This window comes from Malania oleifera, chromosome 3 (assembly GCF_029873635.1).
Source record: "Malania oleifera isolate guangnan ecotype guangnan chromosome 3, ASM2987363v1, whole genome shotgun sequence".
Classification (NCBI taxonomy): Eukaryota; Viridiplantae; Streptophyta; class Magnoliopsida; order Santalales; family Ximeniaceae; genus Malania; species Malania oleifera.
The window spans coordinates 3,690,661-3,745,583 of NC_080419.1; the positions used below are offsets into that span (position 1 = coordinate 3,690,661).

The 54,923-nt window shown below is 36.5% G+C and overlaps 4 protein-coding genes across 4 annotated transcripts; 3 read left to right on the plus strand and 1 right to left on the minus strand.

Annotated features, from left to right (window-relative positions):
* Positions 1-11,526: 11,526 nt before the first annotated feature.
* On the plus strand, positions 11,527-19,438 carry LOC131152071 (nuclear poly(A) polymerase 3). Its single transcript, XM_058103675.1, has 10 exons — positions 11,527-11,995; positions 12,086-12,163; positions 14,158-14,265; positions 15,653-15,715; positions 15,806-15,967; positions 16,223-16,336; positions 17,269-17,331; positions 17,449-17,754; positions 17,863-18,024; positions 18,799-19,438. Exons 1-10 carry the CDS (start codon positions 11,762-11,764, stop codon positions 19,177-19,179), a joined length of 1,671 nt encoding a protein of 556 aa, XP_057959658.1. The 5' UTR covers positions 11,527-11,761; the 3' UTR covers positions 19,180-19,438.
* A 9,176-nt stretch (positions 19,439-28,614) lies between these two features.
* Positions 28,615-29,406, plus strand: LOC131150419 (pectinesterase/pectinesterase inhibitor PPE8B-like). The gene is made up of 2 exons (XM_058101122.1): positions 28,615-28,933; positions 29,084-29,406. The coding sequence occupies exons 1-2, from the start codon at positions 28,615-28,617 to the stop codon at positions 29,404-29,406; spliced, it is 642 nt and encodes a 213-aa protein (XP_057957105.1).
* A 2,106-nt stretch (positions 29,407-31,512) lies between these two features.
* LOC131150420 (pectinesterase inhibitor-like) lies at positions 31,513-32,396 on the minus strand. The gene is made up of 2 exons (XM_058101123.1): positions 32,332-32,396; positions 31,513-31,978 (listed from the first exon to the last, which is right to left on the minus strand). The coding sequence occupies exons 1-2, from the start codon at positions 32,394-32,396 to the stop codon at positions 31,513-31,515; spliced, it is 531 nt and encodes a 176-aa protein (XP_057957106.1).
* A 9,434-nt stretch (positions 32,397-41,830) lies between these two features.
* On the plus strand, positions 41,831-42,621 carry LOC131151081 (cell wall / vacuolar inhibitor of fructosidase 1-like). The gene has a single exon (XM_058102271.1). It carries the CDS (start codon positions 42,002-42,004, stop codon positions 42,551-42,553), a length of 552 nt encoding a protein of 183 aa, XP_057958254.1. The 5' UTR covers positions 41,831-42,001; the 3' UTR covers positions 42,554-42,621.
* The last annotated feature ends 12,302 nt before the right edge of the window (positions 42,622-54,923 follow it).

The following is a 54,923-nucleotide window of genomic DNA, read 5'->3' on the forward strand; positions in this document are numbered from 1 at the left end:
CCCTACTCTAAAGCGAGAGTGGGATTTGAGAATTTGGTTAAATTTAAGGAGATAATTATTTATTGGATATTTAAAGGCCAATGAAGTATTAAATTAATATTTTATTCAAGAATAATTTATTGAAATTAGGAATTTAATTTCAGGGTCCGGGTGAGCACCGCAAGTATTTTTCGAAGTCCCTGTTGGCGTAGTTCAAGAAACCAGGTGAGGGGAAAAATATATATTAAATTAGAATTTTTATGAATTTAATGAAAAAATAAACTGTGTTATATGTACGTGTATATGTTTCAGTATGGGTAAAATGCCAACTGTTTAAATTATATTTTTTTTTTCGAGTTTAGGACTATTTATTAGATATGTATGTGTGAAAATGAACTGATGAAAGTGGAAAAATATTTTCAGAATATTTATGTAAGACATGAAAGGTATTTTTAATATATAAACATTAAATATTGGTTGGCTTATTTTACAAGCAGTGTATGAATTTTACTGTTAAATTGTGTGGCATAAGAATCTGTGCAAATATATGTTAAATGTATGAGATGCAGACTAAGTAAGTAAAACCATAAAAATAAAATATGATATGGATAATGTTACCTGTGTGTGTTAATGCAATCATGTAAACAGCTGAAAAATGCTGGGTAAACAGCTGAAATATACTAGGTAAAATAGCTAAAAGTGATTGGGTAAATGTGTCACAGCTGAAAGTAGTTGGGTAAATGTGTCGCAGCTGAAAGTGGCTGGGTAAATGTGTCACAGCGGAAAGTGGCTAGGTAAATGTGAAACAACTGAAGGTGGCTGGGTAAATGTATAATAGTTGAAAGATGTTAGGTAAAACAGCTAAAAAATACTGGGTAAAATAGTTGAAAGATGCTGGGTATGAAATAAAATGAAATGAAAAGGGAAATGAATGAAATGGAAATGAAATGTGAAATGTGAACAATGTAAAATTGGAAAGAGTCACTTAAAGTGAAATACAATGCAATGTTAAGCCATGAATATGAACAGATGTGTATAATTAAATAATGATAGAAAGAATGATGTATTATGATATTAGAAGTATGTATGTATATAGAACATGTTACGATTGGGCAAGACGTACCTTTCTCCTGAGGGCTTGCTGAGTAAGGCGAGTGCATATTAGCTACAAATGTGGCAGTAGCCGCATAACGTACTAGGGCAGAGGGAACTTACTTGTATGGACGGGTAGATTTCCCTATTCTTAGGGCCTTTGCTGGTAAACTATTGTTGAACGGTGTGAGTACAAGATTAATTTATCACTTGAGGACTTACTGAGTAAGGTGAGTGCCCTGGTATGCTTTAGCTGCGACCTTTGGGTTGCCTAAGTATCAGAGTAGAGGGGTGCTACTTGTATGGGCGGGTAATCACCCTTATTCTCAGGAAATCTTGTGGGTTAAATATTTGCATGTGTTTGATTAGGATCAGGGAATGATTTTGAAAATTATGTTAAGGATTTTCAAATGTTAAATATTATGTTATATATAAACTCATGTTGGCCACACATTGCTTTAATATATGGTTTCTTCCCTTACTGAGATGTGTCTCACCCGAATATGAATTTATCTTTTTTTCAGGATTTCATCAAGATCGAACTTAGAGAGCTCAAGGTTCTATAACATTATTGGGAAATAGTAAAAAAAAAAAAATGGTATATTTTTATGTTAATTATGGGATGCAAATGTTTATATTTTACGTCCTTATATTTTAAGTCTGTGGAGAAAAGAAAGTTGTGAACATACTGAAATGTTTTGGAGATATATGTAATTATGGAAATGAAGGTGTTGGATGATTTATTATAGATTATAGTTAGAATTAGTAAACTCTGGTATTATGTTATATGGAGATTATGATCATGTTTTCCGCTGCATATGTTATGGAATATGATTTATAAGGATATGATCAAGTATAACGCACCGGACCCGGGTTTAAGGGTTCGGGGCGTTACATAGCCAGTCCATTCTCAAGATTACCTCAAACCCATGCATATCTAAAATCACCATATTAACTGACAAAGACCTCCCTTGAATACCCACTGGACAGTCTCTAAGTACCTTTCTACATATCCCTACAGCCCCAGTCAGCATAGCAACAGATAAACTAATATTTAACTGTTGAAGCTCAAACCCACACAACTTTACATAATCCTGGGCGATAAATGAATGCGTCGCCCCAAAATCAAACAAGACAATAGTTTTAAATGATAGTATTGAAATAGTACCTGTCACCACATCCCTCGCCGCCTCAGCATCTCTTGGCGTCAGTGCATAAACTCGTGCCGGGTCAGTATTCCTCTATTGTCCACCTCAAGGTGCCTGATAGCCTCCTCTGTATGGTCGAGGAGCAGCCACTACCGCTAGTGGTTCCTGACAATTCCTCGAAAAATGTTCAGGCTGGTGGCACTGATAGCAGACAACCTCCCTCGCTAGGCACTCTCTTGGGTGCCTCCTCAAACATCTAGGACAAGGAGGGAGCATCTGTCTGCCCTGTACTGCTCGCTCTCCTCCTCCCTGTCGTCGTCCTCCTTTGCTATCATATCTTCTCCATGGCCCTCGATAGAACCCTACCTGAAAATCAAAAGGCGCGGGCCTCTTCCTCTAGCTCTGTGTTGCTGCGCCTCTCTGTATGCTGCTCTCAGTCACCGTAACCCTGTCCACTATCTTCGAGAAGGTCTGAGCTCAAAAACCTACCACCTGCTTATACAAGTTCTGTCTCAGGCCCTCCTCAAACTTCCTCGCCTTCCTTTCCTCATCTGGTACCATCAACAAATCTCGCTGCGTACTGCTACACCGTCATAGACCCCTGTGTCAGATACAGAAAAACTCTGACGCCTTCGCACTCCTGATAGTAGCGGGAAAGTACCGCTAGAAGAAAATCTCCCTGAAGCGACTCCATGTCATCGCTACAGGGTCAAGCCTCTGCTTCTTAAGTAATCTCACCGACCTCCACTCGCGCTTTGCTTCCCCGGTCAATTTAAATGGAGCAAATAACACCCTCTGCTCGTCTGTACATGAGATGACTGTCAGTATATCTTTTATGTCCTGAACCTAGTTTTCTGCTATCAGTGGGTCCGCTTCTCCAGCAATATACGGGGGTGGCATACGCGTGAACTGCTCAATCGTGCAGCTCCGTTCTCCCGAGCTCCTGGCCATCTCAGCCATCACCTGCTGAGTAACGCTACGCAATACTACGTTAGGGTCAGCACCACCCATACTGGAAGGTCCTACTCCATCACCTCCCGCATTCGTGTTACTGTTCCCCGGATCCATCCTTTAAAGGGAGTAACTAATCTCAGTATACAATTACTATCACACAACCTATACACTACAATAATTCATAAATTACCCTTCTACGACCATTTATCTCCACATCCCTAATCCCCATTTAAGATTCAGTCCTACCACTCAGAAAAAAGACCCAACAATAGTATCCGTGGTTTTCCTGAAATCGTCACCCCAGGAAAAACACAGAAACAACCTCGGTACTTTTGCCTCTAGGCCGCAAGATAGAATCCTAAATTCTCACATCATCTTTTAACAACCACTAACTCACATTTCAATCTACCCATCTCCTATTTCCTTAAAAATTCACTCCTATACTCTGGTATTGTATTCCGCTGTCTACTAAAGTCTACAGAACCTAACAACCTAGGTTCTGATATCAAACTGTGACGCCCCAACTTTCGTACAATTTTTTTTTTCTAACAATAATAAATAAATATTCATTCGTCATAAACAACATCCACAAATCGGCTACGTCAACAATCCTACATACAACCCAACCCGCATTGGGTACCGGGTTAAAAAATATTTCATTATACAACCTAACAGCTGAAGACATTATATACATATCAATCAGAATACGATACCCAAAGTATCAATATACATCTATATACATCACTATAACAGACTCAAAAATAACTCAACTCTAGGGGAATTACACCTCCCCTAGTCTAGAAACGCACCCTGTGTGTCAGGGTCCCAGCTCCATATGATCACAGAGCTCTTATCACCAGGCCTATCCTTGTTCCCTGAAAAATTTAGATAATTTGGGTGAGACACATCTCAGTAAGAAGGACTAAATTATTTACAGCGTGTGACCATATAAGTTCAGTTATAACATGCTTTATTTTTTTTTCAAAATCTTATTTCATTTGAGAAAATACACTGATAATCACATTCTCAAAATCATATATGTCGCGACGTCCCGGGGGAGTGTGTGCCCCGGGCGGCAAAATAAAAATTAATTTTAATTTTTTTTGGGAAAAACAGGAATATCGGAGGCGCCACTAACCTTTAGTGCGGTTAGAACACATGATTACTACCCCATTAAGGGTAGAATCGGTCTACATTACCAAAGTTGGGGTCGGGAGTTCGGTTACGCGAGGGGAAGGTACGAGCACCCCCTACGCGCCCGTTCTTACAAACGGTACCTAATTAATTTGAAATTATCCCTAAGTTAATCTAATAAGTCTTTAAATTACTTCTTTTTATGAATATAAATACATATGAAAAATAAATAAATAACTAAATAAATATAATATATACATATATATTCCCTCAGAGCTTAAAGGTACGTGAAGCCCGAAGGCTAATACCCCCCGCAATAAAATCATAGGGATAATAATTAAGAAAATACACTCCCAAAATTTTGAAATTGTATATAAAATTTCTATAGGAAAATACTAGTATGAGAGGTTTTAATATATATTAATAAGATAAAAGTGAAGATACTACACTATCCCTAATAATATTAATAATAACACATATCTACTAAGATATTACGAGTACTAAAATAAGTAATATAATCCCACATACCATGTGCATTAAGATTATAAGTACATATTATTACTTAAGATATTATATCACTGAATTATTACCCAAAAATACTCAAATCACTAAATATAATTACCTAAAGCCCTAAGTTACTAAATACATTGCATTATTACTAAATATGTAATTGCCTAAAACCCTACTTTACTAAACAGGTATCATTACTCAAAGTATTACTTTTATTACTAAATATGCAAAACCCTAAGTTGCTAATATGTGATATACATGTAACTAAAATTATTAATTTACATATAATGTCAATAAAACACCAAACTATTAAATATGGAATACCACATTATCACAATAATAAATTTACAATATTATAAAAATGCTAATTAATATAATAAATATATAATATCAATAAAAATTCTACCACACTAACATTAATCATTTAACAAATCTACAATAGATACTACAAAAATCTAACCCTACAATATGAACATTAACATTAATAACAAAATTCAAACTTTGAATGTTAAAACGACAAAAATTCTACAATAATAATAATAATCGTTCAACCATAAACACAACAAAAATGAAAACATGAATATCAACACTTAAACAAATCTTACAGCGTTGTAAACCCTGCACCATGAATATTAAATAATGTATAACAACAAGACAAACAAAACATATATATTAAACATTAAAGCAAACATTACAATCCTAAAACCTTACAATAACAACCCTAGAGTATATGTAAACATTATCATAAAAAAAACTTTGAAACTACTCCAACAATTAATAATCTCACACCCCAGATAAATATAAACAAGAAATAATGTGACTAATTCAACACCAATAAAAAAAGTTTAACTTAAATAATAACAATAAATCAAGCATACTGAACATATAAATAATAAAACATACTAAAAAAGAGTCAAAATATTATCTTATCAATACTTGACCCTAAATAATACAATACCAATTCAATATATATATACATATACACACACACATAATACAATAGCAAAGGATATATTTTTTTTAACTATCAATTGTTAAATAAATACACAATTACACAGAAATCTAGAATTTAAAACAAACAAAAAAATTCTGCAGTAAAAATGACTAATTAATATCACAGAAAAATAAAAAAATAATAATACACATGGGTATTTGTAATGAACTGTGTGTGAGGTGTGTGCGTTTCCTGTTCATGGTGCCGTGTGTGTGTGTGTATCGTGTTTGAGTGCAGGGACTTACAGAGGCGGCAAGGGGAGGCGAGGTGAGTTTGAGGGAGATTGGGGGAAGGGAGAGATGGAGAGAAGAGAGGTCTGGTGAGGGCGGAGAATCAGTGAGAAGAGAAGGGAAATTGGGCTGGCGAGCAGGGAGGAGCCGGGTTGTTTTTTTTTCTTCTTGCGCTCATCCCCCCCCCCGAGTGTCTTTTGGAGAGAAGTAAAAGGGTCCTTTTATAAAAAATTTTAGAAACCCTAACTCTCTCTTTTTTTCCTTTTTTGGTTTTTTTATTTTTTATTATATTTTTTTCTTTTATACCTTTATGGAAATAATATATATGAGCATAATTACTAATATGGTAATAATAATAATATAATAATAATAAATAAATAAATAAATAAATAATAGTGATAATAATAAATTACTTATAACAATATAGGAAAATAAATAATAATAATAAAATAATAGTAATAATAATAAATTACTTATATCAGTATAGGAAAATAAATAATAATAATAAATTACTTATATCAATATAGGAAAATAAATAATAATAATAAAATAATAGTAATAATAATAAATTACTTATATCAGTATAGGAAAATAAATAATAATAATAAATTACTTATATCAATATAGGAAAATAAATAATAATAATAAAATAATAGTAATAATAATACATTACTTATATCAATATAGGAAAATAATTAATAATAATAATAATAGTGAAAATAAAAATAATAAAAATAATATAAATAATAACAATAAAAATTATAGTAATAATAATGAAATAATAGTGATAATAAAATAATAATAAAAATAAGGTAATAATAATAATAATACAATGAGAAAAGAACCCTTGTTCTATTTGGTTAGGGCAAAAATAGGGTGTCTACAATATAGATATACAACACAAGCTTTTATAAGCTTTAAAACCATTTCTCAAGTTTATTCATTTCCAACACACATAATTACCTGCGAAATTCCTGAGAATAGGGAAGATTACCCGCCCATACAAGTAGCTTCCCTCTGCCCTAACACGTTATGCTGCTAGGAATGGCCACATTTGATACCTATCAGGGCACTCACCTTACTCAGTAAGCCCTCAGGCGGAGAGTTTCACTTTGCCTCAATTATTTATTTTATAAAACACACACTCTTTCATTTTTCCTAATCATTTATCATTTTAACTCATTACATATCTATGTATACGTAAATTCACATTTATGTACTTTACATAATACATTAGATCACATAATTCCAATTCTCAACACATCTACGATTTTCATATTGAGCATACCTCTCCAACGACATCAGTAGGAATTTCACAACACAATTTCCATATTGAGCATACCTCCCCAACGACATTAGTAGGAAATTCATACACACAACTTCCCTACTGAGCATACCTCCCCAACGATATCAGTAGGAACTTCACACACACACACACACACAATCTCCATACTAAGCATAGCTCCCCAACGGCATCGGTAGGAACTTCACACACACACACACACAATCTCCATACTGAGCATACCTCCCCAACGACATCAGTAGGAACTTCACACACACACACACAGTCTCTATACTGAGCATACCTTCCTAACGGCATTAGTAGGAACTTTACACACACACACAGTTTCCATACTGAGCATACCTCCCCAACGGCATCAGTAGCAATTTCACCACACAATTTCCATACTGAGCATACCTCCCCAACGACATCAGTAGGAAATGAATACCATCCACCCGCAATTATTGTGCGGTATTGGCATATCATCAATCATATTTCAGTATATATCAATTCAATTTAATATAAATATTCTAATCATTTTTTGTGCACATTTCATCATCTCATAATAATATATATCATATTTCACATATTTCCACATTTTCCAAAATACTAATATCAGTAATTTGTACAAACTCATTTTTCATGCAAATAATTTCTACTCACGTATAAATATCACATCAATCATTCTCATTTCAATATTTTCTCAGAAAATACACATCATTATATTTCACATTTTTCAACACATGTCATGTGGCACACAATTTTCATCTAATACTCATAATATGTTAATTTCACACTGCAAAGCATCACAATTTAATATTACTCAAATGCCACACAATTTATCTAATATTTATATCATAATAATTTTCAAGAAAAATACCATATATTTATTTTCACATATTAATTGACACAGTAATTCTAAAAATACTGTTATAATTTATTCCCCTTACCTGGCTTACTGAGAGGCTCGTTAGGACCCAAATCCTACGCCCTTGGCACCCGAAATTCAATTCCTACAATTTGCATTTTTCCCAGATTAATAAATTCATTTTCTCAAAATACTACCCATCTAACATTTCCTAGGCTCCATGTACTCCAAATTAACATTTAAACCAATATTTGACACCCCCACTTAATTTTTTAAATTTTACCTATGGGTCCTAAAATTACACCCGCGACGCTCACCCGAACCCTAAATTTTAAAAATTCCCCTTCAACTCGAGATGCTCAATATTTTAACATTTTTAAATTAATCCTAATTAATTAAAAATAAGCCCCTTAATAACCCATGTACCCCAAATTTGGGGTTTTGCCCACGACGACCCCACGAGAAATCCGTCCCGCTAGACTTGTAGAGAATCATCCCTAGATTCTCTTGGTGGTGCCCGTTCGTCAATCGAGCTTATAATTTGTGAGAAATTAAAGAAAAGGAGAAATTTTCCTACCCCAAGAGATACGTCTATGCTGCTCCTACCACCGATCCGCTCCGGTAGAAATGATGGCAGCGAAGAATGGAGTCTAGCGGTATCTTTCAATTCTCGATTGGGCAAGAATCCGCCGCGTAACTGAGGAGAAAGGGAGAGAGAATGAGAGGAGAGAGACAGAGAGAACCTAGGCTTTTGCGCATGAAATTTATTTTTTTCTTTCCTTCCTTCAGGAATGATCCCGAAGGAAGATGTTTATATATAATAATAATAATAATAATAAATTAATTAATTAATAATATATTTTTATTAATAAAAAAAATAAATTTTAATTATTTTTTTAAATTTTAATTAATTAATTAATTTTTTTTTTTAGGAATCACTCGACTAATCTTCTATATCCCATTTTTTGGTTATTACATCGGTTTTATTCAATTATGCAGTCACCCTTTTCATATGACCATACATATATGTGCATGTATGAGTATCCTAGGGTCATTTTAGGCCTTTTTCATTTTGAGGACAGTAAAAAAATCCGGTGTCGGTCGAAGGTCGACCGAAGGGTGTTCCCTGAGGTCCATGTATGGTCTTGAACTTATCCATTCTACCATGCACATAAGACATTAATTATTACAGACCATTTTCCTATCTTACTATTACAGACCGAAAATGATAAATAATAAATTACAACACAAAATGATCTTTATGGTCTTTGTCTTCATTAAGCTCATGTGCGTACACCATATGATACTTTCGATTGGTTCTACACACAAACTCATCACCCATTAAATACCAAAGTATATGTCATAATCAAAACGGGATATGACCTATAAGGTCAACAATCTCCCCCTTTTTGATGATGACAAATACTTGCCTACTTCTCTCCCTTTTGTCAACAACAAAAAAGGCCTAAATAAACATTTAAGTATATAGGAAAATAATCATCTATATACAAGATATGTTTGGAAAATTTTTTTAAAAAAAATTTGACAGCATGTCGTTTGAAAATATAACATTTTCCCAAAAATACTTGTATAGAAATGACCTGATTGAGTAATATATTTACAATATATCCATAACTGCTTCCTCAAATAGTCTAGTATTTTCAAAATATGAAATAGAAGTATAACTTTCAGTCACTCAAGAGATAGAATAGTTATGCATTTCATAGCATAAACAAATTCATAGAGTATAAAGTAATGACTAGTTTAGTAGTTAAGCACACAAACTATATAACTGGTTATTAAAATATTTAAATGACATGAAAAACGTAGTTAAACCAGAAATATCCTCAAACCATGACAAATAAAGCATTTCATAAGACCTGCAAAAAATTGGAATTTAAAAACATGCGGTATATAAAGAATAAGTTTGAGCATAAACACAGTCTAACTAGTTTTTGCAATAATGAAATACGATGAAATCTTTGAATAAAGTATAAACGTGAATGCTTTCAAAGATTTAAACTCAAGCAAAACTTTTTCCCAAAGAGAAATTTCAAATAATAAATCGATGAAGAATTATAGTTCTTGCTCTCAATAAGATATTAAAAATAAAAGGATATGAGAGAAGAAAAACTTTAAATATGATGATTGAATGCTCAAAAATTAAAGCTTGTTTTACCAAACCTCAATACCCAAGATGTTTGCAAAAGATATGAGTGAACGCCCTTTGATTTTGAAAATTAATGTAAAGAATGCTCAAGAATGTTTTTATGTGAAGAGTATTGGCAAAAAAGATGAAAAACTAGGTTTAGAGTTTGATATTTATAAGCATCTTCGCATATGAACGTATCCTGACCGTTGGATCATAAAAGAAATATTTTTGTTAATAAAAAATCTGCCCATTTAGCGCTGGAGTATCGTTCTGCCCGACGGACTCGTCGATAAGTGTTCAACCCTAGTTCGGCGACAAAACTAGGGGATTCGTCAACGAGACACTAATTGAAATTATTGCGGTCTCAGTATTTTCTCGTCGACAAGAACAGATCTTTTGGCAACGAGTGACCTTCATGCATTTGTCGACGAGACCAGGGGAACCATCGACGAGCTGTCTGTTATTCAGCCCGATCCAACCTAAGTCAATGTCATGAAAGATATGCATCTTAAGGTCAGTCTATATGTCATTTTTTAGCTTCCAACTATATCATGTAAGCATGCATATACAAACATAATTTAAAACAATATAACTGAAATAAGACTACGTTTTCACTCATTTGCTCTTAAATTCTCTATGGAATTTGCCAAGATATGTGAGCTTTATGTTCCTTACGACTTCTATTTTTCATTAGCCATGTGTGCATGTTTGAAGTATAAACTTGTTCAAGTACTAAACACACATATGAGATATTTGTGTTTTGTCATTATAAAAAATGGGATCTAACTCAAAAAGTCAATAAAAAAATTATGAATATCATGCTCTTACCCGATTAAGTAACACACATAAAAATAGTATAAACCGAATTCACCCTTAACTTTTATGAACGATCCAAACTTATAGGGTCCCACTCGAGCTCAAGACTAAAGGTCAATTAAACTCGATTTTAAAGTATGATGTAATATATATTTTTTCTTTAATATATTTTTGGGATAAAAGAGTTTGGAAAACAAGCAGAAATGGGCCCAAAGCTCCAAGCTTCCATGTTCCAACTTCCAGGAAACCACGGAGCCCATTTCTAGAAGGATGCCGGCAGTCCACCGCCCAAATTCAGGCCCAAAGCCCAACGTCTAATAGTGCTCTTCACAGGCTGTAAATACACGTGTCCTCTTCCTATTAAAATCCCAATCGCACCCTAACCCCCCCCCCGGTCCCTCCTTCACACCGTTAAGTTCAAAAAAGCTGTAATCCCAGTCCCCAAATCACATCATTTCATTTCTTTTCATTTTGGTGCTCATATCCCAGAGTCATCCACTGATTTCACCGTAATAGAATCGTTTGATTTTTCATCTGTAGATTTGAGTTTTCGCGGCTCTCTGCGATTTGATCTGTGTGTGCGTGTGTTTGTGTGTGTGTGTATGGCACATGCGTACCAAAACCAGAGTAGTGCTGCCTACGTCGTTGTTCCCCCCCGCCGGCTCGTCTACCCTGTCCCAGTGAACGCTCCGGTCGGTTTTTTTCCGGCACCGGCCAACGCGATAAACCCTAGCTTCGGACCAGCAGTGCCCCAGTTTCTTGTTCCTGTTGGATTCGCCTTGAATCGCTCCTTGTTGATTCAAATGGACGAGGAAAGGTCGCTTTCTCTGCTTCAGGTAGTTGACCTCGCTTTGATTTGTTAGTGAATATGTACGTGCTTTCGGCTTGTTCTAAGTTTGTGAATATCTTATTTTCGATCTTTGTAGTTCATGGTGGACGAAGGACTCGTGCCGTCTCCCGAAGAGGAACTGAAGAGAAAAAGTGTCATTGAAAAGCTCAAACAGGTTTTCGTCGATTTTTTGTTAATATTATTATTATTATTATTGTTATTATTTAATTTCATGTGGGTTTATTTTAGTTGGAATTGCTTGCTTAGGGTTTTGGAAGTTGGTCCTTACATTTAAAGACCAGAAAAAAAGGGCTTTGCTGGTGTTTGGCAGCTTGGAGTTTAAATTTTAGGTTTGGATTTGTGTGAATTTAAACAGTAGTAAGTGTTGAGTTTCTTTAAAAACCTGAAATCCATGCTCCCAACCACTGCTTTAGATTTGTGGAGTGGGGTTAGCTGATTGGTGAGAGCCCCTCCATGCAGGCCTTACTATACCCCCTAGTCCTCTGGTTGGATCACCTGTTCTGAACTGCTTTGTGCTCCCTTGTGACAAAACAAAGCTTTAAATTTGGCTGAAAGCCAGAAATCTAATGTAGAAATGTGAACAAAATAGTGCCTTGAGGACCCAAGCTTTGCAACTTGACATGTTAGTTCGTACTGAGTTTAATTATTTTTGTTGTGTTATTTCTGTAATCTGTGGGGTTTGTATTACTTTGCATCATGTAAATGTCAAGGCCTCCATAGTATAGCTGTAGAGGCTTGAGCACAAAACAACAATCATAATGAGATTTTGGTTTCTTTCGGTTTCTAGAATCAAATATGGTGGGAATAAAATATCTATTGCATAGGGATGTACTATTTTACAAAGGAAAAAACAGTACCATTTTACGGCAAATGAATATACAATTTTTTTTTGGTTTCAACTAGCATGGAGTAGACAAGAAATGACTATTCCTAGATCTTACCATGAGAATGTTTTTGCTAGTTTGTTCTATATTACTTGGAATTACAAGTTTTGAATTTTCGTGTGCCTAATAATGATAGTACCTTTTATTTCCTCCTGAGCCCTATAGTAAATTATTTTATTCCTGACCCATTCCATTTTGCAAAACCAATCATGATGGCATGTTTGGAAATCCAAGCCTTTGATTTTGACATGTGCATATGAGGTATGTGGAACATGTAGGATCTTCTTCCCCTTCTCTCTATGCTGCCTGCTTCCCTATGCTCTCAACCATGAATTTTGGCCTTTTAGGGTTGATGTGCTCATGAATAGGGGACATACACTTTTTATAAAATTGGTGCACCTATTATGGTGTCTTAGTGAACAAGGCACTACCTTTTCCCATCACTTAATGAGCTATTCCAGGCCTGTGTATATAAGGTAAATGGAATCTCAAAACCAAGAAATTAGGTCAAAATTCTAAAGATTAGAAGCCCACAATATTAAATCAGAAACTGTTACATTTTGGGTTTATACCATCACCTGTGGTTTGGTGGGTGACATGTTCTTTTCTGTTTTCTTTTTGTTGTTATTTTTGGCATCTATTGTATAGTTTATTGTACTTGCTCGTTTTTTCTGTCATTTGTATTTGGTTACTTGACTATGCATTTAAAGGTGATTTTCTTCTCAGACAAAAAAAATTTAGGCATGGACTGAAATCATGTACAGTCTGAATTTCTTAATATTTTCTTTGAGTGGAAAAAGCTTACAGTTTTGTTTGTGATCTAAAGAAATTGCTGTTCTGTGATGTTAAAAGCTCCAGTGCAGGAAAATTATCTAAGTTTATGCCCTATCACTATCCACCTGTCTTTAACACCTGGTGGTTTAAACTCCTAACCTCAAATGAGGCTTTCTTGGAAGCACACCTAATGCAGTTGTGCTCCATATCCTGTATTACACTTTATTTAATTGATCTACCTTTTTGAGTTTTGTCAATTGTCATTACAAGACCTAATGTTAAAACTAAATGGAACTTCTGCTGTGTGGACATTGTCCCTATTTAATGTTTGTGGCCAACATTGCCACTTGAAATACCTGCATGTAAATTTTTAATCAGCTGATGGAAGTGATTATTGTCCTTGAGGTGGTTACACGGTCACTGTGATTTGTCACTCTGTTTCTGTAGGATGTTAATCACACGAAATAGTGACATTTATATCATCTTGCAGATAGTGTTGGCATGGGTCAAGAGAGTTGCTTACCAACGTCGACTTCCAAAACAACAAATCGCAGCCACTTGTGCCACAATACTAACATATGGATCATATGGCCTTGGAGTAAGAGTTGTTCTGTTTGTTTCATTTTCCACCCTTCGTCTCTCTGCACTTGAATATGTTTTGAATTTCACTGTAGTTGATGCCATTGGTTCCAGATGTTTTTGACATTTAACCATTTCTATTGAAATTACTAAAGTTTGGGCTCCAAACTTGTTTAGGATCATCTATGATAATTATTTTCTATTCCATCATTGTGATAAGCTTTATTGTTCCATAATTGAAGCTTGTCTAATGCCTTTCTTTTTTCTAAGTGGAATTTGTGAATATATAGATTCATTGAGAAATTATTGTCTTTGTATGTCTGACTTAGTAGTAGGCAGTAATTAAACTTGAAGAAGGTAGCCTACATGTTTGCTTCCCCATTAACCAGTCACTGCTGCTTATCTGTTCCTCTTTACAACATGCTGATGTTTTTTATTTTATTTTATTTTATTAATTTTGTTGTTGCTTTGCATGTTGGAATCAGGTCCAAAAATGAAGTGTTATTTTGGATGCTTTAAGAAAATTAGAATTTGAGGACAGTCCAGTGTGTGGAAGTATCAATTTTTGGGTGCTCGCTTTAAGGAAATTGGGATTTGTGGATAGCCAGTAAAAAATTAATTTATGAGAAAAAGAAGATGGTTCCTCAACCCTCATAAGTAGAAACTGTTGCCCAGCCATCTTTGGTGGGTTTGTTTGAATATGCTCTTTGTAAGAAAGGCTCTGATGGTTCAGGGTGCAAGTTGGTATTTTGAATTGGAAATACATGTTTATTGCTTAGCTCCAACTGGGAGCATCTTAAAAGATAAGTAATTTTTTAGAAAAATGCTTTTTATAAGTATTTGTGTCAATAAGTAGTGTTTGGTTTACCCTTAAATAAGTACTTATTTCAAAAAGTACTTTTACCAAGTACTATTTTTTAAAGAAAAATGAGTATTTTCTGGAATATGTCTGTACTAAATGCAACTAAAGTGGTATGCTTGAAAGAAAATGTAAAATGATTCTTATTCATGAAAAGTGAGCTGGCTAGATACATGATTCAACATCGTAAATGCTTGTATTGAATACAGCATTGTGGTACATGAACCCTGAAATTCTTTGGCGTGGACTGTATAAATGTGAAAAGATAGAAGCCATGAAAAGGGGTCATACACATTCTTTTCATCTGATACCTCCATGGGTTTCCATTGAATCTTCTTGTAAGATAAATATTTGCATTTGTTTCGAAATTTTGAAGGCCTTATGTTTCTATTTTGTAGCTTATAAATTGTATTATTTGTTTGAATCTTTAAATATTTTTCGAAATTTTGGAGGTTTTCTACCTCTCATTTCTTTTTTCTATATTTTCAATGATTGTAATAGCAATGAATAAATCCTTGTCAACTAAGATCTGAATAGTATTGTTCAGGTTCATGGTTCGGAGTCAGATATTGATGCCTTGTGCATCGGCCCTTTCTTTGCTAGCATGGCAGTGAGTTTCTATATTTGTCTTTTTACCTCATTTCACTATTTGAGTTGGTTCCAGTATTATCTGAAGTTGAAAATTTTGTGATTCATGCAGGAGGATTTTTTTATTGTTCTGCGGAACATGCTTAAAAGCAGGTCAGAAGTCTCAGAGATCCATTGTGTGAAGGATGCAAAAGTTCCTCTTATGCGATTTAAGTTTGATGGGATCTCAATTGATCTTCCATATGCCCAGCTTCAAGCGCTATCTGTTCCTGAAGTGAGTGTATAACAAGTTTGGGGATTTTTCAGTTGAAACAATCTCACCAGCTTGCTGCTTACTATAGCTTACTGTGGAACGTTTATATGGAGATGTCACTTTTCAAATACTTTCATGCCTCAATAAATTTGAACAGTTCGCTGCATCATTTTAGTGTACAGTATTGTCGTTTAATATTGTTGTGGGCTAAGTTTGCTATTAATCTTTTGCTTTTCTTTTATTATATGTTCTTGACTTGAAGCATATGAAATGCAGAATGTGGACATACTCAATCCTTTCATTTTAAGGAATATTGATGAAACCAGTTGGAAAAGCTTGTCTGGAGTACGTGCTAATACGCAAATTCTTCAGCTTGTTCCAAACTTGGAGGTAGATGTTTTTCACTCTTGAAGATGACTTCTTTTTTATGCAGTCAATTTACGATCAGATAGCATTTTGGGTCTATCTGAAGCAGTTCTACCAGCGCTGTACATTTTGGTTCATGGAACAGAAATGAGATCACAGTATGGGAAATGCCCTGAAATGTGGAACATTAGGGCTATACTAGTATATATATACATACATTCATATATATATATATATATATATATATATATATATATATATATACACACATATGTATATTGATAAATAAAATGTGCAATGGAACTTGCATATTTTGGAGAGGATGTTTAAATGTTCTAAATCTAGAAGATATTTTCTTTTTTTGTGAAATTGATTAATAATGACTCAGAACAGAATTCTAATGCAATAAATGATAATTCTCACTTTAACTAATGTAAAATGCATTATGTGAAAAAATGTTGAATAAAACTTGCTAGATCTAGAGTTGTGTTACGAAAATGTACCACATTTTGGAATGTTTGTACTAATTTGTGGTTTTCTAAGGGTATCAAGCATTTTCTCTTAACTATGGTCTGAAGTTCTGTTGCTCTAATTACTTGTGTGGGATTCGTAATGTGTTTTGCCATTTTCTTTGCAATAAAAGCTGTGAAGAGCTTGACTATATTACTTTACACGTTCAACGTTATTACGGAATTTATTTGAAAAATGCCTATGTTGTCACTAGAAAATTATAGAATCCTATCTCTTATTTAGCCATTGAAAAGCACCATATTGTTATATGGCTTAAAGTAAGCCGCACCAGCACCTATTTCCCACCCCACCACCACCACCACCCCCCCCCCCCCCCCCCGGGCGGGTTGTATAAGGAGATAACACTGGGTGAGATGACTGCTTGTCGCTGGAGTGCAGTGAGTAATTTTATTGTGAATCTCATATGTTTGGTTAATTTCTTCCAGAATTTCCAATCAGTGCTGCGATGTGTTAAACTATGGGCGAAAAGGCGAGGAGTGTATGGTAATGTAAGGGCATGTGCTTCTCAGTTACTATTTAGTTTATGCTTTACATTTTTCTTCCGAGCTTCCTGTTGGCAATTTTATTAGTTTTCAAGTGATGATACTGTACTTATTCTTTTGCAGTTGTTTGGGTTCTTTGGAGGAGTGCATTTGGCAATTCTTGCTGCCTTTGTTTGTCAAAGCCATCCAGATGCGAGCATAAATGCCCTGATTTCGATATTCTTCAAGACGTTTGCCTTCTGGCCTTGGCCTACTCCTGTAAGGCTGCAAGATGGAATGCCTCCAACAATTGGGGATGCAGTTGAGACACGGTCATTAATGCCTATTCAGCTGCCATGTGGCCCCCATGAATATTGCCATTCTAATATAACAAGGAGCACATTCTACAGGATTAAGGCAGAGTTTCTCCGAGGGCATGCTTTGACTAGGGTATATATTTCATTGCTTAACAAACTCTTTAATATTTTATTGATGCAAATTATACAATGAATGCAGTGATCGTAAATGATGGACTTTTTAAATTTATGTGAATTGCAGGACCTGAGGCCAGATTTTGAGTGGAGCGGCGTATTTGAGCCTTTTCCATATTCAAAGAAGTATACTCAGTTTGTCAAAATTTACCTTTCAGCTTCTGGTCAGGATGACTTAGGAGACTGGGTAGGTTGGGTCAAGTCACGTTTTCGCTGTCTTCTTGTTAAGGCAAGTGGCTAGTTTTTAAGTTCTTCATTTTGATGCTATTTACAAATTTATGATATTTTGGTAAATTAAACTATGGTTTATATATGATTTTATGGTGGTGGTGTAGTGTCCTAGTATATGTATTTAATGTGAAAAATAAAGATTTTTCTTTAAAGAGAGAAAAGTGCAAATTGAGAAGCTGAAATTTGGTGATTTTCATTTGATGTTCAAATGGTGGTTGTAATGTAATTAGAGTAGTTTTAGAAAGGCCATTGTTGTTGCATAATGGTTGTAATGGGGGGGGTGGGGTTGTGCATGCGCTTATTGGATGGGATCTCCTGTTTCAGAATCATAGGCTGTTACTCTGCTAATGTCTCTGTAATGTTTCTTCCAGCTTGCTATTCGATTAGGGTGTTTAGGGTTTACTGCCATTGCACCCTCCAAGCTATTAGTAAATTGCTCCAGGGAGTTTTATTTTTTATTTTTTTGGAATTCACCTTACAATTTCAAGTACAAATTTGGACAGAATTTCTTGTCTGAATGACTAAATTTATCTCATTTTAGCTGTCATTTTGTTTTAAAGAACAAATTTGAGATCAAAGTGAGCGAAGGTGAAAAACGTATCTTTCTTGGTTGGTATCATATTTCCATGGAGTCTTTCTTTGATTTTTGGTCAACTAAAAGTTATATTTGCACCCCCTTTAAATGGCAAAGAACATGATTATAGCTAGTTTGGGCAAATCCTCGTCCCTGGTCTTTACTCTTGGTTCACATTCTAACATTTGTTTGCCGCAGCTTGAGGAGGTTCAGGGTATTTGTGACCCCAACCCTATGGAGTATGTCGATGCAGAGGTTGGAGAGCCAAATGTTGTGTTCTATTGGGGCTTGCAACCCGGAAAGACCTATCTCAGGGACATATGGCCTGTTGAGGAGGATTTCATGAGGAGCATCAACAACGGCTACCAAGGCCCTCCTGGAAGAATCAATCTATCCATCGTGCAAGCATCTCAGCTTCCAAAGAATGCTCAGTTTGACACGAAAGGAACAAAAGCATGCTGGAGGATTCATGATAACTACCAGAAAATGGTTCCGGTGTACTCCCAACATTTTCCGGGATACCTTGTCGGGTACATGGCAGCCGACGGAGAACCTGAGTTTCCGAGGTTGGGAGGTTAAAACCCCAAAACTGTTAAATCAGTGCTGAATTTGTATTTTTGATTCTCATTTCATCTTACTGGTTATTCTTTTTTTTTTTTTGTATTAATTTTTTGGGAGGGTAAAGGAAGAGGATGTATGAAAAAAATAGATGTGTGTTTGCACGGTGACACAACTGTACAAGTAAAAATTTTGAGCTTGTCATGATGAAATAGGATTATTTGAGACCTGTAAATTAACATTATACTGCCCCTTTTTTAATATAAATTTTTTGTAGCCATTGTTTTTGTTAATGTTCTGCTTGAGTATGGTCGGTTCAATTGAGTTGGAAATTATCTTCTGAATTGTCATTCTCTTCATTGGTTATGACTGTCTAGGGATAAGGGAAGGACCTCCTATTTTATTTTTTTTCCTTGTTCCATGTTTGGTGCACAGAAATGGAATGAAATTGAGAGGAATGAATCAAATTTATCATTTAATTTTTGTTCATGTTTTTTGGTTTAGAATTTCATTCCATTCTTTTCTCGTCCATTCCATTCTATTCTGTAAACAAAGCATAACATAAATGTATATTTTTTTTGAATTAAAGATTTTGCTTAAGCAAATAAAAAAAAAGAAATAAATTCATATTTTGTTACATTTTTTACTTGATAAAAAAAAAAAAATACTTTAAAAGAATTTCATAGGCAAGGTGATGAGTATTAAAAAAAATCAGCATAATTTGTTATAATTATTTTTTATCATTTATGGAAATTGTGCAAGCACACAATTTTTTGTTCTTTAATTTCAATTTTGATACTGTGAATTACAAGTTGCTATCTGTGCTCGCTCTTTCCTTCTCGACTTAATTTAAATTTTTCTAAAAAAATTTGATTGAATGAATTAAATTCAAAATTACATTTAAAGATCAACACTTAATTTTTTATTTTTCTAGTTTCAGCATGCACTTTTTTTTTTTTTTCATAAAAACGTCCTACACTTTGTCCTCGTCGGAAGCAAATAGATGTGTGTGCGGAATAATTTATGCTAACCCTAAATATCACTTTTCTTTATAGTTAGCCTAAGACTAAAAAGTTAATTTTGTTTTTTTCATTTTAAAAATTAATTTTTTTTTAAAAAAAAACTAGTTAATTGTCAACCTCTACAGCTGCTTCTAATGCTAGAAGCCTTAAATTGTACCCACCAACTTTTTTAATAATTGAAAATTCAAAAGCATAGACTCACAAAGCATGTGTACCATAAAAATTAAAATAAAAGTACACGCAGATAGTCATTTACCAGATCAATATTTCATTTCAGAAATCAACCAAATTAAAATAAATACTTAAATTTAAGTCTCAAAGTTAAATTTGATATTTGGTGGGAAGGTAACAAAGTTATTGATCTTGATTTGCACTAACATGTCTGGATAGACATTTTTATAATCAATTTTTCGTCTTAGATTATTTTTCAGGTTTTTGCCCTCTGCTCAACCAATAAAAAAGGAAAAATAAATAAAAATATATCGTCCTTGCATCGTATCTTGAATATGTTCATATAGTTCATAATAATAATTTTTTTAAAAAAAGGAATACTACATCTGTTTCACCCTAAGGAAAAAAAAATTATCATTACAAGGAAAAAACATTTAAGGTAGATGCATTTTAAGTTGTTCCACCTGTTTTTGGATGAAATTTAAAATATAATGAAATTTTTTTTGCCCATTTTTGTCAAGAATGGTTAGACTTTTGTTAAATCGTCATTCGATCGTGAGTTCCTGAAATGAATTAAAAAATAATAGCTTGGAGAACCAGAGGTGTAATTTAACCCTTCAAAATTTTGTTCCAAATTTTGTTCATGTTTTTTTTAATAAAGAAAAAAAAATCCATGTTAGAGGATTTTTTATTACGAAAGAAAAATTTTCACAACATACAAGAGAAAAAGTTTTCATATTAAAGTGTGTCTTCTGCTTTTTGGGACACACAGAAAAGCCCTCTTCTTTCTTTGTGGTCATTTTTATTTTTATCTCCTTTATCACTTCTCATGTATAAGAAGGAAAAGAGCTTGCACTCACATTTTCAGTTCCTTTTTGTGCTTGGCAAAAAGGAGTAAGGGAAGAAAGAAGATTACTTCATTTATTTTTTCTATTTTCCCATTACTAAATGATTTTCTAGTGCCTTGTTTGGATGTGCTTGTGTTGCATGATAACACTTTCAGCTGCCGATAATGACATATATACATATGTATATGATAGTTGGGAGGTGTGTTCACCAACCTCCCCTGTTCTTCAATCGATTTTCACTTAATATGATTAATACAAAAAGATTGTGCTACACTTCTCGACATTATAAATTCAAAACTGTGACCTCGCCTCTCTCTCTCTCTCTCTCTCTCTCTCTCTCTCTCTCTCTCTCTCTCATTAAGTCCCTAAAGCATTCATAATTAGATTTCTTGAGGCAAAAGGATGGACTGCAAACTTCCCTACCTGTTGAGCCAATTCGGGTTATGAATGATTAGTGTGGATTCAATCCTTCTGAATGATTAACGGTGATTACTCATGCAGAAAAGTAGAGATTCTTGTCAATATACACACACAAACATAAAATTTTATTGAGCTTAAAAAGCTTAAACTTATTTAAATCTATGATTTTTTTTTTTTGTTTTTCATGTTAAATCCAACTTCAAAATTTCAAAGACTTTTTAGTCCCACATTGGAATGTTAGGATAACTTCACTCTCTTGTAAAACTATATATACATCTCAAAGTTGTAAGTTAAGTACACCAAGTGATATTCACTTCCCCTTGTATAGTTCTCTCTTTTTACTTTTTCTTGGTACTAGAGCAAAGTTGGGTTCCTTGTTTAAGGTCCAATTTCTCAATTGAACCATATACTCTGCACTCAACACGTATGTGGAACTTGTGCATCATAAAACTTTATTGGTAGTAGGTGGAGTCGTATACTCTGTACTTGCCACTTTTAGTGGATCTTGTACATTAGAAAACTTAGTCTAATATTTTCCTAGTGCCTTTCGGCGGGTTTTCCAGCGACTTCGGCAATTTTTCTAGTTACTTACTCGGTGAATTTGGCGAATTCCAGCGTGATTTTTCCGGTGACTTTCCCGGTGCCTTCGGAGACTTTCTCGGTGCCTTTCGGCATCTTTTTTGGTGACTTCGTCGACTTTTGAAGGCTTTCTATGCTTTGCTGCATTGGTACTTTTGCAGCCTATTCCTCTTCTTTACAATAGCTACCAAGGACAGTGACATACCTACCAAGGACAGTATATCCACCTTTTCTTCTCTGAACCTTCCACGCCATGACTTATCTCTCGCTCAGACTGCTCCTATTCAGAAGGTCATCAACATTCTTTTGAATCGCGGCAACTTTCATGCCTAGTCATAGTCCCTTCGCTTATATCTTGGGGGCCGTGGCAAGGCTGAGTGGTTGTTAGGATTGGAGTTTCGCCCTGCTAATACTGATTCAGCTCACCGACAACGGTCCATTGACAACTGTGTCCTCCTGGGTTGGATATTTACTTCTATGGAAGACCGCCTTTACAGGATGTTCATGTTTCACAATACTGTTCATAGCCTTTGGTCTGCCTTGACCAAAATTTTTGCTCACATAAGGTGTGAGGCTTGGAATTTTTACCTTTATTGGGAGACCCATCAGGCAACCCAGGCTTTTTTTAGTTTATCTATGACTGACGTCTTCAACTATCTCCAGTCTCGGTGGGAGGAGCTCGCCCAGTATGAGCCTCTTTCTAAGTTTCCTACCGAGGCAACAACTATTGAGGCATATCCAGGGAGAAGACGTCCTTTTTTACGGCGAGCATCACTAGAAGAAGCAAATCCAAGGAGAAGACGTCATCGCCGATCATCACCATTAATCATTGCAAATGCCTTGTACTAAGAGGGTACCGGGGATGTGTTCAAAATCTAAGTCTGGAGTGATTCGAACTCAGATTTTAAACCCATCAAGAACTGATAGGTATGCCGACAATCCTGACACTTTGGCTCAATAGCTGCTACCACGGTACGAAACTCAAAAAGAGGCTCATACTAGCGAGCTCCTCCTACCAAGACTAGAGATGGTCGAAGAAGTTAGTCACAAATAAACCCAAAGAAGCCTAGGTCGCCTGGTGGAGCTCCCGATAAAGCTAAAAAATCCAAGCCTCACACCTTGTGTGGGCGAACATTTTGGTCAAGGCAGACCAATGGCTATGAACACTATCATGAAACATGAACATCCTGTAGAGGCAATCTTCCATAGAAGCAAATATCCAACCCAGGATGACACAGTTGTCAATGGACCACTGTGTGTGAGTCGAATCAGTATTAGCAGGGTGAAACTCCAATCCTAACAACCACTCAGCCTTACCACGACCCCCAAGATATAAACAAAGGGACTATGACCACACATGAAAGTTGCCGCCATTCAAAAGAATGCTAGTGACCTAAACAAGAGCAGTTTGAGCTAGAGATAAGTCAGGGCATGGAAGGTTTAGAGAAGAAGTGGTGGATTTACTGTCCTTGGTAGCCATTGTAAAGAAAAGGAATATGCAGCAAAAGTACCAACGCAACAAAGCAAAGAAAGTCGTTGGAAAAGACGCCGGAAGGCACCGGTAAAGGCGTTGGAAGTCACCGAAAAAAGGATGCCGGAAGATGCCGGAGTCACCGGGAAATTCGACGGAAAAATTGCGGGAGTCGCCAGAAAAGCCGACGAAAGGCATCGGGAAAGTCGCTGGAAGTTGCTGGAAGTTGTCATAGTCACCAGGAAAGGCACCGAAAAAATTGCTGAAGTCACCAGAAGGCATCAGGAAATTAGTAGTTTGAGTTTTCTAATGTACAAGATCCACTAAAAGTGGCAAGTACAGAGCATACGACTCAACTTACTACCAATAAAACTTTCTGATGCACAAGTTTCACTACATGACGAGTGCAGAGCATACGACTCAATTGAGAACCCAACCTTACTCTGATACCAAGAAGAAAGTAAAAGAGAGAGAACTATACAAGAAGAAGTGAATATCACTTGATGTACTTAGGTTACAACTTTGAGATGTATATATAACTATACAAGAGAGTGAAGTTATCTTAACATTCCTGAGACTAAAAAGTATATACTATGTTCAATATTTACTTTCTTCTCTTAAAATTTGAGTTTGTGTAAATCTAAATAAAATATAGTTATAACAAACTCTAAATCCAAAATACAAATGGGTTTAATTCAAGACCTCAAATTCGTGTCCCCAACAACAATCTATGAATTAAACATCAATGTCCAAACGGGCTCTAGCCATGAAAATTCTGTAATGTATGATACTGATATTCTTCTGGCCCTCTGCCCAAACCTAATGACAGGGAGAAAACAGAAAAAAATAAACAAAAAAAAAAAACACATACAAGAAACTATTTTATTAAATATTAGGGGATTAACCTGCAAGAATAGATAAATATTTAGTTGTCCCAGATCACAAAAGCCCAGGGCATTCATAATTAGATTTCTTGAGGAAAAAGGGCGGATAGCAAACTTCACTACCTGTTGAGCCAATTCCAGTTATGAAATCAAGAGGAATCGAGGAGGTGATGGAGGGAATATTAATGGCTTTTCATCATTGGCCTATAGCTACAAAAGGATCAAATTCAGAATGTACACCGACCTCCATAGCCAAGCGCAATGATGGAGGAAACTTCCATCTACAATCACAATATCAAATATATTAAAACTCCATTGACAGTTATTGCAAAACATCAATCAAAGAAGCCCAAATCTAAAACTAAAAAAATAAAAAAGTGTAGCCATTTATAACAACTAATAAGAGGGTATACCTAGGTTATATATAGCACTAATGCTCAAAAGATTAAATCCCACCAAGAGCTAATGCCCTGTAAGAAGCCCAAATGTGAAACAAAGAAAGAGGGGGGAGGGGGGACGGGGAAGTGTAGGGAAATTAGTACGAAATTCCCAAAAACTTTTGAGAAACAAAATAGAGAAAAAACGTGCGCCCAAAAATAATAATAATAATCACACACACAAGACAGTATTTACATGATTCGGTAATTTGCCTACGTCCACAGAGTCGCTGTAATAACCCAAGAAAAAAATAATAATAATAATAATAGTTACTATTAAAAAAGAAAGTGTTTCTTTGTTAGGATCCTTGATTCCATGTTTGATGCCTAAGAAAGACCTTGTCTAAGCGAGTGCTCAGAAACCATTGCGGTTCAGTCGCTCCCTGGAGGTCGGCCTGGTCAAAATGGAATTTCATAGGATAGAACAAAGTAGACACTGTTTATATACGTAAATATGTATATAAAATAATGTTTTGACTGACATAATTTGTAGAAATATATGATAAAATAATAATAATATAAGTATCATATACGGGTCCCACAAGACTGTGTGGGGCCCACATGAGTCCCAAAGCCGTGTGGAGGTTTACACGAGTCTCGAAACTGTGTAGGGCTCATAAAATCGTATGAGGATTATTGGAGTTACGTAGGATCCGTTTGGGTCTCGAAGTGGTGTGGGGCCCACATGAGTTTTCAAAATTCAAATTTAATTTTTATTCAAAAATAAATAAATACTAAAAATGGTTCAAAATTAATAACAATGATAATAATAATGATAATAATGATTAAGAAAAATAATAAAATAATAAAATAATTAATTAACTAATTGATTAATTAATTAGGTAAGTGATTAATTAAAAATTTATTTAATGGGAATGGTGGCAAGCACTCCTACATGGTCTCCATCCCCATCCCATACTCAACTTATACCTTGCCCATCCCTTGCCTATTCTTTAATTTTTAAAAATTATAATTTCACCCATCTCCCCACACTTTTATAAATTTCATTTCTTCCCCAAAATTTTCCTATAAATAGGGAGCTCTCAACCTTCATTTTTCACAACAATTTTCCAAGGAAGAGAAGAATTAGTGAGTGAAAGAAATTGTGGTGGAGAGAGAATTTTTGAGTAAGTTCTCAATCACCCACTTTTTCCGATCTCATTTCTTAGAGATAGTTACAGTGTTCGTAAGGAAGAATGTAAGTAAATTTTGATTATATTAGTTTTTTTTTATTTAAAATTTATACCCGAGTTTATTTTATAAGTAAATTTCAATTATATTAATTAGTTCTACAAAATTTCCATGAGTTTATTTTTATGCATATTTAATTATACTAGTTCTATCTTTAATAGACTTGCATCTATTTTGGGGTTAAGAAATGTTCTAATCCCCTCGGGTAAATTTTCAGTATTTCTTTCTATTCAAAAATAAAATTATATATATTTTTAACACAAAATTGCATAAATTATAATAAGATGATTTTAAAACCCCTTATGGCAACGAAAGTTCAAAATTACAGATGTTCGGTACCACAGCTTAAAGTTTATACGGATCAGAGTGCACCCACATTGTTTACAGAGTGGTTATTTATGTTAGTGGATTTCTCCTGAGTGCACACCTAGTTTTGGACCAGGACTTAATAAGGAAAATCTCACTTAAAGTTTACGTACGTTGATTTAGTTTGGTCGGCCAGCCAATTAAGTCCAATCTTCAGACCGCACAACCCAGTTATGGGGGTAAACATGACTTACGGCAAACAGGCCTAAGGGTGGTTTTTATAATATATGTTTATACATATTTAATTACATGTACAAAGTTATTGATGATTTGAAGAAAAAGTGTAAGTTTACGTGAAAAAGATCATTCTGGTGCTTAAATGACGATCTAAGAAAAACGTATAAGGAAAAGTATATGTATGTTTATCATTAAATATTTTTAGAGTTTTAAAGTTAAAAGTTCAATTTCGCAGTTATAGTATATGATTATAAAAATTTACTGTTGAAATTGATGACAAAAGTTTTATGCAGAAATTTTTAAAGTTATATTTATTCTAAAAGCAGTCTTGAAGTTATAGTATTAAATATTGTTTTACGAAATTCTTTAAAAGCTCATTTTGGCCACACACTAATAATAATCTTATTTACTTACTGAGCGTCGTCTCACCCCAATCATATTTTATTTCAGATAACTCTGAAGGACATGTCGGAAATCAGGCTTAGCAAGCACGCGGGTGGGGATTAAAAAAAATAAAGATTGATTAGAAATATTAGTATGGTTTCAGATATTTATGTTTGTGTAATTTTTCTTCTTTTGAAATAAATGATTGTAATATGGATAATTAACGCTCTGGTTTAATAATAATTGAGTTTATTTGCTTCCGCTGTAAATCAATAGTAAAAAGTTAATATCCCAGACTCTTCGGGGTCGGGGTGTTACAGTTGCAGAGATTTCATAGAGTGTAGCAGTACAATTTTTCTTCTCTCTCAAAAACTGTATCAAAAAACCCTAATCACCAAAACAACGGTTTCTATATATATATATCCTGCGCACAGGATTTACAACGGGTTACAAAACGGGCCACAAAACCCCCAAGGGGCTTGTCCCTGAGCGCTACAGCTTGGGCCTATTGGCCCAAGTCTCCGCTCCATCGACTAAGCCTCAGTAAAAAAAATCTACCATTAAAAAATCACGCAACATTATTTCGGGTCGGGTCATCATCCGGATCAAACATCACTAGACTCCGCAAAACCTAACAAGAAGAATAGAGCAGCCATTTATAAAACCAAATCCCTGAAAAGATTGGGCACTCTCGAGAGACCTAAAGTGCATTTACAAGGCATGAAGGGATACAAAGATATCAAATAGAAAATAGATACAGCAGGCATAGAATCTGCTAGTGAATTTCCAAAAACAAGTACCAACTCATTTATTCCATAAAGCTAAAAGCAGACTGTTATTTATTTATTTATTTATTTTGCTTTTCAGTTTTCCTCAACATACATCCTTCTTTTAATCTCTCTTTCTTTGAATAGCCCAAGGGCATCTGTGGAAGAATCTTCTACCCACAATCACAAGATCAAGTAGATAAGAATTCCAACAATGGTTAATGACCAAAAATCAATGAGAGAAGCCCAATGTGAAACTAAAGAAAAGAAAATAGAGCTTCCATTATTTAAATTCGTTTGAAGGGGAGCTTATGCGCAATGGTTGCCGCCATGTGACTTGGGGATCACAAGTTCGAGGTGTGGAAACAACCTCTTGTAAAAACCCATTGTGGTTCGCCCCTTCCCCAAACCCCGCACACTAGGAGTTTTGTGCCAAACAAGTATCAGCTGCATTTATTCATTAATTTTTGAATAAAATGAGCAGAGACAACTATGGAAAATAGCATCGGTGTGCTTATTGAATGTGAAAATGCATCTTGGATCTGATGGGCAGTTTGGTTGTACAATATATCAAATTGCAGCACTTAAAAGAAATAAAGAATCTGAATTAAGGACTTCCAGTTCCAATGCTTATAAATAGGACTCCCACATTCCAAAATAATCTCACCCTCACATTCTTTTTCTTCTACTTCACATAACCAAGAGACTTGTTTTGGACTGTGGTTGGAAGTCTACAGAAATGGAGACTCTTGCTGTCATTATCATGCTAATCTTTAAGGGGGCTGCCCAAGGCGGTGTAGGATTGCCAATCAACGTGACTGTGGCCCAAGATGGATCCGGTAATTATACCAAGATTTCAGATGCTGTGTCCGCAGCACCAGAACACAGTAGACATCAATACAACATAAATATCAAAGCAGGAATTTACTCCGAGTACATTGAGATTGGGAGCAAGAAAACAAATTTGGCATTCATTGGAGACGGTATGGAGAAAACAGTCATCACTGGCAACAGGAGCTATGGCAAAGGCTGGAAAACTTTTTGGTCTGCAACTGTAGGTATGTTTGGTTCTTTTTATAAAGTCTAAACAGCATCTCTTTGTGCACAAACAACCATTAAGCAATGAGATGACTAGCTTGTTCCATTAAGTCTTTAATAGTTCAAACTTCAAAATATCGATGTTGACTCTCATTTTTATTTTCCATTAGCCATAAATGGACACAACTGCTCAGCAGAAAAAATAACAATAATAAATTCTGCTGGTCCAAACTATCGTCAAGCCGTTGCATTAAGAAGCAGTTCAAATTTCTCCACCTTCTACAAGTGTGTTTTCCAAGGTTATCAGGACACGCTCTACGTGCACCAAGGCATTCAGTTCTACAGAGATTGTGAGATATATGGAACTGTAGACTTTGTTTTTGGGAATGCAAGAGTTGTCATCCAACACAGTTACTTTTTGGGAATGCAAGAGTTGTCATCCAACACAGTTACATATATGTTCATGAACCAACTGCTAACAATTCAAATATAATTACCGCCCAAGGGAGGAAATCGCAGAAGGACAGTACTGGCATCTCTATTCATAACTGTACAATGAGGGCAGCCAAGGACTTCAACTCAAGTTCTAGAGCAAAAGCTTACCTTGGTAGACCATGGGATAAGTATTCAAGAACAATAATAATGCAGTCTTATCTAGATGGTTTGATAGATCCAAGTGGCTGGCTTCCATGGAAAAATAATTTTTCCACTCTCAACTTTACATAATACGGAGAATATGATAATTCGGGTCCTGGAGCTAACCCAACTAACAGGCTTAAGCGGGAAGTTATAAATAGCTCTTCCGAAGCCAACAGTTTCACAGTGAGAAGATTTATTGATGGAGATGCATGGTTACATTCAAGGGGCATTCCATATGATCTAGATCTAATATAGGTGATAACTGATAGCCAACTTCAAGTATGTAAGCCTTATTTTGGAAATATATATATTCGCATAAGCAATTAGCAATGTCATCTTTATTTTGGTTTGATTGTTTTGACCAGTTGAGTAAGGCATTATTTATCTTGATTGCTAAAGTTTCTGCTCTTCTGAGCATCCTCTCAACAATGGATGTATGATTTTTTCCTTTTTTTCAGAACGGCATTTGCGTAGAATTGGTAGATTAACCCTCGGATCTTTTAACAATGCTTCCTTGTAATTGCCAGCCGCAGCCCGGAAAGCCTAGCAATGAAAATCTAATGCTTAAAATGTTCATTCTAACACTCCATGACGGAAGATGCACACATTAGCTAGGGATCAAGCTCGACTAACAACCGTCAATGTGTTTGCATGGTTTTGCATCGAGACTATGTTCAAAGAAAGATTAATCTGGTTAGCTTGATTGTGTGGTCAAGTCAAAAGCAATTGAACTGTCTTCCACAGCACAAAAATTTGTTGCATAATTCAAGAGGACGGTTAACCAATTTCTTCCAGCATTACTTGTATGATCGCAAAGACTAATACTGATGATGCAAGAACCACTCCTTCCCAGCACAGTTGCTTGCTTATTAAAACCACATGAAGTTATTGAAATTTCCATTGAAACCCCACTTTCCACCACCCTTGAATTGGGTTTTGGAGGCTTAGGCAAGAAACATTGCAATATATATATATATTGCAAAAGTAGGATTGGTAGGATGGTAAGTAGGATTGAGATCCTAAGATCCTATGGTTCCAGATGAGATCCTACAGGAATCTTACTTTATCAAGATTCTATTTATAATCCGGATCGATTAGGCCAATATGAATCGTAGGATCATAGAATTGCACAATACGGATCAGGATTTTGATAACCATGGTCGAACCCAGTTATAGGAATCAATAGCCCAACCAATGCCTTCCTGTACAAGCACTTGATGTGGATTATTCACATTTAACCAAACAATTGGAATGCATGACCAAGTGTAATTCTTCAAACCAATAATCTAGTTGAAACCCATCATCTAATTCAAATTTCTTAAAAAAAAAAGAGGGGGGGGGGGGGGGGGGCGTAGCGCAGCCTAGTGCACAAAGCTCTTGCATATACAGGGTTTTCAAAAGGGACGGACCACAATAAGTTGAGAAAAATAAATAAAAAATATTGTATACAAGTAAATTGGCTTGTAGATTCTTTATTTTAATCCATTGATTCGGGATAATGACACGTGTCTATCATTCGTACATGTGTAGAATGTATCATCTTTGCTCTATAGAGAAAAAAGGATATAGGATTGTTTCTCTGATGTATTAATCTCCGTCTCTTTACTCTATAAAAGGAGATGAAGTACATTATCTCTACTCTATTGAGAGGAGAGAGGATCTAAAAGTGTACTAAAATAAGGAAAGAAAAAATCATTCATATCCAATGCAAATGATTATTCCAAAGAAAATTTCCGCACCAATAACCTCCTCTTTAAGAGATTCTACCTTAACTTGAGCAAGATGTGGTTACGAGCAAATTGAATGCATGAAATTTAATATATAATCTTTAGACACCCACTTCAAATTTAAGTTATATATTTGTTACAAATCATCTATATGTGGGTCAACAATATAGCTTCATGCCTTTATTCATTTATGTTGAAAACTTGAAATATTATTTCATAATTGAACAGAATAATCAACCTGATTGGGGCAAGACAGAAATAATTTCTACAGCAAGTGTTGAGAGATTATCCACAACTTTGTTTTGCTTGGTAAATGGTGACTTTGTAGGATTTGGTGGCCTTACAAATACCTTTTCACATTCTTCTGCATCTTCACTTGCATATCCTGCAAGAGTTAATGCATCGGCAAGTAAATTAGAATCCAGGCTGCTGATTTCATTTGGGAGATCTTCCACAGCAAGCTTATAGACACTGATGCAAATTTCAAAGCACTGTGTCAATATAGGGTCAGTGTTTTTCTTGAATTGCTTTTCAATAGCTTCTGCAGTATCATTAGCATTTTTCGAAGCCATCTCGAGGAGTATGCGAGCGAGCCCTTTGACATCGACAGTCAAGCTTTGAGGGTCGGATCGTAGATATTCAACACAAATATTAGGATTACTTGTGTGGTTACATGTTTTAATTATTAAATCCACTCCACTATTTGACTTATTAATTTATATGGTACAGAGGTTTTAGGTGTTTTATTAGGTTGCCATATATACAGACGATATTTTCTGAGCAGCTAACGATAAATTTAAAAATCCCATTCACTTTAAATGTGTTTGAAAATTAAAGCTCTCTTTTCTTTTTATTTATGGCAAATATTATTAGATCAAAACAACAATGAAATAATTTGTTAACATATGTGAAGATTTTACATTGAAAAACTTAGAAATTTCTAAATTTAGGCTGGAAATATCCATGACTTAGTCTTGTTATCCAAATTTGCTAATATGGATTGCTTCCTATTATTGAAAATTAAACTTGACTCGAGATGGCCAGTAGCCCACCTCTGTTGAATTTGGGTTGGAGTTGGCAGCAACCTCACCAAAATCTCACCAACTTCAGCCACCATTGTTGATTATTGTTCTAACCTTTCTATAAATAGATGTGTGTGAGTAATGTAATATGCGGTATAGAGAGGGTGAATAACCAGTGAAAGATTTGTATTGACAATTTCCTTTGTAATTTATTTCTAGTTTATTATTGAAATTAATTGTTTTGTAATTGAGTGCAATTCTCACTGAGTTTCAGTCACGACTAGTGATTGAGTGAGTTCCCTCCACCCATCAGTGGTATCAGAGTGCCCAGGTTCGCTGAAATTTGCCAAATAGAGGCGGACAAGGGGGAAATTCATATTTTTTCCCTAGATTTAAAGTTGCTCAAAATACAAAATTGAGTATACTATTGTGAAATTCGCGTCGAGACGAGTCCAAATGTGGAAACCACGTCTCAAATGGAGTCCCAGAGCCTCTACATGCGCTCACACACGTTGACAAACGAAACAACATCCTTCACACGTGCCTCACCCGCCGATGAGACTATTTACTAGTGACGTCATGGGCCGCACGAGTTCTCACGCATCGTCTTTGCCCAACGGACATGATTCGACCCGAAAACCTAATCCACGATCTGACCTAGCAACTCGGAACCGGCCCCGCGAGCACGACCCGACCCGGCTGACCAACTCGCGTCTGGTCGTTGACACGCGGCACGTGTTAAATTTGCCACGTGTCCTAACAGTAATATTTGACGCCGTTAAACTTCGTTAAGTCAAACCATTTTTAAAAAAAAATCGGTCCAAAACTTCTTTTAACCGATTCAATAATTTTTAAGCTAGTTCTGTAGAGACTCAGTGAATTATATTAATTAAATAATAGGAGGAGAAGAGGAAAATAAATTGAAATAGGAAATTCAGCAGGGTCACATCACTGCTTTCGTCGACGAACGAGTTTCGTGGGCTCGTTGATGGGGACACGTATCTCATTGACGAGAAGATACCGAGACGGCTATTTTTGGACCTGAAATTTGTCAATGAAAGGCAAGTGTTCGTCGACGAAATTCCTACATGGCCTCATCGACGAAGTGACGTGTCTCATCAATGAAGACACGTAACTAAGCATTCTATATAAGGCCAAGATGACCCTTTCTGTGAAAGAAATCCTTGTCTCTCAGCTCTCTCTCTCTCTCTCTCTCTCTCTCTCTCTCTCTCTCTCTCTCTCTCTCTCTCTCTCTCTCTCTCTCTCTCTCCTGTACCGTTTTCTTCCCTTCTCTCTAGAAATTCAGGCTGGTTTTCCACCGGTTCGACAATCTAAAGTCGTCACGCTACTCCTGGGAAGTTTCTCTTCATTTCTACTAGAGTAAATCGTTGGTAAGGCTAACTTGGACACTATCCCAAATTCGGGGTAAGTTGGTTTTCCTAGGCTTTTTAATGGATATTTGGTATTTCTGGAGTTATAGAAAGGTAGTGTTTGGACAAATACTGAAGTTCTGTTTGGAAAAAATGTTATTTTTAAGGTGTTAAGCTGAGAACCCAACGGATGCAGGGTTAGTTATTTTTAGGGTTTTCCAATGGTCAGGTAAGAGAATAAACTAAAGTAATAATTTTCCATGAAAATTATTATTATTTAATAGCAGATTAATTTTTAGGAAGCATGTATTATGTATGAGTATATTTGGGAAAATATTGTTGTTACATAGGAATATGTTTTTAGTGTAAAATGTTAGAAAATGTAATTCTAGAACAGATTTCATGTTTTTATTCAATTTGTGTGGCATGAATATTATTTCACGTATATTATATTATGTTAAGTTAGATTTACAGAAAAGACATGTTTACAGTTATTTTACAGGAAAAACATGGATAATGCAGGAAATTATGGTTTCAGCACTTATGATAAACAGTACATGTATTTAGTTCAATATGTATGTAATGCTCGACGTAAGGCTGTGATTGATAGCCAGCACAAGACCGTAAATATATACTTTATCTGGCATAAGGCCGTGTTTGCTATGATATGTCATAATTTAGAGAAATGCAATCAATCTAGTTTTCATGTTAAACCAGTATATATGTATATGTACTATATGTTATCAGAACCTGGATGGTAGTTTAGATCAGTATTCAGTGCACGATACCGTAGCTATTCAGTTCAGTTCAGTTCAGACTTGTGCTACTACCCCTACTAGTAGAGGGGGCGGGAGATGAATAATGATGTGGCTTCAGTGTAGTGTTGTAGACGTTCCCCTGGCAGTCCAGACCAGGGTGGGGTGAGCCCATCGTACTTACACACACATTTGACTTGGTAGTGGTCGGCCAGCCATTGTCAGGTCTAGCCTTCGGGCTGCACAACCTGTTATGGGGTGTAATACATGACACTAGCTAACTATCCATGCTGGGTATATTTCAGTATTATCAGTTATAGCAAATGATTTTATAATAACAGAAATTCAGTATGATTTAATATGCTTAAGATCTCTTATCTATTACTTAGTTATTACATTACCCATTTTTACCAGACGTGTATCACGTACTGTTTATTTATTATAATACAAAAAATATTCATGTTGCCACACAACTATATTTAGTTTATTTCCCTTACTGAGAGGTGTCTCACCCAAGTTTAAAATATTTCAGGAAACCCAAATAGACAGGTGGATTGAGTTCCGCACCGTTAGGGGTACTTTAAACTACCCTACTAGGAGGGTGAGTTTTGAACTAGGGTCAATTGGTTTTTGATATGTCATCCTAGTTTTTTTATTTTAATGTTTTGGGGATTGTGTGTGCGTATATATATATATTTACAGAATTATTGTGGATTGTGAGTAGCTCTGGTACTGTTATTATGGATGAATTTTATTTTTACCGCTGCTTAGGTGTCCGCTGTGTATGACAGGTGTGTTTCCGTTACCCACGGGTTCGGGTCAACTTTGCTATTTCATTAGTTATTGGTATCCGAGTATTTAATATGGTTGGTTATGTAGTAAACCAAGCCGATCATTACAGTTTGGTATCAGCGCAATGAAATTTTACAGTTTATATATGTCAAAAAAAAAATGGCATGTAAAATCAGGTCATTACAGTTTGGTGTCAGAGCTTAGGTTGATAGGTTCTGTAGACTTTAGAGTGCAATGGAAGCAATACCAGAGTATAGGAAAGGATTTGAGGATTTTTTCTGTGGTCTGGGTACAGGATCTCCATGGTGGTTTTTGTGTCTTTCCTGGGGTGACGATTTCAGAAAAGTCATAGTAAACTATTGTCGGGTCGTGTGTCTAGGTTACATGATTGGATTTTGAATTAGGATAAGGGAGGATAGTTAATAGTGAATATGAGATTTTAGTTGAATGAAATAAATTAGATCTGCTTGAGAGATAGGGTCCTTAAATTGTATTCTTTGTCTTTTCAGGATGGACCTAGGGAGCAGTGATACGAATGTTGGGGTGAAAGAGCAAGTCCTTCCAGTATGGTAGGTGGAGATACTGATGCGGTATTGCGCAGCGTCACCCAGCAGGTGATGGCTGAGATGGCCAGGAGCTTAGGGGAGCGTAGCTGCGTAATCGAGCAGTTTATATGGATGAAGCCCCCATCTTTTGCTAGAGGAGCTGACCCGATTATGGCTGAAAATTGGGTGCAGGAAATTGAAAAGGTTCTTGCGGTACTTTAGTGTACGGAGAAGCAGAGGGTGTTATTTGCTACGTATAAACTGATAGGAGAGCCTGAGAGATGGTGGACAACAGTGAAACTCCTGGAGTAGCAGAGGACAGTGCCTATAGAGATGACATGGGATCGGTTTAAGGAAGTATTTTTCGACAGATACTTTCCAGCCTCGTCTAGAGAAGTCAAGATGGAGGAATTCCTAAACCTAAAGCAGGGACAAGAGACAATACAACAGTACGTAGCGAGGTTTATTGAATTATCTCGTTTTTCCCCGTACATTATTCCAAACGAGACGAAGAAAGAAAGACAATTTGAAAGAGGCACGAGGCGAGAATTACATAAGCAGACATCAATATTGAAATTGCAAGATTTTGCCAAATTGGTAGACAGGGCAATTATGGAAGAAGTCGAAGAGTGGTTAGAGGCTGAGGAGTAGAAATAGAGAAAGAGATCCACGCCTTCTAGTTCCGAGTAGGGGTCCAGTCGGGGTTCGTGGAAGAGAGGTGGCTACTACTGTGATGACCCAAAAAAATATATATAATTAAAGCACAATAATAATAAAATAATAAAAATGGTCATTGAGTTAATATCAATACAGAAGTGTTTTTTTGTAGGATCCTTAATTCCATGTTTGATGCCTAAGAAAGACCTTGTCTAAGCGAGTGCTCAGAGACCATTGCGGCTCAGTCGCTCCCTGGAGGTCGGCCTGGTCAAAATGGAATTTCATAAGATAAACAGGATAGACACTGTTTGTACACGTAAATAAGTATATATACATAAAATAGTGTTTTGATAGACATAATTTGTAGAACTACATAATAAGATGATAATAATATAGTTATCATATGTGGGGCTCACAAGACTATGTGGGGTCCACATGAGTCCCGGAGCCACAAGACACTGTTTATATACGTAAATAAGTACATAAAATAATGTTTTGACTGATATAATTTGTAAAAATATATGATAAAAATAATAATAATATAGGTATCCTATGCGGGACCCACAAGACTGTGTGGGGCCCACATGAGTCCCGAAACCGTATGGAGGTTTACACGAGTCTCAAAGTTATGTAAGATGCATAAAATCGTATAAGAGTTATTCGAGTTACGTAGATCCATTTGGGTCTCGAAGTTGTGTGGGGCCCACATGAGTTTTCAAAATTCAAATTTAATTCTTGTTCAAAAATAAATAATAAAATAAATAAATACTAAAAATAGTTTAAAAGTAAAAACAATGATAATAATGATTAAAAAAAATAATAAATAATAAAATAATTAATTAACTAATTGACTAATTAATTAGGTAAGTAATTAATTAAAAATTTATTTAATGGGAATGGTGGCAAGCACTCCCACATGGCTTCCATCCCCATCCTATACTCAACCCATACCTTGTCCATCCCTTGCCCATTCTTTAATTTTTAAAAATTATAATTTCACCCATCTCCCCACACTTTTATAAATTTCATTTCTTCTCCAAAATTTTCCTATAAATAGGGAGCTCTCAACCTTCATTTTTCACAACAATTTTCCAAGAAAGAGAAGAATTAGTGAGTGAAAGAAATTGTGGTGGAGAGAGAATTTTTGAGTAAGTTCTCAATCACCCACTCTTTCCGATCTTATTTCTTAAAGATAGTTACAGTGTTCGTAAGGAAGAAGGTAAGTAAATTTTGATTATGTTAGTTTTTTTTTTTTTTATTTAAAATTTATACCCGAGTTTATTTTATAAGTAAATTTCAATTATGTTAATTAGTTCCACAAAATTTCCACGAGTTTATTTTTACGCATATTTAATTATACCAGTTCTATCTTTAATATACTTGCATCTATTTTTGGGTTAAAAAATGTTCTAATCCCCTCAGGTAAATTTTCAGTATTTCTTTCTATTCAAAAATAAACTTATATATAGTTTTAATACAAAAATTGTGTGACATGAGTTTATTTCTACGTTGCATTTTTTTTAAAAATATGAGTAAAGATGAGATTTTTACGATATTATTTTAAATTGCATAAATTACAATGAGATGATTTTAAAACCCCTTATGGCAACGAAAGTTCAAAGTTACAGATGTTCGGTACCGCAACTTAAAGTTTATATGGATCAGAGTGCACCCACACTGTTTACAGAGTGGTTATTTATGTTAGTGGATTTCTCCTGAGTACACACCTGGTTCCGGACCAGGACTTAATAAGGAAAATCTCACTTAAAGTTTACGTACGTTGATTTAGTTTGGTCAGCCAGCTAGCTAAGTCCAGTCTTCGGACCGCACAACCCAGTCATGGGGGTAAACATGACTAACGGCAAACAAGCCTAAGGGTGGTTTTTATAATATATGTTTATACATATTTAATTACGTATACAAAGTTACAGATGATTTGAAGGAAAAGTGTAAGTTTATGTGAAAAGGATCATTTTGGTGCTTAAATGACGATCTAAGGAAAACGTATAAGGAAAAGTATATGTATGTTTATCATTAAATGTTTATACAATTTTAAAGTTAAAAGTTTAATTTAACAGTTATAGTATATAATTATAAAATTTTACTGTTGTAATTGATGACAAAAGTTTTATGCAGAAATTTTTGAAGTTATGGTATTAAATATTGTTTTACGAAATTTTTAAAAAGCTCATTTTGGTCACACACTAATAATAATCTTATTTACTTACTGAGCGTCATCTCACTCCAATCATATTTTTATTTCAGATAACTCTGAAGAGCATATTGGAAATCAGACTTAGCAAGCATGCGGGTGGGGATAGAAAAATAAAGATTGTTTGGAAATATTAGTATGATGCCAGATATTTATGCTTATGTAATTTTTCTTCTTTTGAAATAAATGATTGTAATATGGATAATCAGTACTCTGGTTTAATAATAATTGAGTTTATTTGCTTCCGTTGTAAATCAATGGTAAAAAGTTAATATCCCAGGCCCCTTGGGGTTGGGGTGTTACAACTACAAGGATCGGAGGTAGGAGTTGGGGAGTCGTGGGTATCAAGGTATGCAGTCATTCCCAACTTGTTTGACTTGTGGGAAGAGGCACCCGGGGGAGTGTTGTGTTGGGCGAGGTATTTGCCATCGATGTGGGGAGCCAAGGCAAATGATGAGAGATTGTCATGCTCAAATTGGAGTTGCTCCCACTCCTAGACCTGCTTGGGGAGGTTATCAGGCACCTCGTGGAGGTCAGCAAAGGAATATGGCTCCAGCAAGAGTTTTTGCCTTAACATCGGGTGATGCTGAAACAGCTGGCGACGTGGTGATAGGTATGGTTAGCATGCTTTCATTTAAAGTTATTATACTATTTGATTCAGGTGTCACCCATTCTTTTGTATCTGCAGCCTATGTTAAATTGTCTGGAAATGAGACCCAGTTATTAGATGTAGAATTGTCAGTAGCCATACCGTCAGGGTCAGTGGTGAAGTGTCGTAGAGTACTCGGGGGTTATCCAATAGAGATTCAAGGGAGGGTGTTACTGTAACGACCTGATTTAATTTATGCCAATATTTTTTTTATATACTAATATATATAACTGTGAAATTTCACTGCTCTGATACCTTTTAATATAAATTAAACCCTCATCATGTTTTAAATTTATGCCAATATTACGTTAAATTATGTTATGTTAAATCATGTTTTTATTCAAATATGATACAACTGTTTATTCCAGTTATGAATTATATACTGTTTATATGTATATCACGAAAAAATACTCATGTTGCCACACACAAATATTATTTTATCTCCCTTACTGAGAGGTGTCTCACCCCCAACCATACAAACATTTTAGGAAATCTAGGTAGAAGGGCGGATAAAGCTCCGCAATAGTAGGAGTTGACCAAACTACCATGTTAGAAGGGTAAATAGGTGAGATAGGGTCAGATGGTTTTTGTGATTATAACCCTAGGATACTTTTTGGGTTTTTTTGTGGATAACTGTATATATATATATAACAGATTTAGTATAACTCTGGTATGGTTTCTGGTGTTGTATGACATGTATGTAATTTTATGTTTTCCACTACTTAGATATCAGAGTTGTATGATAGGTATATCCTCGGTACTTATGGGTCCAGATTGATCATGATTATGACAGTTTAGCAGGATGTTAGAATTATTAATATTATTATTATATGGGAAAAATGGTAAAATAGGGAGGTTGTTACAGAGCTGGTCAGAACAAAGTTCCCGAGGAGGAGCAGCTCGGCAAAATTCCTCCGAGAAAAGCTGTTCAAAACAAAGTTCCCCAAGAGGAGCTGCTCGGCAAAATTACTCGAGAAGAGTTATTTGGAACAAAATTTCCCCAAGAGGAGCTACTTAGCATACTTTCTCAAGAAGAGTTATTTGGAACAAAGTTCCCCAAGAGGAGCTGCTCGGTAGAATTTCTCGAGGAGATCTGTTCGGAATAAAGTTCCCCCCATGAGGAACTGCTTGGAAGTTTACCTCGAGAAGAGCTGAGGATTTACTCGGAAGAAATCCATGAGAAGAGCTACTCAAAGTGATCTGTTCAGCAAAGCCCACGCGTCTCAAAATCGGCTCGGATAAGCCAAATTCGGCTTGAAATCGACTCCACATCGGCTCAAATAAGCCGTCTCCCTCTAATCCGGCTCGGCGAAGCCGAACGAGTCCTAATATCAGCTCAGATTAGCCGAATTTGGCTCGACATCGGCTGGGATTAGTCGTCTTCCTCCAATCCGGCTCGCCATCGGCTCTGCATCAGCTCGGATCAGCCGCATTCCTCCCGTACGGCTCGGTGAAGCAGAACGCTTCCTAATATCGGCTCAGATTAGCCGAATTTGGCTCGACATCGGCTCGGATTAGCCGTCTTCCTCCAATCCGGCTCGGCATTGGCTCCGCATCAACTCAGATCAGCCTCATTCCTCCCATCCGGCTCGGAAAAGTCGGCCGCTTCTTAATATCGGCTCGAATTAGCCGAACTCATCTCGGCATCAGCTTGGATTAGCCGTCTTCCTCCAATCTGACTCAGCATCAGCTCAGCATCAGCTTAGATCAGCCGTATTCCTCCAATTCGACTCGGCAAAGTCGAACACGTTTTAATATCAGCTCGGTTCAGAAGAACTCATCTCGGCATTGGCTCGGAATAGCCGTCTCCCCCCACTCCAACTCAGCAACCCAAAAAAAAGGGGGGGGGGAAGATAGGACAACTTTCGAACTTTTAAGAACAAGTTTCGAAAGTTCGAAACTAAAGGGGGGACAACTGATATACCCTAAATATATATATCAAGGTCAAAACAGTTCATCTGCCATAAGGAGCATTATGGCGCAGCCACAATCAGGGTCATCATCGCTCAGTGACAGCTGTAGGCCAGAGCGATCTATGCCCACGCCACAGACAGTTGTTATCGGCTCCTTAAAAGGCAGAGCAATTCATGCCCGTGCCATAACTAGCCAATAGATAACCTTACACCCTCGGGTCAACTTTGGCCACTATAAATAGGGACTCGGGCGAGAGGCCAAGGTAACTCATTTTAAACCCAATCTTACTGTTGCATTCAACCTTTTCAAAGGTTTCCCTTACTTAGACATCGGAGTGATCCCCGGAGTACACCTCGAGTTCTCAAAGCCTATTTTGTTTTTATCCTTTTTAGGTTATCGAAAGTTGAAGAGCAATGTCGCAGTTCATCACTATTTCTATCTCGCAACAAATATGATCCTAGAAAATGAAATCAAATTTTTATTCAAGCTTTCATTATATTTCCTTTGATGTATTTATAATTTTTTAATCTCTAAACAACTCTCTATCTTCTTATCAAATCAGGACACATGAGATATTGTTTGGTATAAAGAAAAACAAAAAGAAAAAACAAAAGAAAAAGCACCAAGTGGTGAAATATAATGATAAAATGACAAGAGTGCCACTAGCTGCCCCCTGAATTTAACACATTGCTATCACCACGAAGTAAAACACATCAATTAAACCCAACTCTGCTCGCTTATATAATGCAAACACAACAAGTGAACCATCAAACCCACCTTTAATTTAATTTCTCTGCCCCTCAAAAATGAAGAACTTCAATTTCACCCCCAAAAAATTCATCATCTTTCTCCTTTACCCTCTTCTTCTCTCCATCGCCACCACCCTTCCCCTTGCCCACTGCAGAGACCTCAACCTGATACGGAGTACATGCAAGCAAACCCCCAACTACGCCCTCTGCGTCTCCACTCTATGCTCAAACCCCAAAAGCTCCGCCGCCGGCGACGTCGCATCGCTCACCCTCATCATGGTGGACGCCGTTAAGGCCGCCGCGTCGGACGCCTTAAACCTCATCAACCAGCTGACGAGGAAAGGGAGCAGAGACCCAGCCGTGCGGAAGAACCTGGCGGACTGCGCCGACGAGTACGATGCCATTCTGAAGGCAGACGTGCCGGTAGCGGTGGAGGCGCTGACGAAGGGAGATTACAAGTTCGCGGAGGAAGGGGCGACGGACGCGGCGAACGAGGCGGAGTTCTGCGAGAAGGGGTTCGGACAGGGGAGGTCGCCGCTGACGAGGAAGAACAAACGGGTTCACGACCTCGGCGCCGTCACGGCTTCCATGGTCAGGATTTTGCTGTGAAGAGAGAGAGAGAGAGAGCTGAGGGATGTTTGGTACTAATTAGAAATTAATGGGCATCTAATTTTCCATTTGAAGTTCTGATGAACATAATTATGAGGAGAGACATTTTTAAATTTTCATAAAATATATTTATCTTTTTATCAAACTGAGTATTTTTATCTAAAAAAGGTTAGTAAGCTTCCAAACTATAAATAATTAATAGATGGATTGCATCACGAGATCCCACATCATATGTACTTTCAAAACAAAAATTTACGATATGATGCTTAAAATTTTTTAAGATACTACGTAAATAATTCGATTTCGTATAAGCTCACATGATTGGTTTTTTCCTATTACGAACTTTCATTATTATTATTTTTTTTTCCAAAAGTTCATTGAAGGTTTCAATCTTTGTCTAATGGAAGAAAGTATTCTATCTTCTATCGAAACTATTATATACCCCTTTTCATCTTTTTTCTAAAGTTTAAGTTTGAGACTTAAGAGTCTAATTGTTGGATCAACTGGTGAGGCTTGTATAATCACCATTGTTATTCATTATATTTTAATCTAATTTAGACTAAAATGGTGCGAAATGATTTTTATAGATGGACTCCCTAAATCGATTTAGATAGTGTTCAAAAACATGGATTTCAAGGCTTGAATTTAATTGTGTATTAGAAAAAAAAATTATAATTTTATATTATATTTTTTTCAAATTCAAAATTTACATTCTATCCTCTCAAATACAAGGTTATTATTTTTGAAAGAAAATATTTAACTCAAGCGTACATGTTGATGTAGTATTTTGATATCTTATGAGTCTCGTAAATTTTATTTTTATTGGTATACTGGTTAATTACTTTAAGAAACAAAATCTTACCCTAATCTCATTTCGAGTGCTCGCTCAAGTAAAGTTTAATTCGAACCACATTCATGGTTCAAGTAAAAGATTTATATCAGAGCCTTAGATATAAAATTAATTTTATAAAAAAAAATCAAAGAAGTTTAATCTTATAAAATCAAATTCCAGGTATACAACACCTCTATCTTAGATTTTTTTTTTTTTCCCTTATTGCTCAATCACTATATCAAATGTAATATTTTATCATAAGTCGGAATAATAAGAAAAATTACTTATAAATTAAATGATAACTTTACTATATAAAACTTGAAGTTCACCAATTATAAAATGTCACATTTCGAACTTATGCAAACAATAGTTATACCTACTTTGATTCTTACGAACGAAGATCTTGCACTATTTCGTTAAATCCAAACATGAATATAATATATTGTAATTGATAAATATTAAGTGTTTTGGATTAGGATGGAATTGAGCAAGGGCTTAAAAAAAGGTGGAAAGGTTGGGCCCAAAATAAAGCTAGAATGGGCCCAATTTTCAAGCATAAAAGCTACATTACAGAAGACATGATAAGCTTTTAAATTATCTTTTCCTTTCAGGTGGATGAAGGAACAACTCAAACCATTAGTTTAGTTTTAAAGAGGATAGGATGACTGGATGAGTCTTCAATCATTTAGCTGACAAATTATTTTAAAAAATCTTTAAAAAAAGAAAGAAAGAAAAGAAGGATAAAGGAGTCATTTTTGATAATATCCTCAAGCATTAAATGATTGTTTCGATCCACTCGTCGATAAGAATTTGTTAATATTTTTAAAGATTGTATTTCGGTGATCAATGTAGTCCGCTCGTTAAACTTTTTTTTTTTTTTATTACATAAGAACTCCAGTCACCAACAAGCCCTTCGGATCCCCTGGTGCAACACCAAACCTACGGATCAACGTCCTCCCTCTAAGTTTCGCTAATCAGGTAAAGTCCGGAATGCGGATACGGCTTTCATGCATCAGTTGGACGTTCGTCCAATCCGACTCTCAGAACACATTTCTATTATCATTTGCGGTTTTCACTGGCTCACAGAAAACTCTCACCATCTACTGTTTCCGCTGACTCACAGAGCGAATTCTCACCATTCACGATCCTCGCTGGCTCACAGAATAAATTCTCACCATCCACAGATACCGCTAGCTCCGTAAATATATCTACTTGGAATTGAACCTCTGATGCTCCTTCTTACGTGCTGATGTCTTTCCACTGCGCCATGAAATTTATCGAGCGATATATATAAGTCTTATTAGATAGTTATCCACGAAAGACTTACGGTTTGGAACAATGTCATTTGATAAGAAAAACTTATCGAAGAATAATAAGTAGTCCTTCGGGAAGACATTTCTTTTTGGGGGGAGGACATAGGAAATAAGACCTTGTGCCTTTTTGCGAGACCATCGGGAGCCCCATGAAATTTATTTTTTTCTTTATTAGTGAATGTTAGATTAAAGAAATCTTCTGATTGACTGACAACTGCTAACAATAAATGTTGAACTAAATAAATTTTAAATTGATTTTTTGAAAATAACAAGTGTTAAGTTATTTATATTTATTATAATTATACATATTTTTGTATTATTATCGTACGAATAATATTATTAATATATTTCATTACATATTATATATTATGATACATAATAAATAACATATGATGAATTTTTATTAATATTAATTTTAATTGTTATAATCCTACCATTACTTTAAAATCGATTTTTTTTAACAAAAATGCTATATGTGGAACAATACCATTAGAAAAATTAGCTGCTATTTGGAATTTTTTTAAAAATAATCATTTATTGTGATAAGCACTTGAGAGATCATTCGGAACCATTTATAAAAAAAAGTACTTATGTGAAAAAGTACTTAATTATGTGAAATAGTTTGAAATTATTTATTGTAAGTACTTTTTTAAATAAGTACTTTTTAAAAAATATATTTTTAAAAAAATACTAAAATTAGGATTCCTTGGTTTACACTTAAATTACTACTTATTTCAATAGTATTTTTCAAACTTTTTTTAAGAAAAATAAATATTCTTTGGAAAAAAAAAGTACTTATATGGAAAAGCACTTATAAAAAAGTAATTTCAAACTACTTTTGGATAAATAATTTTGATATAAATACTTGTTTGTAAGTAGTTCCAACAATGTCTTAATGCAATATTGCTTAACAATTAAAAAAATTCTATCATGCAGGAATAGGATCACTTAAAAAGAAAATACTATAAACCATTATAGATAGCTTATAAAAATCATTGAAAAATAAAATTTTTAAAATGTACCATAAAACATTATAGATAGCTTATAAAAATCACTAAAAAAAAATTAAAATTCTTTACATTAATAAGCATTTTTAAATTGAAAAGGACACTTATATGCACATACCCTCATTTCAATAAAATAGGACATATAAATTAGGTTAAAATTTAAATTGAGATTTCCACAGATAAAAGACATTCACTTCTCCTGAGATTTGACAAGAAGATAGAAATCTTTCCTGATATTTCAAAAATCTTATTCACCACCCTTAAGATTTTAAAAATACCTCAAACCTCCCTTCAAAAGACTTGTCTTTTTACAAAATACAAGAAGAGATTTGTGCTTTTTTTTAGAGAAATTCCTAAAACTTTTGAAATCTCAAAAAAGATTTTTGAAATTTTAGAAATTTCAAAAGATGATAGTGTCTTTTTACGAGAAAAGGTTAATGTCTTTTTGCCCTAAATTATAATAGAAAGATGAGGACTAGTGGTACCATCCGAGCCTTTACTATAAGAACAAAGATGACGTAATATGTATGTAATGGCTCCGAAACTAGATTTGATAAAAATAAATAAATAAATAAGGATTCGAAAAATCCTGACTATCTTGAAAAGAAAAAAGAAAAAAGAAAAAAAAAACGAGTAGGAGAAGAAGAAGGAGCAAGCAGTGTGGAAACAGCTGGTGGGTGTGTCAATTTGATGCCACGCAAATAGGTACAAGAATGAGGAAAATGAGGATACCAACCGAGAAAGGGGAATGGGCACAGCTTGAAGAACCGAAGAAGAGACAAGGCAGTGTTTGTTTGATGATTGAATGTGAGATCATGCTTCCCCCATTTACAGCTCAGCTCCTGCTGTGTTCATACTTCAATGAATCAATGTTCATACCGCAGAACCATAAAGGGACAAACGCGGAAGAAGGCTCAAGAAGAAAAAAAATGGAAACCACTACCAAACCAAACCAAAGCATTAATGATCAGATCATCAAGCTCACTCTATTATTAAGTTATTTTAATCAAAATGAGAAATTTTAGGGTAATTTCTTAACGAATTGGGTAGTTTTTCAAGTGAAACCCTAATTAGGCAAATTTAGATGAAGATCACCCACATCCAGATCTCCAAACTGCAACATTTTGAAGATGCCAACTTATATATATATATAAAGTGATAAATTTTTCATCAAAGATGTTCTTTAAAAAAAAAAAAAAATTGATACTAACCCAACAATTGATTTATTTAATTTCATTATTTTGAAGATGCTATATTGAGCACGAGAAGTTTTTAATGTATTTGCTACTGGGCAGATATCTAGACCTTCTTATCTACTTAAATTGTGATATATTTACTTAAATTGTGACATGTTCTCCTTAAAATGCAAATTTACACATTAAGATTCATCATTTATCATGTGAGATAAACTTTTATAGCCACATAATATAATTTAAATAAAGGTCGTACAATCACCTGTGTCATAAGGTTTAATTTTATAGTACACAACTTGACACTACAATGGTGTCAAGTAGCACACTTGGTTAAACCAATGTCACATACTCAAATTCATTTGTTAAGCCCGTAAGTGTATAACAATTGAAATAGCATTCACAGGACAGTATTTACAAGAGGAATGTCTCCCAACTTTTTCTCTTATTCAAAGACAACAAACTGCACATTCTAACATATGCAGGACTAGTGTACACAAATTTTTCTCAGATTTGCAATTAAGAACCCCAATTGCCTAGGTTGTGCTCGACATAAAACAAGGGATGCTCACAAATAAGTAGCTAAAAACATGTACATATTTCAACCCATGAATTAACCCACCAACCAAACTTGTCTACCAGCCTTACAAGGAGCAACTATCAAGTAATTGTCTTGCTTGATTAACATGTGACTCTGCATACTACCCACAAGTCAACACTCCGTGGCAAGCATGGTTTCCTACTTTCCCTTTAACCATGACCTATTTCACGTCCCAGCAACACCATATGTCAACGAAGCACTTAACATTATTGAGTTAACTATTTAACCTTGCCGATTAAAACTAGTTACCACAAGCAACCCTATTAAAGACCATGGCCTCAATCATGTCCATCACTGAGCATATCGAATAGGCAACTTACATTTATGTGCTCGCCCTTTAGCCACATAAATTATCCAACTCAAGGGCCTAAAGATTATTGATGTCATAAATACATTCAGAATTGAGCTCTAGCGTCATAATTCATATCTTATTTGACTATAAAAATGACTAGGTTAAATTATCTAAAGTGAAAAAAGGAGAGTTGAGAGAGTTAGAGAAAAGAATGTGACTTAAATCCTACAAAAATGCCATAGATAATCATATGGTAAAAAATTTATTCATTTATATTAATAATTAAATTTTTCATAATTAAAAACACAACTATCTTATTTTATTCATCTCAAGTTTTAAAATATTTCAATTTCCCCAAGTTGTTATTTCAAGATTTACTTTCTTATCTTCCATTTGAAAATATGAATTTTGAACTTTAAATTTGGATGCGTGAACTTGAACAAATCATAATGCAAAATTATAAAATTTCTTCCAAATCTACATAAATTTAAATCCCAAACCTAAAATTTCAACCCCTAAAAACTACCTTAAGTCATTTAAATTTTCAATATTTAACATTATGTCAATTTATTAATGTTTAATTTTTAAAACTTACTTTTCTACCAATATTGTTGTTGTGTCAAATATTATTACCAAAACTCTCATTTGAAACATCTTAAAATATAAATGTTTATTATGAAAAATACTTAAATTAAGTATTTGTATGAGTAAGTAATGTTTGATTTACAACCAAATAAATACCTTTTTCAAAAATTACTTTTTCCAAATAATTTTTTTTAAAAAAAAATATTTCAAAACAGAAGTACTAATAATAGATAATCTCATACTATTAGACAATACTTCTTCAAATAAACATATTTTTTTTAAAAAAAATTACGAATCATATACCATGTAGCTAGATGAACCAAGGGCGCCAGGACACCCCGTGTAACCAAAAAAAAGAAGCGAGTGCTCAACAAATTTCAAACCCACAAAATTGGCAGCAACTAGGGTATATCTCAATAGGCTTTTTCTTTTTTTTTTTTCTTTTTATCTTTTCATTGTAACAAAAATATGTGCAACTAAAAGAGCAAACTTAGATACCAATTAGTATCTTCGAGTCAAACTCCAAGAAAATTAATCCTATGTTTGAAGAAGCCTTGAATTTAAATTTCTATTGAATTTAAATAAGATGTAACATAAAATTTTATTAAAATTTATTCAAATCTACCCAAATTCAAATTCAATGACCAATGCCTAAATAAATGGCAGAATACCAACGAAGGCCAATTTTGCGAGAGTCTAATTTTGACATTACATCAAGGACAAAAATTAATCTAGTCTTTTATAAACTTGAACAAATCTACCATCTGATAAAGACAATTTAGTTAGGTACTTTGCACTGGTTGATCAACAAAGAAGTTCTTGTTGAGAAATTTGATTCAAAACATAACAAGTAATATCAAAACTAACAATGAATTTGGCACGTACAAATGATACGAATTTGAATAAAATAGAATTCAATCACTTGAGATTTTCACATCGTATGCAATCACAAGTCAAGCATGAGGCAAATAATATTTCAATCACCATGTGACCCGGACATTACCATGGGCGACGCCCGGCCCTGGCCCCTGCCAACTCGTGCTTGTGACCTGAGCTCTAGCCACTTTAACGGAAGATTTTGATCGGCCCATGCAGGGAGCGGCAGCACCATAAAAATTTTGAGCCCAACCCCATGACTAAATAACTCACCCCAGACCGTTTTGAATGCCACTACAACAAAACAACCCCACATTCGTGGACCCCTGCGCTGATCCTCATGGGCCCCTCTCTTTTTCCCTCCTGTACCACATACTATGAGGCCCCGCACACGGCTCTTCTGCCCCTTCCCCGTTTCGTCCGGCAGCTCCGAGCCCCACATGAGCACAGCAAATCGTTGCTCCCATCAGATTCGTAGTCGTCTTCGCATTCTGGGCAACATCGGATGACCACCCAGACAGAGCAATAGCTAATTGAGGCGTTTTACAAAATTCCCCCCCAGTAAAACACATCTTGTTTGTTTGGGCCGTTGCCCAGGCGTGTGTGGGCAATGCTTAGGTATTTAACATGGCCCAACTCTACCCCTACCTTCCCGTTCTAATTTTGTGCGCAATCTAGAGACAAAAAAATAAATTCACCCCCCCCCCCCCCCCTCCCCCCCCGTCCAGACTTCAAGCAGCAATGCACGATTATCCCCTGTACCGCCCCCGACGGGACCTCAAAATGGTTGCCCAATCTGGCGCACCCCGAGCTGTGGACTTTGTTCTCACACCAGAGTTTGCGTGTGCCCTGGAATCCTTACTTTTTCCCGGCCCAATCCGGCTCCCCCTCCCGCCTACTGCCTTCTGGGGGTCCCGACTCAGAAAATTCTTAAAACTCCCTGCAAGTGCCTAAAGCAAGCTGGGCACGCATTACATCCAACGTCACCGACAATCACACCCCGTTAGCCCCCGAGCCACGGCCACCCCCACACAAAACACCCCACTAATAATAACATAAGGCCCGCCCCCCCGCAAGACCGGAGTGTGCAATTCTATGGCACACACGGCATGGAAGTCTTGGCGACACGAATTCAGGGGGCATGGGTGCTTTGAGCGGACTTCACTGTAGTCCGGAACCCCTGAACTATAAATTACCGGTGCATCCTTGGCCAGTGAGTTCGTCCAGGGCCCTCATGGGAACACAGCGCGAACCTCCTGAGACATTACATTTAGCCTGATCAGGGCCAACTACCGTGTGAGACTGGCCATGTCCGCCCTGCCCACACCCCCTCCTCCTCCATAGACACTTCTCATATCTTGGGTCCCGCTTTCCCGTACTTGTTCTTACGTACCTAGGCATATATATATTTGTGACACCATTTTCACTGCACCCCATTTTCAAACTACAGGGGCATCCCTCCTATTCCCACTGCAACACACAGACCATGACAATAACCCGCATGCCCGCACCCTGCGTTGGCCCTATCAGTCGAGAGTTCTGCTTTGTGTCACTGTTGAGCAGGCGTCCCAAATAGCCATACAAAGGCTGTCCGCTCCCTAGCTTGTTCCCTCCCCACGCTTACACAATCAATTTTTCCGTCACAGCTGTGGCTGTCCACCACGCACCCCACCCTGCCCTGGCTTAACCACGTAACCCACACTTCTTTGGACTCTGCCGATGTGTACCTTTCCTGGAGCCTCTTTCCCTGTCATCCAAGGGAGCCGGTCTGCGCTCAACTCAGATCCCATCCCCTGCCTGCGCGTCCGGGGGCCGCCACTCTGTCCTACAGCCCCCCACTCCAAGTCCCTACCCCTGTGACCCGCGCTAACCCCTTCCCTACTTTCCGCCCACTTCCCCCACTCAACCACGAACCTCCGGCCCCGCCTGGACTTACGTCTTTGTTTTAATTAAAAAAAATTGACAACTCCTCCACCATCGCTCTCGGCCCCTTCCCGCACCCCCTCCCTCCCCATGCTTTTCCCACTGCCCCCCTTCCCCCCACTGGTTTCCCTCCTTACGTACCAGCCGTTAATTGTACCTGAGTACTTACCCCTAATAGCACCCACCAACTCCCTGAGAGCCCCTGCTTTACGGATCCCCATCTGCCCCTACTCTCCACCTCTCCCCCCCACCTTCAGGTTGCTTGACCCCCAAGACCATTCCACGTCGTCATTGGTCCCCTACCCCAGCTCCACAAGAATCCATGAACAGCCATTGGCATACCTATTGACCTTGGCCCCCACACCTCTTCTCTGGGACTCGTGAGCCAATAAACCACCCAGAGCACGCACTATCTTGCTTTTTGCCAATCACGGAAAATCAACCCAGGGAGGCCCCGTAGTGTGAACAGCTCTGAGTCTCTGCGCTGGCAGTTCATCCCCCGCCCCACATTTCTATCCTTACAGGGTTTTATTTAGTGGTTTTCTTCACAGCACTTAATTCACAGACGTAAAAGCGCCGGATGCTGTGCGTTGCATCTAAGGCAGCCCTCGCTGAGTTAGCAGTTCCGGTTCCGACCCTATCTGTTCTCCCCCATGCCGTTGATCTTTTCACCCGCTCATCCTGCTCACCAAAGGGGGTTCTAAGTCTTTCTTCCCTCCGGGTCCGATTCCGTACACCTTTCAACTGTTATTCTGGCGCAACGACCGAAACAAAATTGATCTCCATATAGTCAGCCCACCCGTAACAGCCCCCCTTGCATATGTGCCTACTCTGCCCACGCCTGGCTCTGTCGCACGAACTGTGTGGACCGGTATCTCAATATTGGCAACTCGAGAGCCAGACTGCTTAGCCTCCGCAAGTCCACCTGTCTACTCAGTCTTGATTCTTGTACACGCCCCATTTATGCGCGATGTATTGGGATGCTCTATAACACATGGATCTGAATATAAGGGGACAATAGTATCCAACTCATGTTGAGAGTATTATTACCTTTGAAAGAATATATAACAGACAGAAGAATTACTGTGGAAGAGGCATGGCAGATAACGTTTGCTGCTGGATGATGATGGATTAGCAGCATACATCCTCTTCAATGCCTTCATTCGTCAACTCGGCACCGTTTCAAAAACATGGAAAGAATCATTGATCGTTCGTCGATTAGCCTGTGTTGGTCTGCAGCATCAGGAAGGACCTCTGGGATTGGTTGGTCGGGTTGTGGTGTGGGCGTATTTTAGCAGTGACTTTTTCGTTCTCCTATCACTGTTTTCCTGCTCAGACAAGGACATTTAGTTCTCTTGTTCTGCCAACACGTTTGTATGTCCAACCAAATGTTAACATTCTCACAGAAGAAAAAACGCCACTGAAAGTCAAGAAATCACAACAAGAACTTACCCCATCTTGCCCAGTTATGATCCATCACAAATTGCACTGCACACCGTAGCAATCAGTCTTGATTGATCGCACCCAAACTGTTTTTAATTCTCTTCGTCACTAGTTGTCCCCCACCACTTTCACAGATCGGGCCAAAAATTCTATCCTTCAAACTGATAAGATCCAGACCCCTCCCCAACCACAGGAAGTCCCAGCCACAATCTCCCGCGCCCACCCACCCCGGTCCCCGTCTTTTTCGTCACCATAGCTCTTCTGAATACTTTTAACCCCCGCCAGACCAAGGGGTTCATCCAGCTCTCTCAACTACTCATGGCATCCATCTTTTCAATTTCAACCATCAGCACAGATAACACTGTACTACACAAATACAAATACCCTTATGGTATGCAACCCCGCTTCGCGTCGGCGCTTTTCCCACCAAAGCAATGTCCTTTCTTGCACACCAATTTGTCCCCACCCCCCCCCCCCCCGCTTCCCCGGACCCCGCTGTTCTACCCACACGCGCTGTACGCCTTCCCCCCCGTCCATGCCTCCCCCCCCTCCTTGGATTCCCCCCGTTTCCCCCGCCGTCTGTCTCCCCGCCCTTTCCCCCCGGCCCCCAGCTGCACCGGGAGCCCCCCATAGCCCCCCTTCATCACCTTTTACCCCCACAACCTCACCGACTTGTCCGCCCACCCTCCGCACGTCCCATCATATATGGCAACGCATTTCTCCCCCACAACAAGCCCGCCTCGCGTCCTAGCATTGACCACCGCCGCGGCCTTCCCGCAGCCGGCCCCAGACCCATACTGTCCCCCCCACGGTACGACCCTTTTATGTACCCGAACACCGCCACACTCTCATTCACCGTTACCAATCCACCAGCCCAATACTCAACCCCCAGCCCGCTCGCGCTTTCCAACCATCCACTCGTTACCTCCCCATTGACATCACCATCATCCACCCACTTTTCACCCCCCCCGCCCTACTACACTCCCCCCAATAGCTCCCTCATAGTGACCACCCCCCGCGACCGCCCAGCCGTCCTTACGAAGGCAAACGTCGACGCGGCCCGCAGCTCCCAATAGCTCGCTTCCGAGGGTATGCTCCCTATTGAAATCCAGGCGCTCCCGCTGCGAATGACAAGCACGAAGAGTGAGGGTTACGGGTGCGTGTGGTGGGGGGGAAGCTGTGGATTCACACCCCACCGTTCTGACCTTATAAATTCCCACGTGGCCGCTCGTATGTGAGGCGGTCGTGTGCGGCTGCTATGACGATGCGCGAGATGATGTAGAGTATTCTGAGCCGGCAATTCCTTTCAGTCCAATACGGTGTCCCGTGGTCCCCGAAACCACGGCCATTGGCTGTGCCGATTATACTTTGTGACTGTCCCTTGATTCTCATGTTTTATGATGACCCCCCAAAAATTGTATCTGTCTTGTGCCACACTCTCCCCCCAACAACTTTCTTTATTTTATTAAAATTTTTCTCTTTAGAAGAGACTTAAACTCTTGAACTCAGTTTGATTTATATTTTTATAAATTTGTATGTTATTAAAGAATATGTAATAAGGAAAATTTTATATATCTTTCACTTCCAATTTCATAGAATAATAATTTAAAATTGTACCTATACGTGTTAAAATTCAACTGATATATAAACAACAATGTTTTACAACCCCTTCGAAAATCATGGGTAATTGAGTTGAAATAAAAAAAGAACATAAATATATTGTTAGTGATGTGAATTTTTATATTTGACAATACTTTTAAAAATGAAAAATTATTCTAATAAAATTAACATTGTAGAATAATCAAATTGTATAGTGCAAATACTAATTTTTTGTTACTTATCATTGTGTCTATTTTATAAATTTTGTTTTAACTTTAAATTTTAATCATTTTTCTTAAATCTGATTTTTATATTAAAATTTTATGTGATAATGTAAATCTTGCAATATAAGTTTAAATGGATGTGTTGTAAAAAAAAATACACTACAATATTATAGTCGAAGTAAAGACAATGTATTTTTAAAAAATTAAATATTCTTAAAATTAGATAAAGGTCATTTAAAAATTAGATTTAGAATAAGTCAAGATTTGCGATACTAAAGTTTTATAATCCATTCTTAAAAAAATCTAAATTTAAGCAGAATAGCAATTCGTATCAAAAATAAAATACGGTAATTCATATATCGTCGTCGTTATAGAAACATATTTAATGAACAATAATAGTAATTTCTAAAAGACTGAAATTTTAAAATGGAACTATTAACCTAGAAGTACCCTGAAATAATTTTTAAAAAAGAAATTTTACAGTG

Excerpts from the sequence above, each read along its gene's own strand:
- LOC131152071 (XM_058103675.1), top strand. The coding sequence starts at position 11,762 with ATGGCACATGCGTACCAAAACCAGAGTAGTGCTGCCTACGTCGTTGTT. Across the intron at positions 11,996-12,085 it reads GGTCGCTTTCTCTGCTTCAG|TTCATGGTGGACGAAGGACT; the intron begins GTAGTTGACCTC and ends CGATCTTTGTAG. Across the intron at positions 15,716-15,805 it reads CTTTCTTTGCTAGCATGGCA|GAGGATTTTTTTATTGTTCT; the intron begins GTGAGTTTCTAT and ends TGATTCATGCAG.
- LOC131150419 (XM_058101122.1), top strand. The coding sequence starts at position 28,615 with ATGGAGACTCTTGCTGTCATTATCATGCTAATCTTTAAGGGGGCTGCC. Across the intron at positions 28,934-29,083 it reads TTTTTGGTCTGCAACTGTAG|CCATAAATGGACACAACTGC; the intron begins GTATGTTTGGTT and ends ATTTTCCATTAG.
- LOC131150420 (XM_058101123.1), bottom strand. The coding sequence starts at position 32,396 with ATGGTGGCTGAAGTTGGTGAGATTTTGGTGAGGTTGCTGCCAACTCCA. Across the intron at positions 31,979-32,331 it reads CCAACCCAAATTCAACAGAG|TGGAGTGGATTTAATAATTA; the intron begins GTGGGCTACTGG and ends TAAGTCAAATAG.
- LOC131151081 (XM_058102271.1), top strand. The coding sequence starts at position 42,002 with ATGAAGAACTTCAATTTCACCCCCAAAAAATTCATCATCTTTCTCCTT.